This window comes from Choristoneura fumiferana, chromosome 9 (assembly GCF_025370935.1).
Source record: "Choristoneura fumiferana chromosome 9, NRCan_CFum_1, whole genome shotgun sequence".
In the NCBI taxonomy this organism is placed as follows: domain Eukaryota; kingdom Metazoa; phylum Arthropoda; class Insecta; order Lepidoptera; family Tortricidae; genus Choristoneura; species Choristoneura fumiferana.
This window is the reverse complement of record NC_133480.1, coordinates 6,106,212-6,178,300: the sequence shown is the minus strand read 5'-3', so window position 1 is coordinate 6,178,300 and position 72,089 is coordinate 6,106,212. Positions and strand designations below refer to the sequence as shown.

The window sequence follows — 72,089 nt, the reverse complement described above, 5'->3', positions numbered from 1 at the left end:
TAGGCACTATACCGTTAAGGGATTCGAACACAATCCGGGAGTAACGTAAAGACGTCGCTTAAAAAATGTATTTCAAAAATGCGCATGTTAATCATCAATATTACCTACTTTGACACAACCCCTGTCACGGTGAACTAATTTTGTGCGCCGTTATGATGTAAGAAACATGCAGTCTAGTACAAGTAGTACATAGATGTCAATGATTTGATCACAGAGAGTACTTAGCCGATTTTACATCAACGTCGAATATCTACATTACATTATTTTTAAAGGTTAAGCTTATGTCAAAACTTTTGACCTTTCGCTTAAAATATGTAATGATTTTGTAAGATTTCGCCGGATAAAAATAGTTCTTTTGCAAGGCAACCTTTAATAAGATCAACATTGCAGAATTTCAAACAATCAGTTTCGCGATACGGATACGGATACGAGGTATTTCATAGACTATGGGGCTATATTTTATGGTTGACGTCATTGATTTATCTATCAGCAGGTGAACGCAAATAAGAGATTGTATCTCGTGTCATGATCATAATAATTTAATAATAAAAACCTTAGTGGTATTATAAGTATATAATATGACCAATAAGAGGGGACCTTGTCGTATGTAGTTTCGTAACATATATTTTTTCTAATGCCAGTCAATTGTTAAGGAAGTATCTCACTTGCTTTATCGTCGTCGAGGTCGAAACCAAATTTACTTTGCACTCCTCAATATAATAAATATTTAATAATAATTTCAATTTGTGTATATACCTGTTTTCTGTACTGCTTGCTATATGTTGGTGTGCAATAGAGAGTTATTGTATTGTATTGTTTCCCAGATTAACGTAAGTCTTATATACTCTTTAAAATATGAACATAAGAGAAACAATTAATTTACATTTATCGAAAAAATATAAAACCAGTTTATCGAACTCCGTAAACGGGTTCGTCCTTAACCACGGTCAACTTATCTGTCAATTGACTGCTATCATTATTTCATGCAAATCGCGCATAACTTTTCTATCGATTTATTGATCCACACGTGCTGATTAACCTGTAAGGTGTGACCACAATTTGATCATTTAGATTGACTCCATAGAACGTCAGAAGTCGGGTCAAAAAATTAGAGAAATTATTAATAAAATAAAATTTCAAGATTTTCAGAAGCTTCGATAAAATAGTGTAGATTATTAAAGGTTGTTCATAAAATTCACTCAGAAAAAAAAAGATTTTAAAGTACGAGTTTATTTAAAAGTCTTAGTGACGATATGATGACAAGTTTCTAACGTTTATCATGTGGAATTATTCCTCAGGGATCGATTTTAGGCCCGTTGCTTTTTCTATATATGTTAACAATGTACAACTATCGACTATCAGGACACATACTTTATATGCGGATGATACTTGTCTTTTTATTTCGCTGCAATTTGGAGGATCTCATCCATCAAGCACAAATGATCTTAATCTCTTTACTACTGGTGTCAATGTAATCTCTAACTATTAATACGAAGAAAAGGCATACATGTATTTAAAGCTAAAATAAAATGTCCCGTCCTACATCAACCTTCATTCAATAGCCAACCACAAATCTTTCCCATCATGAAAATATCTTGGGCTATACTTAGTGACAAATTAAGCTGGAAGGTCTATACAACATGTACAATCTAAGTTGTCCTCAGTCACAGGTATACTACGAAGAATTGCATCATGCATCCCTCACAAGCTCGCTTGACAATATACAATTCGTTAATAAATCACACTAGATTATTTAATCGAAATATGGGGAACGCTGCAAAACAACCTACAAAATTACAAAATCTCAAAACAAATCAATAAAGACCCTATTTTAATATGACTCAGAATGAACACCCAATTACTTATACAGAAAGTAGAACTGTTCAACATAAGACAGTTATACACATACTCAACATGCATTTCGTAAAAAAGATCCTAAACAAATAATTCATTCAGACATTCTCTTTCACACAACGAGAATTAAACACTGCTTAAGAAATACAAATAAGTTAAAACTGCAAAAAATTAGGAACGGGCTACGGTAAAAGTAGCATAATGTATGAGGGAGCTCGGATTTATATGATTAACCAAATAATGTGAAAGATGTGAGTTCTCAGAATTTTTAAAACCAAATTGAAACAACACATTTATAACACTGTGTAACTTCAATAAATCTCCAACGGTCATGCTGAAATGTCTAATTTTAAGGAATTATATTACGTAAGCTCATTTTAAGTGGTCTGTATTGTTCTTATGAGTAAATAAAAGCATCTCTAAACTAAATCAATCCGGAGTATTTCAGCTAAAGTTAGATTAGTTTGACTCAACACTTTTCAGTGTTTTCATCAGAATTGTTCATTCAAGTCCCCTATCGACGGGGTAAACTTTGACCATCGATCAATGTATGGAAATAATTTTGTCGATGAACTTAAAATTTCGTGACAAACATTTCAAAGTCAAAGTCAAAAATATCTTTATTCAATTTAGGCTAAAACAAGCAAAAAACTACCCTGGTTCGGAAAAACCTCTGTTGGAAGAATCCGCAAGAAATCAACAAGTTACATTTTTTAACAGATTTACAATATTATTAAATGATATCTATACATCATAAGTATCTAACACAACTTTATTTTTTACACAGTAGTAGGTTCGCTAATTGAAGGGATCGCTAATGCGGATCGGAATTATTTCCAAATATCCTGTCCATGATATAATCATTAACTTTATAATACGCCTTAGATGAGTATTAATGTCTTCTTGACAATAGATCTGATTTTGTATATGTTTTATTTATCATTTATAATTATTTTTTGGAATTTTATTATAAAAACGTATGCAATTTCCCAGAAACGACTTTCATCATCATCAACATCATATTTCAGCCTAACATAGGTCTCATTGTAGGGGCACAGGACTCTTCACAGAACTAGTAGGCAAGCAGAAAACCATTTACTTCAGATATATTTTAAGATATAATCTATAGTTTCGTGTACAGTCGAGTTCATAAACTTGTGAGCAAAAATTTGATCAAAAATATTTGAACACTGTTAACGGCGCAGAAGCGTGTTCAGATATTTTTGATCAAATTTTTGCTCACAAGTTTATGTACTCGACTGTACTTTAAAAATCTAGCAATTATCCTTTTCTTTTTAAATCAGGACTATTACGGCGGGACGATTAGGAGCGATTTCAGTCGGACTGGCAACATTTTCATGAAGCCAGAGAAGGGGAGGCTTTTGCCTTGAAAAAAAAAGACAAAGTGTAAACTCGCCTTAACCTAATATTATGCATATGTACCTATGAAGAAAACTCATATAGGAGTGGAATAGAAAAGGTGACCGTTGCTCCGAAAACCAATTCACTTCTGAAGCGCTCGTAAAGAACTATAGTTGGAGTTTTATCTCCGTTTGATTACTAAGCGGATTGTTTTGAATAGCCGATGGGTGGGCGTGTAATCTTGGCCTAAACATATGTTTTATAAATTGAAAGTATCATATCGTAACGGTTAAGTCCTCTTTGGCTAATAATCATGGTAAAATGTGGTCATAAAACTTGCAATGGGGGACTCGCAAAACCACTCGCATCCATCCCAGCCTATATACGTCCTACTGCAGGGCACAGGCCTCCTCTCGGAATGAGAGGGCTTGGGCAGTAGTTCCCATGCGGGCCCAGTGCGGATTGGGAACTTCACACACACCGTTGAATTGCTTCGCAGGTTTGTTGTACAGGTTTCCACGTAAAGCTCGTGGTAAATTTCAAATGTAATTCCGCACATGAATTTCGAAAAACTCAGAGGTGCGAGCCGGGGTTTGAACCCACGATCCTCTGCTTGAGAGGCCATAGGCCATACCACTCGGCCACCACGGCAACCACTCGCATGAACGATGATATTCAAACTGCGATTTATAAAAGCCATCCCGTGGTAGCCTAGTGTTTTGACCAGGGAGCGAATTGATCGAATTGATTGATGCCGGTGACGTCATTATGACGCATATTGACATATAGGGTGTTTTTATAAATAAGTACTGGCCGCCTCAAGTGTCAATAAAATATCCGTAAACTAAAGAGGCCAATAAGTTGTTAGTGATTATCTATAATCTAGATAAAACACTCTGTATGAAGCTTGACGTCATACGGCTGTCACCGGCATCAAAGTTTCGCTCCCTGGCTTTGACCTATGGCCTCTCGTGCAGGTCGTGGGTTCGAGTCCGGTCTCTTGAGTTATTTGGACGGTAGGTGCACATTTGTAATTTGCCATGAGCTTTTTGGTAAAGGAAACGTGCATTTCGAAATAATTTTATGGTGTGTGCGTGCATGTGAAGTTCCCAATCTGCACTAGAGACGAGACGTATATAGGTGAGAGATCTAACGATCACAAAGCTGCTTAGTGAGGTTTGACAATATGGTACTATAAATTGAATTTCATTTTTGGATAAGTGCCTAGGATTTTTTCTATTATCGCCTGTCAGCTGGCCTTGTTTTGAATGCGATCATCCTTACACAAAATTCGCATGAAGCATCTATCATAACGCAGGTACACTGTACCGTTAAACATTCTTCCCGAAAATACGCTACTAGGAAGTGGCAAGAAGCTAACTGTAAGTAGCAAATGGCCTAAGAGGCAACTGGTCCAAGTAGCAGTGTAAAAAGTTCCCCGAAGTCAGTCATTTCCGTTCATCCATTTATTACTTAAAGAGTGCCAACGGGACCTATTAGTGAGATTCCGCTGTCTGTCTGTCTGTCCGTCCGCCTGTCTGTCACAGGGCTCTGTCTCTTGAGCCGTAATAGCAAGACACTTGAATTTTTTTAGACCACTTGCTACTTAGACCAGCTGCTTTTTAGACGAGGTGATATTAACCCATAAATACACCCAAATAACAATGAGGGTGTTTCAACAGGCGAATTTTGCAGTGGTAGGACCTTGTGCAAGTCCGCCCGGATCGCTACCACCATCTTGCTCGCTAATCCTGCCGTGAAGCAGCAGTGCTTGCACTGTTGTTTCGTGTGGAGAGTAAGACAGCCGGTGAAAATTACTGGCACTTGAGTATCCATCTTAGGCCTCTAGGTTGGCAACGCATCTGCAATCCCCCTGTATTGCAGGTGTCTATGGGCGGTGGTGATCTCTTACCATCAGGAGACCCACTTGCTCGTTGCCATCCAGTCAAATAACAAAAAATTAAATAAAAATATCGCTAGATGGCGTTAGTATCGTGAGGTCAGTTGACGTTTCAGTCTTGCTTGCTTGCAATTGGCTCATTGGTTATTTATCCAATAATACGCGTGACAGAAATGTCAAACGGACCTTACGATGCGCCATTTAGCAATGTTTCGCCTGTCTAAAAACCCTCATTAAACAGCAACTTCGATGACATAACATGCTCACCTCTTCCAGCCTAAGCGGCTCCTCAAGCCCGCCCGCTATCCGCTCCCTCTTCTCCCGCTCCTTCCGTTCTTTCTTCTCTTTCTTTCTCCTCTCCTTTTCCCCGTCCCGCTCTTCGAAGCTTCCCGTGTCGCCGCCAGCGAGGACAGCCGACTTCTTCATGAAATTAAACATGGCGACCGGGCTCTGAAAAGAAAACGTTCATTAATTTTTGATTTGAAGTGAAATTGTGACTTTCAAGCACAATTTCTATTCGTGCATTATTTTAATCTAATTCTTAGAGCGGTGTAGCACTAAACCACTACAACGCTCCGAATCCGAGCAAAATACGGTCCGGAATAGTTGTAGGACTATTTGTATAGTGAAATCGGATCTAGTGCGTAAACTACAATAACAATAGTTCTACGACTACCTCCGGTCCGTGTTTTCATGGATTCGGATCAGATTCGAATCGGATGTGCTGCGAAATCGCTCTTAGGCTGTGAATCTTTTATAATATGCGCGTCCCATATTTGCTTTATAAAATCGTTACCTACCCCTAAAATTATCAAAATATTCACTAGCAGATACCAAAAATAAAAACTAAAAAATATCAATACAAATCACGATCAACCATCATTATTTTAAATTCTAACTCTTTTATAGGTGCAAGTATATTAATCGGCATAGAATTCTGATTAACACTTATTTATACGACTCCATAACCATACGTAGTTACTCGTAGTATCCAATTTCATAGACGCAGCCTAGCCACATCAAAGAAAATGTTCCAACTTAGTTATTGTTTCGCTCGTTCAGCACCAAACTTGAAATTACTTTGGAATAATGTGGGAGTTTGTGTTGAGCCTTGAATAAGCCATTTGAGTAAATTATTTAACTTCGAGATAATGCCACGCGTAATAATAATGAAGAACTAAACTACACCGAGAGATGGCCTCATACATAAACTTTTGACTCCCATGTACTGTCGAACAAACTGAGTCATGTACCAGGGTGGAACCTTTGTGCTACTAATTTCATGATGACATCCCATACTTTATCAAAGTATATATTAAATATATTGACCCGGATAACTCACGTCTTAAATCGAGTTTAGACGAAGGGCTACGGATTAGCCTGAAACATGTCGAACTAAACTCGATTTAAGACGTGAGTTATCCGGGCCAATATATTTAATATGAGTGAGTCTCACGGTAGTTTCTTTATCAAAGTAATCAGAAATTTTCAAAAATTCACCCGACTTTAATGTAGTCTTTAAATTTGTCCCTGAATAGTTTCTTGTTCTTTTTTTTTACAAGTTTATTCGCATTGATATTCAATATTAATTTAATTACCTGCTTTAAGAAAGTTGCTGCCCAACTTCAAATGGACACAACACTCAAAAGTACTAAAACTTAATTAAATTTTGGGCGACGGCAGTCACAGAAACACACTTTCAAAAATAACGTCATTACTAAGATGTTTAGCGTTTTATAAATTGGCATTTAAGCCTGAGTACCAATTTATTATTCCACCTTAGCAAGTTAGCATACTCGAGGAGTGACGGCAGCTGCACCGTTATTGCTTGAAAGCGATTCTAAACTAACTGTCGACACATTCTGTACGATTGTGTGACTTGAATTAAACCCATTGGATAAAGACTGTCACCAATGGCAGCATCAGTCGTAACTACTTATAACTGGCCTGGTACATGAATTGAAATTTAGAGCCTTTAGAACACAAAAGAACCCGTAGAAGAACACCCGTGCGAGATATGACCCTAGACTAAGTTTAGTAGTATTAGAGACTTTACACAAGTGAATCCTAATTTCGTGGGAATATTAGAATAATAAGTAACCTCCAACTCCAACACACAAGTAACCACGCTCAAAGTGATGACTATAATCCTTATTAATCGTAACATTCCTATAACTAATATTATAAAATACGAAAGTAACTCCGACTATGTCTGTTACCTTTTCACCATAAACCATTGAACCAATTTAGTTGAAATTTGGTATGAACATAGTTTGGAACCCTGAGAAGGGCATAGGATAGTTGTAATCCCGGAAAATTTAATTCCCAGCGGGATAGCGACAAACGAATTCTTGACGGACAAAGTCGCAGGAAAAAGCTATTGTAAAAATAAAGACCTAATTGCAGAGATTTTTCACATTCCCCATATGATTCGTATTCCGAAGTAGATTTATTTGAATAAGAACGAGAAGTTCGAACTTGTGCATTTAATAATTACTAATCGAATAATGGATACCTACAACCTAAAAAAAACGCTTATCCGATGCAAAAAATAGCCTAAGAGTTTTAGGTTCAAGCAAATAGTCCCATAATGGTGATGGAGAGCCGTGTCACTCATTAGAGAGCCTTTCTTTGTTAGATGAATCGTTCGTAAGCATGCTTGACTACATGCACAGTTGAATTGTAAGCCATTCATTATCACGTCGAAGAGCGCCTTAGTACGATATCAATAAACTACAAATTATTAAAAACACTTTCCAAAATCATGAATATAGTTAATAAATATTCGCAAAAACACGGACAAAAACGAGGGGTCATAAAACTGTATGCCCATTCATTAGCATTCAAGTCATCCGAGTGACCTCCGACAGCTTTACCTTACAACTTCTTTGAAAAGCTACTCCAAGCTGGAATAAACATTCATGCAACCCACCCGTATCGTGACATGTATAATAATTATAAATGAATATATTACGGTCACTGGGCACTGGCCTGAATAATACGCGTTCCAGACTAGGCGACGCCGCGTGCATTTGATGAGATTAGAGATTCCTATTACAGCATTTGCATAAGAGTTTCTCAAGCTATACCTATAGCTCTGATTCATGCATGCAGAGATGGGGCTATCTCCCTTCAATGCTCTCAACCTCCGAACTTGCCAATAAATTTGTAGAAACGTTGCAAATTTGCAAATCTTGACTTTATTTCTATACCAAGAGTACGTAGAGTAACTCAGCTCTCTGGCACGGCCGTACTGAAAAGAAGCAGCTACGAGTGTTTCTAGTTTACGATACGATTACACGTACAACACAGAGCTGATAGAAGTATTTTTGTACCCTCTATATTGTAAGTATTTAATTTTGTTGGCTCAAACTATCCGCCAGTCGACCATCTGCGCATCCGGCCTAAACGTATAGGAAATAAATGGATTTTAGCAACAATTTAATGCTAGGACTGTATTAAGAGATCAAGCTAAATTATACTAAGCAAAACGATTAGAAAAGGGAGAGAACCCTTAATGCATTAGGTTCAAAAGCTCCACGAAATATGTAGGGGAACGGCAGTGCCCCCGCCAAGTCCAGCACAAGGCAAACTGCCGTTTTCTTTAGTCGAGTCATTTCGGCCTGTTTTCACGCCTGTCTTGCAGCACTGAGATATAGCCGAAGACTGAAATTCTTCTAATTTGATAAGCTAGGGGTAGGTAAAAGAACCCTACAATCTCAAGATGAAAGCTTGATACGTTTAGAAGTTATGGAGTTGCAAAGTTACGCAAATTTAATAAGACAGTCATATGAAATCCTATAAAACGTCAGAGTTTAGCCAAAATTTATTTTTTGTCTTACATCTATCTTCCAGGCTTGGCTGTTTATGAGATTTCACTACTTTTTATAGGTAAATCATCTCAATTGAGACTTACAACGTTTTTTTAAACCATATTTTTATTAGGATAGATTATATGGACAAGTCAATTAAAACCAATCGTAGAAAACTACATTTAATCAGTACGTAAATCAAATTGGTGTGCCAACTAAAGCAAATAGCTACGAATATTGATAACGTAGACGTAAATAGATGGTCGAGGAAAACCATAAACTTATAGGATGTTACTCATAAATGACCACCAACCCGTGGTAGTTATAATAACAGGAAGTAATATAGGAAATTATACAACATCAATCATCACCACAAATGTTGATGAAAGATCAAATGAATAGTACGATTGATTATGGGACAACTCAATGGGACTAGTGGGATAGACGGGATACACCAAGTCTTAAATCACAAAGCAACAACAAATGAAAGATATAAACACTAACACAAGTTTCACAGGATTATAAACAACATTTTCTTTAAATTAAAGAACACTTGCTCGTTGAACAATCCAGTATGACACAAAGTTTTACTCAATGAGGCGTAATCAATGAAATCTATTCTTTTTGTTTTGATAATGAGTGCTCTTTGTGTGTGGAGAAAAAACGTCCGGCACACTGATGAATGTTACTTTACGTTCAATCGTTCACAGAACAAAAGAAATAAATAACGGCCTAAGATCTTGTACCTACTAATAGTAAAATAATGATGATTTGCTACGGAGTCTTCTTTTGGCAAAATAATTAGCTTTTAAATTTTTGCAAGTTTTGTTGAAGATTATGGACTAAGAGAAAACTGCAATTTATATGGATGATGACGTAATCGACATCGGGTATCGGGAACACAGTACAATTTGAACCAAGCCCATTTGGAAGGAAATGTGACGTCAATGTATGCAGTTTCTGCATGAGTCATGTCAAATCTTTATGGCAGGCCAAGATGAAGTGTCCAACGCACTGCAGCATGACAAAACATAAAGGCCCGTCACACGAACATAACACGCGCGACCGCCTCGAGTAACAATGGAGTGGTATGCGACGACGTAACGCATATTTAGTTAACTAGAACTAAATACCACCAGTCATTGTTATGAGACTAATCATTTTCATCTCTGAACTTCAAAATATTTCAATTATTTTGGTTTAGATGGGCAGCACAGACATTTATGGCTTCAAGCGGCAAAATATTAACAACAGCTTAACATTAACAATCAACAACAGTTAAGTGTGCAACCTCTTATTCTATATAATTTTATTGTGAAATAGATAAAAGCCAAAACCAAACAGCATAACGCATGCAAATGATAGTGCTAATTCGTGTTGCATTGCATGCAGCATCAAGTTTATTATCAGTAGTGAAATTCATAGATAAAATTAAATGGTATGCAGTGCTTTTTGATGTTGTATGCTTGTTATTAAGTTTTATTGTTACATCTAACACCTAGTTATGTTAGCAGTAACCGTTAACAACAAAGCGAGTGTATCCATGCATAAGGGCTGACAAGAGCAACATAAAAGATATGTAAAGGCAATCTAGTTGGAGAAATATTTTAAGGTTTAATGAAAACTTCCGTCTTTGAGCTAGACCTGATATGCAGTGCTAAAGAGGCTAACATATCTGAAACAAACAAAGATAACAAATCGGTCGATCGTGTACACGAGTCATGTGAAATACCAGGAAATACTTTCAAAACAAGAAAATGAGGCCGCGAATAGGTGCCAAATCAATGAAAATAAGACTGACGTGCAACAACCCTATTTAGAGTAACAATTCGATTCGCACGCAGCACAACTATGAGTACGCAACGCAACATCTCGGGTTCAATCACCCGATTACGCAACCGACCCGAGCCTCGAGGCTTTTTCATCTGTTTTATTCGCCTACGGCATAATGAGAGCACGCCGTAAATGGGAAAACGTACGCAAATAAGTCCAACCACTTCAGAAAACATCAATGTGTTCCACTTACAACTTTTTACAGACGTTCACCTTGAAAGCCATTCCTGTTTGTCAAAGGTTCTTGCTTGCCATATCTGCGATCTTTACCAGTGACGTCATCGAGCCCTTGTCTAAAAACAGATCGAAAGTCTTTTTTTTGGGCTACATTCCTTAGCTACTTTAGATAGAATATAGGAACTGCGTTGGATATGTTTGGTATTATAATATTCAAGGCATTATGGCTTATCGATGCAAAGCATCAGATCAGGTAAGCTTAGTATTTAAAGTACGTAACGTAATCATCGTCACCGATAAAGACACCCATGGGCACGAGTCATTATACCATACCCCGTACAGTACGACCAACCCAAAACCAGTTCATATCTTTTGTTTTGTTTGGCAACGTGCCTTGAGAATACAATTTTCACATAATTCTGATCTTAACCGACGATAATTTCCATTCGTCATACTTAGCACAACACGCCATGATGTGATTGTCGCTTAAAGGTGAAGTGGAACACATAACATAGGAAATCTGTTTCAAAGCTGTACTTGAGCAAATATATCCGGTAAACCACTGCCGCATACCTGCAAGTCATAGATCGAAAACCATCAACCTTCTAAACGTTATTGACGCCAAGGACCAATTCTATCAATGGGCTGATATTTAATGTAGAAGTGAGGAGATAGCAGAAATTATGACAAGTTAAAAGGAGGATCATCTTAAATTTACAATACACCAAATTCCGAAACAAGGCAAAAAAACGAGATAGCGAAAGGTCAAGATACTGACAGAAACTGTACGCAAGTTGAAAGTAAGCAACCTGAATTCAAGATCGAAATAATAAATTTTATACTGGTTGAAGACTGTAGTCAAACGTCTAGAAAAGCATAAGTAACATAACATAACAAACATCAGCCATGAATGCGTACAGCCACGAGTCACGATTCACGGTCAACTCCATACCGCGGACCCACAATTTGGCGTTACGGATCAATGTGGTGGGGTGCCGTTGATTGCGGTTAGGATTACGATTCTATCCACTTAATTGGACCATTGTCGCAGTCGGCGGATTACCGCAGAAGCCCTATATTAGCTGCTAATAGCCTGAGAACTTCCAAGACAATGCTAAACGCCTTTAGTATCAATACGAACTTTTTGTAACCATTTTGTAAGCATCAAACGGTAAGGTTAGAATGCTTCTTCGTAGTAACATTGTTTTTATTACGCTTGGGGTAGTAAAAATAGCACATTGTCAGAGATCGTGCGTTCATAATGTAACTGAATAGAGTTCAATTATCAGCATTACGCGTCATTTAGTAGGTAAAGATTACCTCTTTCCAAATAGGTTTTCATGCGGAAGGGAATATACTCTCTCTATGTGTGCCGCAGGCCGCAGGGCACAAGTGCATTTGAATCCAAATAGCTAATATCGTTTCGTTCAGATGTACCATTCCCATTCGCCTGAGCTTCCTGTAAAAAGAGAAGCATCCGACACAACAAACAGTCGTAACAGTCAATCTGTCACTACCAGTTAATGTTCTATTGTTACGTGGCGGTGAAAACGAGGGGATAACGAACGTGTCAACCCATTTGTCCGTTCTTGTATGTTTTTAGAAGCCGATGAATAATTAAAGTGGAAGGTAGTTAATTGGCAAACAACTTTGATAGACAGGCAGCTTTTAAAAATAAAGAGTTTTTAACTGTTACAAGACCTCTAATTTGTTCACATCACAAATTAATTAATTTTGTTATCCTGTGTCTTCAGTCCATAATATATTATAAATGATCAGCAGATACATTAAAACCAGTTAAGTCATGAATTTGTATCCCTCTATCGGGTAAAGGCCTCTCCTCCACTTTAGGTATCAACAAAATTAAATGTTCTAGTCATCTCATTACGATAAGTGATAACCATCTAGGTCCTTCTTTAATCCCCGCTTCTGTTGTGGACAAAAATTAGGCTAATAAAAAAAACGACTAAAAAAAAACTTGTAAGCACTAATTACCATTTACCAATAATACTGACTATAATTTTTGGAAAGAAGCAAGGCATAGCAAGGTACTTGGTGATAGATAACAAGCACTAGATGAACGGTCCACCCGAAGTTGCACATCGGATACTGCAGCCCCGTTAGGCATCTATCGCATCCGTCCGGGCATGGCACGTACATTTCGGCTCGGTCAATGTACCCTGGACGACAATTTGGTGTTGCCTTGTTTTGGCAATGCGTATTCAACGATGCTCATACATTCATTGACTGTTGGAGCTAGTTAGTGAGCATTTAATCTTCAAGAAGTGTCGATTGATAGCTTAGTAAAGAGAGAACTTCAGCATGGGGTGACTCGAGAGCTTGCAAAGTAATGATAGCATAGCATTACCTAATTTCATAACGTCAAGTTCATGTATAATGAAATGAATTAAGAAAAATAATCATAGCTGTGTAGAAATTTGTGATGGTAATGTTTCCTATAAACCTCGGAGTGTAGGTTACACTAAATTACTATAGCGAGCGACAGCCAAGTTCAAAACCAGCTGTGGATGAAATATACTATGCAATGCACGTAACGGTGGGATTTAGTATTAGTTATTTTAAGTATTTACTTAATCGGAGATTTGACGTCGTTAAGCAATGTTGAGCAACTCACGCTTAGACACAGACGGGCCACGCCACAAAGTAAAATGTCGACAAACTATTTATCGATTTTTTTTTCATCGAAAACAATTCAAAGAAAATTCAATACTAATATTTTCTCTTGGAGTAATTTCACTACATCGACTATTCATTACATATTAAAACAACTATTAGAACAACAGTACAAGGATTATTATTCTTTAAAATACATTTCATCAACTATTCATGAGACGGAATAACTAAATATCGCTGTTTATTTCTTCGACGTATTATTATAAAACACCAGAAAGTAGCAGGTGCAGGTGGTAGGACCTTGTGCAAGGTCCGCCCGGATTGCTACCACCATCTTGCTCGCTAATCCTGTCGTGAAGCAGCAGTGCTTGCACTGTTGTGTTTCGGCGTGGAGAGTAAGACAGCCGGTGAAACTACTGGCACTTGAGGTATCGCATCTTAGGCCTCTAGGTTGGCAACGCAACTGCAATACCCCTGGTGTTGCAGGTGTCTATGGGCGGTGGTGATCTTTTACCATCAGGAGCCCCACTTGCTCGTTTGCCATCCAGTCGAATAAAAAAAAAAGTAGGTTAGGTTAGAACTACGACCTCAAAAAAAATCGCTACCAGAAAAGTAGTTTAGGTTAAGTTAGAACTGTGACTCTAAAAAAAGACCGGTACCAGATAAATAGGTAAGGTTGGGTTAGAAGCGCACCTCAACAAAAATAAATCGTTGCCAGAAAAGTAGGTTAGGTTAGGTTAAAACTAAAACTGGGACCCCAACAAAAATAAATCGCTACCAAAAAAGTAGGTTAGGTTAGAATTAGAACTAGTTACATAGGTAGGTTGGTTAGGTGAGATACACCTTTGGTCTCATCTGCACTTAACATCAGGTGAGATAGGGGTCAATCACGGTCAGTTATATGTAAAAAAAAAACTACGACCCCATCAAAATATAAATCGCTACCAGTAAATTAGGTTAGCTTGGAACTGCGACCCCAACAAAAATAAATCGCTACAAAAATAAATAAATTTCACTCAAAAAGTATGAAATAATAAAATATGAAATGAAGTTCTGCGAAATAAACTATCTCTTAAATAATATTTCCAGAAATTAAAAATCGGTGATTTAAAAATACTTATTTTAATCATTCGAGGTATTCGAGGTTTAACTGATATTCGATTAAAAGTTTGTCGACATTTCAAGGGTAAACCATTTTTTTGTCTTCATTGATCAATTCCAAACGTTCGAAATACGAATAAATCATAATTTAAGTCTCCCAGTGGACTGATAAAAAAATCGCTTGAAGGAAGTAAGTGCTAAAACGGATAGCCACACAGCATTAATTATTTACAGTTACAATTACAACACATACGCAGAATAGTGAATGCTATTCAGAGCCCAGAAGGTCAATGTCTGCGGACGCGAGTGTAAAGCCAGCGGCGTTCGGAGTACATGTGATCACGATGTGATCGTAAAACTCCAGGCCGGGTTATCAAGCATGATTCATAAGTGGGTTACACATACACATTCAGCTTTCTTTTGAGTAATTCCGCTTTAAAGTTCAACGTTAAGGTTAAGCGTTTGATCAGAAAAAAATCTTGAAGGTACGGGATAATTTTTATTAATATTATCTAGAATCGTGCGAAGAAAAGGGGAATACTTTTAAAGTCATTGTTTTTAAATAGTCTATCATCAATTTTGCGAGAAAGGGTTTGCTAAGGTTAAAATAAAACGATTTCGGATATTTTTTTTTTACAGTATTTACGTTATGTACAATGTGGCTTCTTTTGAACCGTTAAATAGTCAAGAACGCTAGTAAATACAAGATATATTTTTATCCGATCAAAAAGAAGAAATTCTGAATGTAACCTCACAGCAGAGCCACATGCCAGCACACCTCTAATACAATATTTACCAATTGTAAAGGTCAAGCTTAGATTTTGAGGCAAAAACATTTCTTAAAACTAAAATAATTTTGCCCACTAATCACTCAGAATTTCAGAAACCATCTGGCAGTCAGGATTATTAAAAAATAATTTTGATTTTTTTCCACAAGATAAGAATAGTCGCTGGATCACCAAATGTGCAAATGACGCAAATAATAAATACACATATTAACAAACGTCCCATCTATTAAGAAGTCCAGGTCATATTTGCTCCAATTAGTTAAAACGCTTCGTAGTACAATGAAACTCCACCTAGGTTCTACTTTGTTGATTGGCTGGTTCCTGTGCGAAGTAGAGCGTCATCAACTGCATTAGCTTGATAGCACTAATCTGTTAACAGTTCTAGCACCTCACCATTGCATATACTTATCATATTAACACGTTAGCTTACCAGCAGAAGTGACTAATTAACACGACGACCTCTATTGTAATTAATAACTCCTTGTACATCGTTTGACATAAACGTATGTAATAAACTTTTTGCAGGCCGTCTGCATCATTATCTATATTAAATAAATGGTAAGGTGTCTATCTGCCGGGATAATTTTACTGAAGACTTCTTGGCAAGTCCAGCCAAACCTTTGTGTAACCTTTTGTATAATAAAAAGTATAAACAAACAAACATAATTGTTGTTGTTGCTGTTATCAGCAGTTGCCTCGTCGGACCCCGAGCCCCGACAATGCAAGTATTGCACTTTAGGAGATTGTTTAGTGTATCCAGAGAAGGATGGTTTTGAATGCTCAAAAAGATATATCTAGCTGCCGATAAAAAAACGTCCTGCATCCCTGGCCTTTCAAACATGTTAGAAACCTACACAGTACACATCACAAGCAAGACTTTCCAAAGAAGTGTACAAATAACTTCGAGTCATTAGAGCAACTATATGTTATTAAATCGTAAACCTGGCAGGCCTGTTAACATAGCTCTATAGCAGATTGGAAACTGAAGGAAATTGTTAAAACTACTTTTAGATTTAGAAACTAATGTGATGTTGTTAATTAGCGGACGGAGCATGTATAGGTATTGCTCAAAAATATCTAGAGTTTTTATTCTGTTTGATATTTCAATTCACTAAGTCCAATAAGTGTATGCATACACGGTATTTGACAACTCCTGAATTGGCCATGTCTTATAATTATGTTATTATAAAAATATAGATATACAAACAGTGTTTAGCGAAGAGAAAACTTAAATCGCTTGAAAATTGGATTTAGTGATTTTTTGAAAAATCTATATACCTCTCTTTCGCAAACGCTTTTCTCTATGCAGCAAGTATGGCGCTACTTGCGTGTGGCGTCACATGCAAGTAAGTCTTTCTCTGTCTAATCACAAAACACAGATAGTTCAGAAGTCAATCTCCTGTATGTACTTCACTTTTCATATACCTACGCTCGGCGGTCGCTCTAAGGTTGTCAGCTATGGCTTATGCACCAAAAAACTATCATGGTAGTGGCACTCGTATCTAGTTGATTGGATTTATTGTTGAGAATGAAACGGGAAGAATGGAAATATAGATTAATAACTTATATATTTTTATGTCATTGTTATATTATAAATTTGTCACAGAAAATATCTTGCGACGATTTCGTTATTGGCGAAATTTACGATTATTTAATTTAAACAACCGTCCACAAAGCAATGTTCACAGACGCGTGTCTCAAGCGGATGGCATTCGCGCTCGCACTGGTCCCAACCGGTCCGAGATATCGTGCCCGTGAGCAGTGTCTCTGTGTGCGTTGCTCGAGCGCACTTGTATGGAGATTGATTTCTGAACTATCTGTGTTTTGTGGTCTAATCATGAATTTCAAACCTTTATAACTTTGTTACTTGTAAAGATAGCTTAAAAGTTGTTTCTCTATTCGATAACAGGTATTGTGAAGTTTTAATTTAAAAAACATATAAAAAAATAGTCAAACACCGTATTGGCACTAGCATGCAGTCGTCGACGGATTCTGTTTCTTCTTTTTGGAAGGTGCCAAGCCAACAGATACCTACATCAGGGTCATTTAGGGGCTGTTTCACCATCCATTGATTAGTGTTAACGGACGGTTAAATGTGATGCCGTCTCTATTTGTTTTGTTCGAATAGACGGAGACGGCATCACACCTAACCGCCAGTTAACACTAATCAATGGATGGTGAAACAGCCCCTTACTCTATTAATTTTAACTCGCAATTAAATTTTTTAATCAAATAGTATACACGTATCTTGGCGGTCACGTCACATTCAGTTCTCATTTCATACACAACGAAAGGAAATGCGGTCAATATAGCGAACAGCTGTTTCATTCAGCAATTGCGGTTGGCATCACTGACGGAACAGTGCAATCGTCGCAACTGTATAGTTGATACGTTGATTTGATCGTCGATAATATAATCGTCTAAGAAGGTGTTAGGATCGACGGAAGTAATCGAGCTAGACACAATTTGATGATAGAAAAGGAACACAGTACAGTACACGTAACTGAATGTAAAAGCTATTGAATTAATGCCTAAAGAATAAGGGTTTCTGTGGCAGATTACTTGACGCTAGTATCGTGAATTTGGTAACTTTAACTTTTGCGTCACTACAAACGTGGTTTAATAACTAAATGAGCTGTGTGGTTTATTTTAGGTTCTCATTCGAGCATAGAACACATCGAAGCTATGTACCGTACAACGGCCAACCGATAGTGTCGTTTGTAACCTCGACATTGGCGCAATCATCGATAGTACCAATGGCCATATACTTTTTGAAAAAATGAATTAAATGAGCCAATCACAAGCAAGACTGTAGCGTCAAACGTACCTCTTGATACTAACGCCATCTAGCGATAGCCTTTCAAGAGACCCTCATTATTACTGGCAAGGCAATCTGGCCTGAAAAAATAAAAGAAGATTTAAACATTTTAAATTTCAAACACCATCACTAATCCAAATCTAATTTGACTTGCCCTCTTTAGCTAAATTCTTAAAATATAATAGAGAACATCGTTCGGTGTGTAAACAAAGATTACTTGTGAAGCAACCTACATTATAAACAATAGATATAATTAAAGTAAATCGTGTTGCGAGCTCAAAACAAACATTTGTATAATAACAAGTGTTTTCCGTTAGTCTTGTTCTTCAAACAAGTTATCTAGTTTATGAACGAAGTCTAAAGCTGGTTTGAGGATTATATCCTAGTTTAAATTACCCTGTGTAAGTAATATAAGTTAACAGCTGCGTTTCAGATAAGTGATGAAAGATTCTGGTCTTACCATCATTGGAAACCCACCATAATAACACATCATATTGTTGAATAGTGTTATTGCATATTCGACGTCATATTACATTGATCAAAATCCACAATAAAATATCCATGTATGTATCGTACCTAATCCCAATTCTTACATGTGTATAAATCTGTCTGTATGTTACCGTATCACAATTAAACCTGTGAACCGATTTAGATGATTTTTTTGTAGATAGTCTGAAACGCAAACAAGGACATAGGACAGTTTTTATATCCTTGAAATATGCATACTTCCCGCGAGATAGCGATAAACGTGGTCTATGCGGACGGAGCCGTGAGCAACGCAACAGCTTGTTGTAGCTACATAAAACGTATTATGATAGTAACAGGTTACATGAGAATCAGTTGTACAAAAGTGAACTTATCCCCTAAAGGGATCACTCCCAGTTAACCTTCGACCATCAGAAACAAAAGTAGACACTATGAAAACTTAAAAGATCCGAAAGCTAAAATTAAACTAAATAAAAATCTACACAATACATTCTCCCATATTTGCTTATAGACGTTGTTAGTAACATTCCTAGTAGAGAAATTAAATAATTCAACCAAAACTAAACAGATGTCGATTTAGCTAGTTTCAAAGGCATTTACAAAAGAAATTACCGACATTGTTCGTGTTCGTGACCTCATAAATTATATAATGCAACCTGCAACCTGCATTGTTTACTCGTAAATTAAAAAAAGCGAATGAGGACTAAAACACCACGTAATGGTAGGTACGTAATTAAAACAATCGATTCACCCAGTTTCTTTGCTGGAAATATTGACACAGTTTCGTTCAATACAGTTTCAAATTTCGTCGTAAATGGTCAGTTCAAATTGTAGATTCGTTCCCCTAAATTGTATCCTCTTCCACATTTCCGACGGTTAAAATATCTTTTTAGAAATGTTCTGGGTCACCTTTTTCGAAAGGTGTAGTTAAATTAAGATCTTATTTAGTTGTTCATGGTAAATGGCAACGGAATACAACAGGGAGTAAACTATTTACTCTCCTAAATGTAGCCTCGCAGTAAATCTGAAGTACTTAAAAGAATTTAAATTGAGAGAAGTGTTGTCATTGATTTACAAAACTTATTAGGTTGAAATTAGGCATGCAGTGATTGTAGGTTGAAATTGGTTATTCACTTCCGATTTTGTACAAAAAATTCAGTTGCAGAAGAACGGTTGGCAGGTTGAATTTTAAAAACCGGCATAGTGCGAGTTGGACTCGCGCACGAAGGGTTCTGTACCATTATCTATACAATATTAGACATTAGCAAAAAACAGCAAAAAAATCACGTTTTTTGTATGGGAGTCCCCCTTTAATATTTGTTTTGTTTTAATTATTTATTTAAATTGAATGTATACAGCTAAATATACTCAGCGGCACAAAATTTGGCCCACCCGTCATACAATATAACCGATTCTGCATACATTTGAGGGCCAATTTTTTTGCCGCTCAGTATATTTTGTGAATATTTCAAGCGTCTACCTGTTGCCGTTATTAATAACGTTTGTTGTATGGGAGCCCCCCTTAAATATTTATTTTATTCTGTTTTTAGTATTTGTTGTAATAGCGGCAATAGAAATACATCATCTGTAAAAAAATTACACTGTCTACCTATCACGGTTCACAACATACAGCCTGGTGACAAACAGATAGATAGACGGACAGTGAAGTCTTAGTAATAGGGTCCCGTTTTTAACCTTTGGGTACGGAATCCTAAAAATGGTCGAACAAAAAACAAAAAAAAGAAATCGCTAGGATGACAACGGCCACTGGGCAACGAAATACCCTTTATTCGCCTTTTACGAATCCTACCTAGATGCAAGAGGGTAGCACAATTTTTAACCAGGATCCATATGGGGACCACATACAACCACAGCCTTAAGGAGTGGCCATACCGCTGTTTAAAAAACGGTGACGGTACGGAATCGCAGTGACGCATCGTATGCGCACCGTTTTTCTGCAATTTGCATGCTTTCCACACCGCTGCATAAAATACGCAAACGGTGCGGAATCGCAGTGACGTGTCGTAAACGTCAGGACTTTACCGCATGCTCTTTACAAAAAGTCGTGACGTTTACGGCACGTCACTGCGATTCCGTGCCGTCACCGTTTTTTAAGCAGCGGTGTGGCCACTCCTTTACTTAGCATACCTATAAGAATACGCTTTATGTTTTCCATTGTTCTCCGAATCGATAGGAGTATTATAGTGGTGGTGGGCTGAACATACATTCATGCAGATTGGCAAGCGCCTCCGCATCTCCTAGACTCATTCTGTGTCCTGTAGTAAACGGGGCGTTCAGTTGAATAACGTCAAACGTTATCTCCACACTAATTGCTTTCACTGTGTTTTAAATTATCCAGATAAATAGCAGCAGGCAACTTTCTACGGAAAAGTTCATAGATTTACTAGGAATATTTCCATACTTTTTTTGTATGTTACCTTAAAACCCTGTTGAAATGCAAATCATGCAAGTTGCGTTAGTTTTAGGCATTCGATTGATAATTTCGAACTAGTTCGCTTTACGGCTTCGCAATGAAATGCAATTTGCACGATTTTTCTTGCAAGACTAAACTGGGCTTAACGCATATCTGCTGTTACTTTACATTCATACTTCTATCTACATTCGATTGCAAAAAATAGTGGCTATGTGGCTATAATGTATTAAGGAATCGTACGCTTCATTTTTTGTTTCATTTTGCATCTTTGATACAAGTGACACTTAACACAGGATGAAACGAAAGTGACCATGAAATGAAAAAAAACCGGCCAAGAGCGTGTCGGACACGCCCAAAATAATTTCCGTAGCCATTTTGAAAAAATCAAGTACTATTTTTCTAAGGATTTCGTATTGTGTACGGAATCTTCCAAGTTTAGGTATATTTCATACCTTAGGCTATTTACTCTTAAACTACTATTGGTTTAAAAATACCTATCCAACGATACCCCACACTATACGTTAGTCGAGAAAAAAAAATCACCCACACTTTACGTCTACTCCGAGGTAGTAGGATCATATTTTTTTTATTTTTTGTTATTTCACGCCAAATGTATATTCATGCCAAATTACAGCTTTCTAGTACTTACGGTCTCTGAGCTTAGCCGCGGACAGACAGACAGACAAATGGACAGACATGGCGAAACTATAAGGGTTCCTAGTTGACTACGGAACCCTAAAAACATTTATCACAAACAAATAATAACAATCCAAAGGCTGCGTTGCTCCCGCCGATTTTAATTTTTACTTTTGTGACATTTTTTTTGAACAGATTTTCTTAGTGGCCATTGCAGTACCTAAAACCACATATTTCAAATATAAAAACGGCAGCCTGGCTGCGGCAGCAAGTCGAAAATGACCGCGCACTGCAGCCTGGCTGTTCAGTTCTTCGGTGGCGTTTTTTCATACTTAAAAATTTCCGTCTATCCCACTAGTCCCATTGAGTTGTTTTAAGCATGTTGTGCATATTGCGCGTTTAAGAAAAAAAAACCATCGTAATTAAATTACCGTAAAAGTAACAAAAAATTTGGAATTGAAATAAAAAATACAAAAAGATTCCAAAAAACCAATCTTAATCGTAATTAGTCATAAATGACGCATGCTCGTTGGTCAATTTAATTTCACATGCAGCAGACGATACTTTTGATTGGTCCAATTGTCGTTTCTGCAGGCTGGGAAATACATATACAAAATTCTCTCAAATACAAAATACATATATACAACCTGTATTAATACGACCTGTTAATGTAGTCAGCTTTTAAGTTACAAATATGGGCAGTTTGGTGTACTGGATTTAAGTAAGTATCTATGTCCACATTTTCGAACAGTGTCTATCTATATAATCGGCTAACATTGCGTTTTGATTATGTACTGCAGTTGCATTGACGTCAATCGTCTGCAATCTGCTACACATGTGGCTAGTGGGATAATAAAGGCGCAAAACAGATGATATGTTCTATATTTATTACTGAAATAAACGTTTATTTACTTTTATTTTAATAAGGATTCCGGAGCCAAAATGGCTAAAACGGAACCCTTATAGTTTCGCCCCTTACCCTTATTTTTAGGGTACCTCCCATAGACGTAGTGGGGGTGATTTTTTTTTCTCATCCAATCCTATAGAGTGGGGTATCGTTGGATAGGTCTTTCGATCGACGATTTTTCGATTCAGTAATTTGTTTGCGAAATATTCAACTTTAAAGTGCAAATTTTCATAAAAATCGAGCCCTCTAAAATCTAAACCGGTGGGTGGAAAAATTTGAAAAAATTCAGGATGGTAGTAAGTATATCAAACTTTCAAGGAAAACTATAACGGCTAAGTTTGCTCGAAAATTATTAGTATTTTAGAGTAAATAGCAGACTAAGGTATAAAATATACCTAAACTTGGAAGATTCCGCATAAAATACGAAATCCTTAGAAAAATATTACTTAAATTTTTCGTAATGGCTACGGAACCCTATTTTGGGCGTGTCCGACACGCTCTTGGCCGGTTTTTTTTTATACTTGTTAGCAGTTAAAACCGTATACGCGAAGAAAAAAACGCTAGTCCGATTCTTATTACTACTGAGTCGAAACATGAAATGTGTCTAGAGATAATGAGTATCCCCAAAACTTTTTTAATGATGTACCTATTCGAGCGCTATATGTTTGATAGATGGTCGGTTCTTTTATTTCTCGTAACAGGGTAATTTTTATCGGCAGTTTTTCAACGATAACGATGGAATAAAGGAATTGTAAATAAAGACCGACCTTCAAATTAGCTCAGCGAAGTCCACGCGCGACTGATCCAATGTGACACAGCCAAAGCCAACCAAGGTTGCGTAAAGGTGAAGTGTACACACTTACTCTTTAGCCATTTAGCGGATTATGCAAATGCCCAAGAATTAAAGCTATTACTGAGCAGTGTATCTCTTTTGGAATCACGCCTTTGGGAATATTATATTATTATGATAATGGTGAAATCTGTGTTAGTCTGTGTTTCCACCAGAGAAATAGGATGGTGTGTGGCGCGGAATGTGTTGTCAAGAACCAATAGAAACGCTTCATTTACCTATCTTCGCTCCGTACATCTCTGGTGGAATGGAAACCAGCTCGGCGGAGCAAGAATACGTAAATTAAGCGGTTCTATTGGTTCATGACCATGACACACCTTCCTCGCAACGCATGCGCGCAACGCACAACGCAGCCTTATACATTTGAAATATTAATGGAACTCTATAAAAAGTGACTAGGTATGAAATAAATAAAAAATTCAGCACCCAGCAGCCACTCTAGTGGATGTTCATTCGACTGAACCATCCGATATTACCTTCAGTAACTTAGGTGTTATTAAACATAGCTAGATTGCCCCATAGCTCCCTAAGTCCCAAATACACCTATTACTATTTTGAAACGGTATTCTCATGACCGTGATTTGAAGAATCGGCCCCCAGAACTAACATTTCACCTAGCCTTGGCATTGTTTTGGTTGCGGTCGTTTCTCTAGCCGAGCCTTTATTACGTTAGGAAAAGGAGTTTAGGAATAATTATGCGTTCCTTGCGCCCAGACGGCTCAGCTGACGGGGGTTGGTCTCTATCGATTCAGCGCGGCCCCCGGTTCACACGCGTCGACGAATAACGGCGTAAGCGCCGCGAATTTTGGCAGAACGCCTTCTCAGAGGGATATTTATTATTTAGGAAAATCCTTTGAAGGTGAATTTGTGAGGAGGTTCAAGTGGAGAAAATACGATGTTATAAAGGTAGTCAATAGTTTTTACGGGCTTTTGCTTGTATTGTATTGTATGTTTGTAAATGTGTTATGTTGAAAGCCAAATCTGACCCACTTCCAGTGGTTGGATTGAGTTGTAAATTGGTAGGTATATATAGGAAGAATGACAGACAATGTAAGAAGGTACCTATCTAGTCCAATAAAAAGTACATTTAGCAAAAAAGCTTGAATAAAAAAAAAAAAAAAAACTTATTTGTGGGTATGTACCTACAGAAAAAATACCTAATCAAACTATTTGATTCACTAGCATACCTAGCTCATTACATTTATATATTGTTAGGTAGATTTTCTGCAGGTTTCGGAAATGTGGACTTATTATTCAAAAGGGATAAGGACTTAAGTACAATCTAGAAAAATATCTATTTTCATATATATAATAACACTAGGCCTTTACCTTTATTCATAATACAATTTATTCAAAAAATATTGAAAATCCCTTGTTTTAAAGTCTTTTTCCTAAATTTTTGTAAGTAAACATGTTTTTTCTGTAATTTAATAGATGGTGTACATGAATACATGCCATCCTACGTAAGTTCAACCTATTAAACCGTGAAATATCTTGTTGGAAGTATGATTTTTTGGTAACGCCAGAGACAATTTTGGTAATGTAATTAGTATTGATGACTCCTACAGTATTTTCAATGGTATTATTAATCCCAAAGAATCCCACATAAGGCCAGATTTTAGCTATTCCTACCTACCCACCTACCTAAACCCTAAACTTGGCAGTTTATGAGATTTTGCTACTTTTTATATAGATTATTGCAATCGAGATGTAAATCATTATTTACTTACAGCATGTTCATGTGGGATATTGAATTATGTTAGTGTTAGTTTGTAGTTTTTATTTTAAACTTTAAGAAAAAAATAAACAGACACACAATCAAAAGTACTTACTTAAAAGTACCTAAAGAGGTAATAAAAAAAGAGAAAAAAAATAGTCTGTTTTTTGTTAATACAAAAATTGTAAAATATTATTATTTATAGCCCAAGAAAAGATACAAAAAAAAACTTAGTAGCATAGGCAATACACACTACCAATCTGAAGGTTTATTGTGTTATAGTAACTCATTAAGTAAATAAATTTCCATTACTAATATCACAATGAAGTAACAAAACAAAGTTATGGTCTGAATTAACAAATTGAAATCACAAAAAATATATTGTTACAGTTTATTTTTAAATGTCATGCAGTTGTATTTTTATAATTATGATTTTAAATTTATGCATAAATATTCTTAGCATACCTGTTTGTTATTATTGTATGTTGTGTCTGTTATAAATTAACAGGCTAATTAGCTAATCTAATCAGAAACCTACACATACATAGTTTATTTTATTTTTAATCGTCCGTTTGGATGGGTTAAGGTCTGGGACCTTTAGTTACTAAAATGGATTATTGGCATCTAGTTGAATCCTGAGTTTCTTTTAAACTAACAAGTAACGAGTCAAAGATCCTGTGATTTAAATGACGTCCCTGGACCCCCTATAAGTCCATAAAGTAAAACAAATTCCACAAGCCAAAACTGGACAATTTAATTTTTAGCTAGGTAAGTACATAAAAACAATTATAAAATAGCTAGGTACCCCTACACGGACGCTAGCTTCATTAAATTATATCCTGTTTATACTGTAACATAGCGTTAGGTTGTTAAGTAAATATTTACTTACTTGCGAGTATTTTTAATCCAAATAAGCAACTGTGTAATCCTCAATCCAAACGGCACTTTGGCTGCTAGCCCGCTACACACAAAACAGAATCACAAATTCCTAGCATTATCAACGCACAGTTTAATAACTTGACACTGTAAATTCAAACCGGCATTGTAATTCAATCAAGAATACACTATTTCTAACAAAACACACGTAGAAATGGGGATTTGACAGATGTCGAATGTCGATAGTAATCGCGTTCCGTACAAAGCGCCCGAACGCAGGCTGTCCTATTCACGGCACAAATAAACTAATCATAGCATACGAACGAACTGCGGCAGGCAACTCCAGCCGATAAAAACGCACCAGCAGCCGTATGCGTATGTATGACCGTAGTAAGCCTCCGACCAAATTAAGAAGTTCAGAAAATTTGTGAGCGGAAGTTTGCTGACAGCTTTGTGTTGTTTAGCTGCATTATATTGTTTCTATTGCATCTTATTCTGCTCGATAAAATACTTATTGATCAGAATTAATTAATTGCCTTGGCTTGGCATAACATAAACCTGACCAACATTTAAATATAATTATAATCAAGTATAATTTAAGTTTAATATTCGCTTAATATTTCAAGTTCAGGATAGGGTAGTTTTATTAATTTAATGCTTACTGTACATCTAATTATATTTTAATAAACATACAAGTTCTAAAAATAAAATTATAATCACGTAGGTATTTATTTTAAAAATAATGGTTAAAAAAACGTCTTTGGGTTTCGTATTTATGTGATAGCGGCATCTAGTGGTGAGTAGCTGAACAATTCTTAGCGGCATCTAGTGGTATATTTTAACAGCGCGTAAGTTATTTAATTTAGTAATCGTAGAGATGGCGTTACTAGTCATTGTTTAAAGTAAACGAGACAGCAGGGCTACTTCGAAACTCGAAACTCGAAGTTCGTGACGTGCCGTCCTTATGCTATTTAATACGAGAGCGAGTGGGACGGCACGATACGAACTTCGAGTTTTGAGTTTCGTAGTAGCTCTGAAGATACACACGAAGTACTAAGTACTAGGTGGGGGTAATGAAATCTATCGCAGCGCTCATAATGGCCAAAAGTAGAAATAATGTAGGCTCTGTCATAGTTACAAAAATATGTATGCACGACTTTATGCACTTGACATTAAGGTCATGCATGTATAAGTACATATCTTTGCACTTGACTGTACTAATTATCGGCCTTACAGATCTGAGCCTCAAGTTCAAGTTTATGTACCTAAAGGTAATATCACAAATAACGAACGAGCTTACCACTGAACGAGATTTTCATCTTTGCGTTATCTTTACATAGTCTATAGTAAGTATCTGTAATTTTTTTTAAATACCTACAAGCTCTTTTTTACTGATTGTACTTGTATTGTCATCCAACCTACATAATATTTGTACCAAATTTCAAGGCGATACAGCCACTTTTAAGGCGATACAGCCACTGAAAGTGGTTCAAAATGAACTTTTGGAAGATAGGACGATTCCTGGTAGGTGAATGAGTACTTGACAGGCGAAATATCACTGGATGGCGTTAGTGTCCTGAAGTTTTTTGACGTCCAAAACGCCACAAAACCCCAAACTTCAAAATAACACTGTTCTACACACACCGGTCCAGATGAAAGTCAGCAAAACGCATATATGCGTTCAGTTATGCACTAAGGTTATGCAGCTTTCAATTAGCGACTCTTTGAAATCGATCGAGTAGTTAGTTCCCTACAAACAAACGATAAAGTGCTATTTGAGGCGTGGAATAAATAACTCATACATAACTTAACACTTGATGGACTAACAGATATATTGAATAGGTAATGTTTTATCGTCGTATTTTGTCGGAAAAAAACGTATTTATCTTGTTTTCTCAACTAGTTTACTAAAGTTTATGAAGAATAATTGAGAAAGCAACATAATGCGAACTTATCCGACAAAATACGACAGAAAAACATTAATCACTAGATTTCTTAGATCTGTACAAGGTTCTAGAGGACACCAAATAAATAAAATGAAAACCAGTTATATATAAAACGAGTTTATTTACTTTGCCCTAGAAACCCTACGGACGTACGCCAGTACGCCCGCTTCAAGCATATAAACCTAACTTTGGCAATCACGTACGAAATCATACAAAAATAACTGAGTTCAAAAGCAAACAGTTGGTACTTGTTTGAAAGCGCCGAACTAAACCGAAGTGTGTTGAAAGTCACGAGACTGCAACGCGATTGGTTAATTCTTAAATCGACGTCACTGATTGGTTGAGATTAAAAGTGACGCCAACTTCAGGCCATAGTTTAGTTAGTGGGCTATAACATAATTTAGTTTTATAAAATAGTTGTGCTATATATAGGACATAGGTAAAGGGCTCCGCCCCGCAGTCTTATTCATTTGTTCTTATTGTACTTTGTAGAGCCGGGTGCATGTGACGTCCTTCACGGTCATGACCTGTAAACAAAAAAAATCAATTCAATTCGATTTTTCAAAAATATAGCTCTATTGATAGGAACGATGATTCCGCTAATGTCGAGGTTGAAAAAGGCTATCGGTTGGCCGTTGTAAGGTAGCTTCGGTGTTCGGTAAAAAAAAAAAAGTTACTGCCAAGATTTCCAAATGATGGTTTATTGACAGGCAAAATATCGCTAGAGTTAGCATCGAGAGATCCGTTTGACGTTACAGTCTTGCTCCTGATTGGCTCATTTAGTTATTTAATTGCATCATAACCTTATTAATCTTACTATCCTCATCATCACATCCGTATCATCGCAAAGATATGACTTACGAGTATATCATAAGACAGATGATTCATGTCACTATGTCTTCTGTAGGTACAATGTACAGACACGCCAAGATTGATCCTAGGTAGGCGTTGTCTGCCACTAAGTACCACTATTATCTCCATTACCTACATTATTTAACCTTGACAGCAGGTTACACCCACAATAGCTTATAGATTTTAAAAAAATATTAAGTATTGTTAAAATTTGTATATGCAACAACACTAATTTGACAATCTGTCACTTAAGACAGCTCTTCACCTTTTCTTGCTTGGTAGGATGCTACCGCCTCTAAATATAAATATCTGTTTTTTTGTATTCATCTAAGTAATCAATAAATTTCTCGCATGACTGATGGCCGATGGGGTCATAAGGTTCTCGAATGGCGTCCGCGGACCGGGAGACGAGCTGTCGGTAGGCCTTCAACAAGATGGAGCGACGACCTGGTTAAGATCGCGGGATCGCGCTGGATGCGGAAAGCACAAGACCGGTCTGAGTGGAGAGCCTTGAGGGAGGCCTATGTCCAGCAGTGGACGTCTTTTGGCTGACATGATGATGATGATGAATCAATAAATAATTTACACATTCCTGAATATTTCTAAGACGGAACTCTACTCGGCATTTCGGTCTTTGTCCACGCGACTCCGACCGCGTAGAATTCGTTTTCACTACCCCGCTGGAAGTATGAAATTTTCCCGGGATAAAAACTATCGTATGTCCTTCCCCGGGACTCAAACTATCTGTATACCGAAAAGTTGATAGAGCCATAAAATCATCATCATGTCAGGCAGTGCCGGATTAAGACTATTTGATGCCCTAAGCAATCCACGCTCTGGCACCTCCCCGCCCCCCCTATCCATAAGTAGCCGTAACCAGCCTACCTTTTATGTGCTCGTAATTTTTTGGGTGCTGTTCATGGTGCCCCCAAGACGTGATCAATTGAAATTGCTTATTTTGCTAATGGGCTAATCCGGCACTGATGTCAGGACTTCCACTGTTGGACATAGGGCATCCCCAAGGACCTCCAGATGCTTCGGTTGGAAGCAACCTGCATCCACCGTGAACCCGCAGCTTCAGCAACCAGGTCATCGGTCCATTTCATTGGTTTTATTGGTTGGGTTGGTTAAATATTTCATTTCATTTAATTTCATTTTTACGCCCTACGCTGCGCTTGCCGACCCACAGCCTCTATTCGAGAACTTTTCGGTTGGAACGGCCCTGTTCTCGGTAGTATGTACGACTTAAGTTATTAACTTACAGCCTTCAGCTCTTCAGGGGAGAACTCCCGCACGTAGTGCACCTCCAAGCCGTCGGGCGCCTTCTGCACTTGCTTGATCTTGTTGCCCTCGAAAGTGCACACCGACTTGGTCTGAAACAATAATTTGTTTACGTCAATACGTCCACAATACGAATCTTCGTCATTAATGTTACGTTACTTCATAAGTTTCATAACCCCTTAGGAGCATGGAAGTTTTATTACTATTTTTATGAGTTTGTAGGATGAATCGCCAATTACTTGCCACCCTTCAATAACTGGTCACCTTATACTAAAACAAATTCTGGTCACCTATAAAACGAATTCATTTTTAGCATAAGGTGGCCAATTATTGAAAGGTGGCCAGTAATTGACGATTTACCCTACAAAGTCGTAAAAAAAGTAACAGAAACACTTCCATGCTTAAACCTATTATCTATTTACTCTTATTTTGTATCTATCTAAAGGAAAACTAGGCTCAGCGTATTAACTTTTGTAGACTTATCTCGTAGGAGTGAGTACGAGTATTTCATGTCTAACAAACACGACCTGTCATTTTGTCGCTTGTCGTGTCGTGTCGTACCTATCTAAAAAGGCGAACAAGGCATGACTCGTCCAGGGTGCGTAAATGGTTAAGGCCGGCCCTGCCATAGAGGCCAGTGTCAGTCAGTATAGATAACAAAGTTGCTCAAAGATATCTAAATACGAATTAATGTTTTTGGCAATACAGCAATTTTCACAAAATTTTAATGTTACGACGCGCACCAAAGTAACCCTAACCGAGTTTTGGTGCTCCTGAAAAAAGAATTTTCCTGCTCAAAAATAAACTCGGGTAAACTCAGTCTAATTCACCATGTGGAAGCTTATCTCATAGGTCATAATAAAAAAAGAATTCCAGAAAATCAATTATATTTAAATGATTATCGGTCCACGGCATGAAAACACATTTGAAGTCAAAGTTCCCATAGATTAGTATCACGCAAAGAACAACAGACAATGTAAATTTTACTTTATTTTCTCACATTGCCAATGGGTATTATAGTTGACATATTTCTGTCACACAAACTAACATAGGTACCTACTGTAATTTGAATACTATTGTAATGAATTTCGAGGTAGAAAAGTAGGAGTAGATACACAAGAAACACCTTTTTAATTGAAATTCGTAACTCTTTATGTAAACAATCGGTTTATCATAATGTAAATATATCCATATTATTAAACACATACTTCTCAATATTATACATATTCTTGTAGACCGCGATCATCCCATTAATATTATAAATGCAAAAGTTTGTATGTGTATAATTTGTGTGTGTGTGTTTACTCCTTCACGCTAAACCGGCTGGATAAATTTCGTTTCTATCTCGCTATACTCACGAGATTGCAAACATTTTTCTCAAAAAGTATATCACTGATGTCTCCTATGGGTTACGGGACAAAATACCTATAAGTACTTTCACTAAAAAGTTGATTGACCCATTTAAATAAAAGAACCATTGGGTCGTTTGAGCTCACCATGACTCCGTCAGCGCGCTCCTCGTCGAACTCCTCTCCAGGCTTGAACTTCATCTCCGTCGTCTTGAAGGTGGAAGACGTGACCAGAACGTACTGGTCGCCGTCCTTCTTCAGCTCCACGGTGGGCGACAGCGCGTTAGCAGCCTTGCGTGTGATCAGGCCAACGCCTGTAAGGACCAAAAAGGTTGGTCAGTTAGATAAAGGTAGGTAATTGCGGTATGAAGGTGTTGAGTTGACCTTGAGGCCTAATGGTATACAAATTACTAATACAAAAATAAAATATAATGCTCAATTACCTATGCTAAATAATTGATTAGGTAACAGTTTTTAATGATTCACGGTCATTTACATTACCCTCTTATGGCAACTACATGTGGACTTAAATTATCAGGTCGTTATTTATTTATATTCAGGTCGTTCATTCTGTGTCGATAATTACAGGTCATAGTCCGAAAAGACCCGATAAAAGTCATTTGGTGGTAGTTCTTTTATTCATTAACATGGACCACTGCAAAGTGACGACAGAATCAATAAATTATTAAGAATATAATTATACCTAATCCCTTCATAAAGTTATCGAAGTTTTCTGAAGAAACTAGTTTGTACTTCTTGCCCTCCCACGGCTGCATTATTAAGTTTAATCTTGTCACACTAACTGATACTGAAAACTAAACTATTCTATAGCTTACTAAATAACAATACTTTACTGCGCTAATAAATCGATATCAATTTTAGTTTTGACACACCGTGACAATGTGCCAGATAAGATAGGTTTTAACAAAAAGGTGGGTTTCCCAATTTGTAAGCCGAAAAGTTGGGATTAACTTATCTGGTAGGTTGCATATCGCTCTGCAACGAAGTGAAGCGAATCTAAAAAGCAGATAGGCACAAAAATACTAAACGCTGAGAGATGAAAAAAAAAGAAAAATTGTTTATTTCCCTTATTAACTTAATCTACAATTTCCTTTAGTGGTAAGGGGCACAGACTACTAAGAGATACTAACGTATGGCAGGGGCTTCCTTTTAGGTGAGTGAACCTGTGTTAGGATGCCCCACTCCTCCACAATATAAAAATTAATTAGATTAGATGGTTGTGGAAAAACTGGAAAAGTAGAAAAGAGTTCTCGGTTGGGAGATGGGATCTGAAAGGGGAACAATGGAATTTGTCATTTGTCTTCATGATGATGATCCTGATGACCGTCTTACTTAAGATAAGTAAGTCATTTACTTAAATTTGCTTGTACTTAATATAATTTCATCATCATCGGTTAATAGGCTAGAATCTGTAATATTCTAAGTTGACTTAAGACATACCACCAGTATTTATTACAGAAATTTTATCTATAAACAAACAAGTAATATGTATAATAATTAACAGAAATAATAGAACTAAAACTAACTTAGGTACTCTAATCCTAAAAATACCTACCATAATATACATGACAAGTAAGTCAATATTTACAAAGGATATTCTAATGTATGATGGATGACCACTCACTTAGGCTCTTAATAGTAAATAAGCACGGAAGATGTAAATAACACGGAAGAATAAAAACAAAAATAAAAACTTGTTTTTATTCTTCCGTGTAAATAAGTATAAATTAGCTAGAATAAATACGTAATTTTAAAGCTATGTAATTAATCTATTCCATTGAGTTTTTTATTCGTGACGTTATATTAAAGAACATATAATAAGTACCTACTTACACCTATATCGACAGTCACTGGATCGAGCCCTTGACCTTTGATTTTTATCCTAACTTTGAAAACTTGCATTAAAAATTTACACCTATAGCGTTTTAGTGGAAACATCGATCGTTAGCCTACTAAACGCCTATGCGACGGCAGTTCTATGGGGTGTGTAGGTAGGTACGAAGGTAGGTGAAATTCTCAATTCGTACTGAGCAAGCGTGGACGCCACAGCTAAAGCAATTTAAGTAATTCTTAGAAAACGCTCGTTCCCAGCGAGGTAACTTATTTCCAACGACTTATTTCTGTTAATTATTGTATATATTATTTGTTTGTTTATAAATAAATTTTCAAATAAGCACTATCCATGACTTAATATTAGTTTACCATGGTGAAAACAATTTTATTCTGCTAATTTCTTTAGTTTTATCCTCGAATCGTGAATTGTTTAAGTGAGCTACTTTCACGAAACGAGATTCACAATCACAAGTATATCGACGAGTCTGTGACTCAACCTCGTATATGAAATGTAGTATGAACTTGGATCTAAAATGGCTATTCGAATTTCTTAAATTTCATATACAAGGTGTTTATTAAATAAGTAAGGTAAGATAAGGTTGAGTTACAGACCCGTCGATATAGACTTTTAAACAGAGGTATATATATATATAATGCTGCAAAGTTTAATCTGTTGTTAAAATACATGTCCGTGACAAATGAGATGAGATGAAACGAAAGATAACCCTAGCTATTATGTGTGGCAATCCGCATTTTGCTTGCTCCATTATGGACTATGGTAGGTGCTTTGTATACAACATATAGGGTGCACATAAAATAATTTGTTTAATTAGGTAATGAGTAATGACGAACAGAACTGAAAGCATTTTTATTTTTTTATTTGTCACCTATTTTAACATCGAACGTATCAAACCTGTAGTGATGAAACGGAACATCAATGGGTATACAATACAAATACATACAGTCTTATGTGAATTTAAGTTGCCATATTTTCTATTAATATTGAACCTATGACCCGCCTCAGCAGAATTGACCCTTACTCCCTACTGCATTATCTCTTCCTGTATTATTTTTATTTTTTCTTCTTTTAATCACTTCATTTATATTTTGTCTTCAAATATTAAGTATCTGTTTATATGTATGTATTAATGTAAATAATTTTCTAGTAAATTTGTTGTTTTTTTTTTGTATTTCTGTTTTTCTTTTTACAGTACGTAATTTTGACTGGTTGCCTATATTTATAAATAGTCTTCTCTTAAAAATGTTATCTGGAAGAGACCCCTTATTAGGAATAAATTCGTCTTTGTACTTCTTTCTGTATACTTACCTGTATTATTTTTAATGTGCAATAAAGAGTTAACATACAGACGAACAAACTGAATCATTACCAGGGTGAAACCTTTTCAGTCATATTGAAATCATAGTGAAATTGATTAATAAAAGATTTCACCCTGGTTCATGAATCAGCTTGATCGATTGTAAAGGAACCAGAGTTGAGGTCACGCCCACAAGAACATGTCATGTAATTTTGACATTTACGCATTCATTTCATTCATTCTCCTTTTGTGAAATCAGTTCTTCATGTGGCACTCAGTGGCACTACCTATACGTACACTTCTAGAACATCCTGTACGACTACAAACTACTACAAAGCTATCGCTGCGCTGCGTCACGTACGGACACGGCCGCCGGTTGCGCCTGCGACGCGTGTGGCCTCTGATCTGAATTTAGCTCATTTCACATGAATGTCAGACTCAATTCACATAATCTATATATTTTTTATAAGTACCTACCTACATTTGAATGAGTTTAACGTAGACGAGTAGCGGAAGGAAAGTCAGGTTTTGGATATAAATAGGACATTATCAATCATCATCTCGGGACACGTCTCACTGATGGCGCATAGGTAGACTTCCTCTCAGAATAAGAGGGCTTGAGCTGTAATTCACACACACACCATTGAATTACTTCGTAGGATGTACAAGTTTTCGCACCAATATTTTCCTTCAACGCAAAGCTCTAGCTGTATTAAAATAAAAATAAGTAAAAGGGAAGTTATACTTTTTTTAATATTGTTTCCGCAGATATGCTTTTTGTAGATTCCTGGAAATATTATGTGGTACCTTTCTGATCTTTGAGCACGAAGGAAATAACTTTAAAAATCTAAGCAAACGTAATACTTTTGGTGTCTTGATCTATAAAACTAATAGATTGATATGAAGATATTAAAATTCCTACGCGCACGCATACGACCACAAACGTTAACAAACAAAACCATTCACTCAATTTCAGATCATTCAATTTCAATCACAGCCACAAACTTAGCTTTGCAGTCGATTGTAGCGGTGTCGTCTACATTTAACCATAACTCTACAACGACCCACGTTAGTTCTCAATTTATCCACCGGCAAAATAAGTTTGCAATGTTTATCCGCTCATGGTGGGGTGCCTTGAGAGTATTTCATTTAGGTTACGTTTGCTTTGGTCGGTTTCAGAACGAGTGTACCGTTGCACTGCCGCATTCCGATGCAGGTCCAATGTTCAGGTCCACGGGGATCGGACTGCTTTGGATTATGCGGGTTGAATTATTAATGAGTGAATGAATTGGACGAGTGGGGACGAGCATAGAGCTACGATGCATGGTGAAATTACAGCTTTTGCGTGGAAAGAGCATAATAGTGATAATGAATGTTTTTTTTTTTTAGTTTTCATGGGACGCACCTAAGCATAGCACTCTAACTACATCTAACTGGCCAGTATTAACCAAGCTACAATTACTTTTTTAATGATTTGAGGACAAAGATGCCGATTTTTAGTCTGATTTTTGATTTCCTTGTTAATATTTTTTATATAAATAAAAATTACCAACATAAAAACAAAATGGAAAATAAAGGAATAGATGAATAGATAAATGAATTATGTTAGACTTTCCAAAAGAAAGAATAATCCTTTTTTTCATTTAACGACGTACCTAAGCATTTTTTTCTTCTTTGAATTCGTTGAGCAGTTAATATTTATTTAAGTGAATATTGAAAAATGTTTCGAGCGAAAACAAAAAAAATGTGCTCTTTTATTTGATTCCATCTCTAACTCCTTCGTGTAGGTAATACACCTTCTGCGCCACCAAAAAAGAAAAAAAAAAACGATTTCAATTAAACCAACAAAAGCTTCTGCGCAAAAACCGAAACCGTCTTCTAAATAGTTCCACTCATCCTTGAAGATCGCATTCCTGGTGTTTCGATTGTTTTTTTGACCCCGGGTTGCAAAAAATCACGCTTCTGATTGGCTGACTTATTAGCCAGTCGTCTCCCATTGGTTGCGGGATCACGTCATGGTCAACGAACAGTAAATAGCCGTATTTCAGCGTGTGATAGCCGATTGTGTTCGAGAGAATGTTCTAGAACTTTTCTTTATAAGTTCGGAAGCGGCCTTGGTTTTAAAATTATCCAAAGATAAATATTGGGTCAAGCAAGGCTAAGGGGCTGTTTCACCATATGAAAAGATAGCTGGTTTTTTTTCTAATTTAATTAAGCCTTTTTTGCGTTTTAAGTGTTTTAATGTAAACTGCTATGGAAATAAATTGAATTGAATTTACTATATTTACCCAAGTTTTCCCAGGACAATTTTATTTTAATAATAAAAACCGACTTGTGAAATAGGCGAATTAGCTCATTGAAGTGGCAATGGGTAGGCCATATAGCACAAGGGACAGATGGCCGCAGGATCCGAAAAGTTCTCGAATAGAGACCGCGGATAGGACGTCCAGTCCACTAACGAGATGGACGTATGACCTGGTTAAAGCCGCAGGTTCGCGGTGGATGCAAGCCGCTTCCAACCGAAGCAAAATGAGATCTATGAGGTAGACTTATGTCAAAAAGAGGACGTCTGTACGGTTGATAAGATAAGATGATAATGAAAATGACATGTGAAATAGTTCCGTAATTAGAGTGTGCTCTCATGGACGCAAAGCTTAGTGGAAAAGGCGCTGAATTCTTTACCGACGTCAGATATCCTCTTTCAGACTATAAAACGACGAACCAGAAAAAAACCACTATTATAAAGGGTCGGACTTTTGATCAACAAACTATAGCAATTTAAATTTTATTGGCTCGTTTCATCAAAAGAGATAAAAGCCATGTTTAATTTGCTCCATCGATTCTGGAGTTAAATACACACTATCACAATTGATATCCTTCTTACTATTAGTTCTATACTCTTCTGAACGAATCAGATTAAAAACCTATTCTAATGCAGTTTTTCTGACACCTACTAATAGCTACTAAAAATTAAATATAAATCTGGTGAGAAAACATTCTAATATGAATACCGGCCAGTTAATTATAGTAGGTTCAATGTCCAGTGCGTCACTTGCCGCCTTCGACGCAGCGGACTAGCACACTCAAGGGACCATAGTCCAATGGACGATTGCCCTTGCGGGGGATATTGTTTGTTGCACTACGACAATATCATTCTGGACGGATATCTGTTGTCAATTATACTTAGTGATAAAGAGTGCGAAACCAAATAATGATAGCTAGTAGCTTTATCTTCGTGCTATATAAATATACTAGCTTTTGCCCGCGGCTCCGCCCGCGTGGTATACGGTTATCGCGCGCTGTTCCCTCGGGAACTGTGCATTTTTCCGGGATAAAAAGTAGTCTATGTCACTATCGGGCCCATAAACTATCTCTATGCCAAAAATTCCGTTACGGCGTGAAAGACGGACAAACACACTTTCGCATTTATAATATTAGCATGGATGTGGCCAATGTCGCCATGGCCATAGTTTATAACAGTCTACTTTGCACATGCAAATTGTTAAGTTCATAGGTTGTTTCTATAGGTTCATCAATTGGATTTCGGTATTAACCCATATCTCGTCTTCGCTAAAGAAATTAAGTGCCTAACCTACCTGCAAGTTGAAATTGTTATAATTTTTTTATATTGACTTTTATCATTGACTACGGTGGTATTTTTATTTACAAACATATTGTGATCGATCCAATTAGTTATTATACCGGGTGTGGCCTGTAATATGAGCAAATAATTAAAACACAGATCATACTCCTCAAACTGAACAACATTAGTTCAGCGACTTTTTAAAACAATTAGTTTTTAAATTTTTATTACACTTTTAAGCAATGTAAAGCAAAATGCTTGATGTTTGTAGCGTGACAGGCGACGTCAGTTGGGTTCTAGGATGGCGTACATTGATAGCAGTATTTAATTTGCATGAAAAAAGGAAAATTCAAGGACTCCATTATTTTTAAAAGTCGCTGAACTAATGTTCAGTTTGACGAGGACGACCTATGTTTTAATTTTTTGCTCGTATGTTAGGCCACACCCGGTATTTACTTGGTTTTTAAAACGAGGTTACATTTCAGTCTTAGGAAATAAATGGGAGTGAATTGGGAATTGAATTAAATTGAATTGCTTAACATTCCTGGATGGATGGTTGCCCGGTTGGGCAGAAAAATGGGTTGATCACAACACAACCTTCCCGGTCATTCGTATCTTTTCTTCTCTATAGGTCCAAGTCTAGATAGCCATTTTTGTAGAGCCTATAATATATTTCCGCTGAGTTATAAGTACAGTCGAACAAATTGAATCATGTACCAGGGTGGAATTTGTTACTTGATTTTCCTTACTTTTGATCACTTTTGTACCTTGTCACTTTAACGTCATGTTTGAGAAGCCATACGAAATTGTTAACGACTGAAAGCGACAAGGTATAGAAATGATCACTTATTTATGACGTTGACTGTACATGAATCAGTTTGTTCTGTACAATACACGATCGTGCTCGCCCGCAGCTCCGATACTTTGTCATCCGAGTGCCAGAATGCATAGATTATTTCGGCCCGGTCGTTGCGTTGCTTTGCGCAGACGCCGGTCATGGCTGGCGGATGTCAGATGTGCTATGAGGTCGCGAAATGTTACTGTGTGTGTACTTTACTAAAGAGCAGTAGATGTAAGATCTTAAATATGAAAATTTAATTGTGCAATTGTTAAACATCCATACTAATATTATAAATGCAAAAGTGTGAGTGTTTGTATGTTTGTCCGTCTTTCACGTCGAAACGGAGCGACGGATCGACGTGATTTTTGGCGTAGAGATAGTTTATGGGCCAGAGAGTGACATAGGCTACTTTTTATCCCGAAAAAATGCACAGTTCCCGAGGAAACAGCGCGTGATAACTAAAGGGCGGACGAGGGATGCAATATGGTGACGAAAGCATAAGATGGATAAGACTTATTAAATTTCGATTAATATTTTTGTGTAAAAATGTAAAATGTAAAATATAAGCGCATAGTGAACTATAAAAGGAATGCACTGAAAATATGTAATATAGAAAAAAATACGATTATTTACTACAACAAAATTATCCAACTATGTTCTCTTTTTTAAACCAATTGTAGTCATATCCATATTACGTATATGTGGTGGTAACCGAATTCCACGCGGGCGGAGCCGCGGCCCGCGGGCAAAAGCTAGTAAATAACAAATATGAAGTCAAAACTACACATAACGCATATTACACGGTATTTACGTATGGTAAATAAGCAGATTTGCATAATCCTCGACACTTTGTAAATGTATTTGTTGTAGGTATTAAATACGCTTAGAGTCATCATCATCATCTCAGCCGTAGGATGTACACTGTTGGACATAGGCCTCCCCCGCAGACCGCCACGCTTCACTCACGCTTAGACTGACTCCATCAAATTCTGTCCTGTAGTTGTATCTGACTAAATTGCTAAAGACGAACTTATGTGTATCTCGTTAGGATACTTGTAAATAGGCACACATTCCAAAGTTATTTATTATATCGAAGTGAATTAATTTTTGACCAGTTTCTAACATGCTAACTACTGAATCTCGTCAAAGATCAACATCCACGGCCAAGGCCAAAAATTTCACGGCACAGATAAAAAACCTAAATTATCATAAATATACCGATACAAACATCACGAGTCACAAGACTATCATCCCAAGTCTTCTGTTAACAAGAGTGGGGTTTGTCTTTCTTTTAAACAAGTTGGATACGAAACGAACTGCAAAAATATTATCCACATTTGATGTTTCGGTATGAAATAGAATAGGTACCTATGTATTCAGTGTTATGCACGAAAGCAAACCTACGAAATATAGTCGGGTTGCGTTTCCCCTAAGAAATGTTATAATGACAAGGGTGTGACATTATTCTTTCATAAAAGAGCCTAATCACAAAACACCATCATCATGCAATTCACCCATATTTAGTGAGAATAGATGGCGTCTAATCAATTGATTAGATGCCATTATACAATATCACAAGGGGAATTTGGCGAGCTAGGAATTCAACTAATACAATTACGATTAGTGCACGGTCCTCCTCAATGGAAGCAGATCCTAAGGATAAATGCCGGCGTGCCAACCACTTAATGATTTGATTCTGTACACCCACAGAATAAATTAAACTGAACCCACACTACCGCCTTACTAGCGGCCCTAATACTATGAAGTGCAAAACTCGAACTTCGTATGTTGCCATCCCGCTGACGCTTATGTCATTTAATACGCGAGTGAAAGGGACAGTGCAATACGAACTTCGATTTTCTCTCGTAGTAGAGCTGACTAACATTCGTTGAAACCTACTCAGAAAATATGAACTCGTTTTTGAAATAAAACAATTCCATTTGCGGAAAACTGAACCGATCAAATAACGAATAGCAAATTACTGAAAAATTAATTGCTTATGTTTAGTGTTTTTTTGGATGTCGTATAAAAATATATGGAACTGTCCACTTTAAACCAAGCTTCAAGCAACGACAAATCTAGTAGTTTTTTTTAGCAAACGGCGATGGCCGGGCCGGCTAAGTTTACATTTTAATCAAGATCCGGCCTTTGGAAAATTTGAAGTTGTTTTTAAGAATCAAACTTATATTAAATTAGGATTAAATAAATAAAATATGCAATGGTTTTCAGTCTTTGAAACAAACTAAAAGTCTTGATTTTATCACGAAAATCAGAAATCCGCACCAAAACTAGTTACATACATGCTAAACGTATCTTATTGTGATTAAAAACAAAAATATTGCTTAACCTGTCCTCTCCCAGAGGCACAAATTTGTGGCCAAATTCCTTTGATCCTGTTATCCTGGGAGATGACAGATTAAAGTGCTAAACAAGTCCTGCACTAACTGCAAGCGAACATGGTGGTAGTTTCATTCAATTGTAGCTTGCTCATTCATAATTCTTCGTTGTCATTTGCAATTCTTTGATACCGGAATAGGATGAAAATCGTTATAGAAAACGGGGCTCATTCGCCGCGTGATTGGTCACAATTGATGCTGATTGTAGTCCATTTTACGACAATTGACCGACAGAGAGCCATCCAATGGGTAATCGCTAGACCATGCGGCGTATGCGATGCTTATAATTGGCAGTGAAAAGATCTTACGACGCGGTGGGTCGATGTGCTATTTAATACTAGCTGGCGGATTAGGAAAGTAATTAGATTCTGACCAATGAAACACGAGAACGACAGAGCAAAGCCACAAATCATCGACTTTATACGCGTAGTTTAATCGTTGTTTTATATCGGCATGCATCTAGTAAATTTCGTTTAAATGCTTTAAAAAATCATGTGACGAGTTTTCTCTGATACCATTGGAATGTGGCAAAAATAGCAGGAGAATAATCCAGACCAAGTTTATTATTACAACTAGGCGAATATTTGATAAAGAGTGATAATTCTTTAGAAATCTATACTTACGAATACATAGATTTATAACCATTTTAGAATATTTTTTTAACCCTCGAGAGGGAAAAAGAGGGGTGTTGTAAGTTTGACCGCTATGTGTGTCTATGTGTCTGTCTGTCGCACCGTAGCTCTTAAACGGGTGGACCAATTTGAATGTTTTTTTTTTTATTGAGAGAAGGTTTTCTAGCGATGGTTCTTAGACATGTTTTATCAAAATCGGTTCAGCCGTTTTTGAGATATTGAACTTTGAAGTGACAAAGTCGGGGGTTTTCCAACTTTTTGCCATTTTCTCTAAAACCTACATTTACCTGTCAAAAATATTTATTATTTTGGTTATTTTGCATCAATACTACAACTTTGAAGGCATTGACATCGTAAGTCTGGTTAAGCAAAAAAAATATTAATAACCTTACTGGCAAGAAGAGTTCATTCGAAAAGGTTAAATTATGCGCATAAACAATTATGAACAAACGCTCCGTAGGTATAACTTTCTAATTGATTGAATAGTTGAAATTCCTATTACATACTTAATTCATTAGCACAAAAAAGTGCGTGAACAAAGTCCCTGATTAAAGGGAATATTATATTTTATTATTATTTAGCAAAAATACTTATAAGTTGCACTATTTTCGTGTTTCGAAATCAGTTTATTAGCAAATATAACTTCATTATCTTGAGTAATATTAACATGATATTATACTAGTACAGGAAAACTACACTTCACTGGCTAGTGCTAACCGCAACGTGCCGCAACCTAAGTCTTGATTCATGCTACGTTAGGTCATGGCAGACTAATGCAATAGCGGTCACTATACTAAAGTAATATAATTAGGTATAATTAACGTCTTAATACCTAATTGTAGAGGTAATTAACATGAGATGAGGCCACAGGAACAGTGTTCTTTCAGAAGTAATATTAACCTAGCTAATTTAACAACCAATTTGAGATATTTTTTTATTCAAACTTTTTCGAGTAACTTTCTGTTTTTATTGTTCCTATTAACTATGTCGGTGTTATTTCGATTAATTTCTAAGTTTTCTACAAAGTCTGGTCGCGGAGCACGAAGAATTTCGTACAATGACCTTTCACTATGTGTCTCTGTTGCTTGCCTGTAAATATTTGCCGTCGCGCTCGCACAGATGGATTTGTTCGAATGCGACGTCAAATATTCACGTGCGAATGAGAGTTCGTACCTTAGTCTTGACTGATAATGTAACATAAGAAAAGTTGAAAAAAAAAACAACATTGTGATTTCAAAGTTCAATATCTCAAAATCGAAATCAGTCCATCTGTTTGGCAGCTACGATGCCACAGACAGACATTGGCGCCAAACTTACGTAAAACACCTCTCTTTTTGCTTCGGGTATTATAAATTAGGTACTGTGGAAACGCAATAAATCGTATTCAATGTTCCACTATCTCACTAACCTAGCTACATAATCAATATGTAACAATCGCAAAAACATTGACGAAAGTTATTAAACTTGATCGAAGTAAACATGAAATGTGATGTTTGATCCTAATGTTAATAAAGTTAGATATCAGCATAATAAATAAATTCTGAAATAACAAAATTTATTAGGTAGGTAGGTGCTGATAAACAGACTGCAAAAGGGATTTTCTGATAGCAATTCGATAAAGTGCAATAAAAAAATTGATAAATGTGATCCTTTTAAATATGTGGTTGGTAAGATATTTAATGTTCTATAAATACTTCGTTACGGAATCATCAAATTTGAATATTTATGTCGATATGGAAAAATCCGTGCCAATGGAAGATTTTTAGCTTAATATTAATAGTGGGCTGCAAACCGGGTGGATTTTTTTTATCATATTATATTTTTTATTTAGTAGTTATTTTTAGAAGACAATGATTAAGATTACCTATAATTAGCATTTTTCAAATAAGTAGGTAAATGATGCGTCCCAATCTTGCTAGTTTTATACTCAAATCCAGTGTTCAGAGTGACTGGAACTTTGGTACGATTAGGTGAGCTTGTGTTTTAAAAATTAAATTTTTATCCAAAACTTATAAGCAAAATGAATGAGTACTTATAAAAACTGTAATCATATTTATACAGTTTACTTACAGGTTCGTGCCGACTTACATGAAATAATGAATTACTTTTTTTATCTATTTAGTCAGCACTAAATTCGAAGCACATATGCATTGAATAAAAAACAAAATACAAAGTATATTAAGCTTTCATGTAGGTGCATTTTTTGTATAAGTAATTAAAATGTCAAATAGCGAAGTGAGGATCATGTTTAAAGTAAACGGCATCTGCCAACCGAACACAATATTTCCGATCGTAGGTAGTATGTACGAAGTGTTAGTCAACCTTTGCACGTATAGCAGCAAAACAATCGCATGAAAGTCATAATTATAATGCTGTAAACATAAATTCCGTCCGTGAGCAAAAGAATCGGCACCATCACAATCATTTCATAGAAATTAATAAACTTCAGAATTCACCTTCACTGTCGACGCATCAAAACCACACGTTATTCAAAACTATCGACACTATCGTAGAAAGATTATGAAGTAGCTAAGTATACAATTTTTTCATCTTTAAAACCGAAAGCAATGGCTGACTGTAATAAAGTGCGATAACACTTAAATCATCATAACTTCATAAGTTCCATGGTCAAAGGCCAAAGCCAACTCAAATTCTAGTGTTCATTGGTCATTTCATCCGAGGTAGCAATTACATGGCAATTTAAGTTTTTGTGGACACAGGGCTGTGCTGTAATTGTATATCCATGGTTCAAGCAACCTTGGACTTGGTGGACTTTGACTTGGGAGTCATGCCAATATTTCCTAATGGTACGAAGAACATATTTTAGTACTACGAAGTGCAAAATTCGAACTTCGTATCTTGCCGTCTCACTCACGCTTAATATTATTTAAAATAAGAGAGTGGGACGGAGGGCACGATACGCACTTCGATTTTCGAATATCGTAGTAGCCCCTGATTCCAAGTAGCTTAGCTGTTTCCATGGCTCTTATTAAATTTTAAACGACTGTAAAAGAAGAAAAAGTAGAGGAGGAGAAGGTGTTGTATTTTTTTTTTGTTGTTTCTTATCTTAGACAGTCATTTAATTTTATGAATATATTTTGTATATTTCAGCTATTCAAAGAAGAAACGCTGCCAGCATCTTCGGGACCTTGCCTAAGGGGGTACTTTTAGCAATTTGTTTTGGTTTTTTTATTTTTTATTATTGTTTTTAATTTATGTAAGTATTTTAAGTCTAAGATATTTTATACATACTCGCAAGAGTTAGTTTTAATTTAAAAGTAGTACTTAGTAATATCATGTTATTTTGTTACTAAATAAATAAATTATGCAATGATCACTATTTTATGTGGTATGTTTATTTTATATTGTATCACTATTTTATGAATTTCATAAATCGGTTGTTTTTATTCTGTTTAAGACGGTATCTATACGAAACCGTGCACTTATTTGGTTGGTTAATTAAAAAAAAAAGTAAAAAAAACAAATGCAGCTAATGATAATTATAATTGGTGTGATGTAACCTCCGGATGTAACGTTACGGATATTAGGTAGGTAAGTAAAAGAACGTCCATGAGCTGTTGTCATCTCAACAGAATATTTTTTAATCCACTGAATTGAATGTACTACTCATTCTTTATCTCAAAGAAACGGTACTGTGCGAGAAAGGGAAGTGGACTGTATAGAAATTTCGAAAGAGCAACGAGAGGAAAGTCGGGATGGTGAAGGAACGTGCCGGAAGCAAAATATGGCGTCCCGCGACAAATTAATAAATAAAATGAAAAAGCACGCGAAATAATAGCTGCTGTAGGAAGCTCTCACCTGAGAACTCCTCGTCTGCTGCAGGGCAGGATCTTAGGGCGTCGGTAACGGGCACCGTTGGCTCGAAGTCTTCAGCTCCTCCGGAATCACTGTTAACTCTTACCTCTGGTGTCGTACTTAGCCTTCAGATCAGCGCAGGGGTGCAGGGAGGCTTCAGCAGCAGCACTGAGCTTACGTTAAATTTAAAAACTACGGTTTGAAGGAAAGCTTGTAAAGTTTGGGCAGCGTAACGGCTGTTACAATTCAAATTCTTAAAATAATATTAAAAAATAGAGAATGAAATGGCGCTCCAGCTGACGAGTCAGCTGGTTTTGTTATCGAAAAAGTGGAGGGGAGCGGTTATTCGGATGTCGGTAGTTATAACAATTAAGGTGTGGCCACCGTGAATAAAAAATATTAGGAGGTAAAGGCTCCTGACATCTGGCAATACTGAACATTTCCGCCCACCAAAATACGCTGTATTTTAACTAGGTTAAACGATAAAAATAAATAAAAAGTAAATAAAGAGATGGAAAGTAGGATTACTACGAGCGATAGTAGCGATGGAGTTAGGTAGGCAGGGGGCAAAGCTTTACGACTGGTCGTTTATAAAGACCGCAAGCGGTGCGCACGGTCACGACGCGCACTATGCCGTCAGCTCCAGGATGGGTATCTACGATGCGACCTAAAGGCCACTTCATGGGGCTGGTTTGTTCGTTAAGGACAAGGACTAGTGCGCCCTTTTCTAGGGCAACCTGCCTATCGTGCCATTTCGTTCGCTGCTGCAGCGTATGCATGTATTCTTGGGACCACCTTGCCCAGAAATCTTGATGCATTTTTTTTCCTTGATCGGAAACTAGTTTGCGGCAGTGTCCGCGGCGTGCTACGAAACGTCTTAGTGCGGCGAGGAACGCTTCTGTCGTAAGTTCGGTGGCGAGTTCTGCATGAACGGCCTTAGTAGCTGTGCATACAAAGACGCAAATGTACGCTTTGTACGTTTTATTTCCCCGCCCACGACCGAGAGATACGTCGAAAGGTCCGCCGTAGTCGACGGCGGCGCTTAAGAACGGTTTTAATGCGTTAATTCTGTAAGAAGGGAGGTCCCCCATGAAAGGTGCAGACGCGCTTGTAGGACGAACGCGAAAGCATTTTAAACATTTCGATACGACTGACCGGATCGCGCGCTTTGGCGAGAGTATCCAGAAATTCTTAGCGAGCAAGTTTTGAAGCGTTTGTACTCCCGGATGCATAAATTTTTGGTGGTACTCTTCAATTAAAAGCGCGGTTAGACGGTCGTCTCGAGGTAGAAGCAACGGGTGCTTTATATCGAAGTCGACGAATGCGCGAGATAGGCGACCGCCCACCCTCAAGAGGCCCGCATCATCTACGAAAGGCGATAATTTTTTAAAGTTTTCGATAGAGAATTAAATTTATGAGCTTTCAAAAGTTCGATTTCCGACGAGAAGTGATTCATTTGAGAAAACTTTATTAAAGCCATAAGGGCTCGCGTGACCTCCGCCGGGGTTATGGGGCCGGTGATGGCCTTATTTTTAGATAAGCGGTGTTTTAAGTTATGGATGTAACGTAGGCAGTATGCCACCACACGTTCTAAAGTTTTTAACGACGAGAATTTATTCAACAATATTACGGATGGGGTTTCTTCACTAGAACGTGCGACCAGAGGGACCAGTTTTTGCTCACCGAGATAAGAATCTGTATCGACTGAGGAGGCTGACCGTGGCCAAGCGTCAGCTTCGGCAGAACTGACCCGGATCCTAGCTTCCGGTGGCTTCCTTCTACGCCAAAGGATGCGTTGGTATTCCGCGTCCTCCGGGAACACTAATATCTGCCTATACATCTGCTTTACATCAGCAGTGAAAACCACGGCGTGCCACCGGAAACGAAGAAGCAAGTGGAAGATATTTTTTGTAGTTTGGGTCCCGCTAGCAATGTGTCGTTTAATGAGATACCTCGCGCGTCCCTGGCGCTGGCGTCGAATACCACGCGGAGAGGGGTACTAGTTGAAGAGAGCCTCAGAATCCCGTGATGAGGAATGTAAAAAAATGACCGCTATCGTTTGCCGGAGGGTCACACCTTTCCAGATGACCACACGCCTCGTAATCCTCCATGAATGCCGCATAACTCTTCGAAAGTTCCGAGTTTAGCTGAAGCTTCTTTTCCAACAATGAGAAGCGCTTAAGCGCGATGGCACGAGAGCCGTTGAAAATTGGTTTACTTGTAAGGTCGGCGAAGGGTAGTGGAACAATATACCTACCCTCTTCCGTACGACGATAATTCGTGGCAAAATGTTGCTCACACAATGCGTCATTTTCGATAGAAGGACATTGGTCGGGTGTGAACGTCCTCCAACTCCCAAAACCTCCGAATGGAGTCATCTAACGATAGGTTTTCTGTGATTTTTGTAGTGACATGACAACTGCCACGACGAGGACGAGAAATATCCAATGCGCCACCACCCATCACGATCCAACCGAATATGGTTTTGATAACCGTTGGCTGACCCGGGTCACCCTGGATCAATCCTGGACGTAACGATGATGCGAACACGTCAACGCCTAGCAGCATGTCGATCGGACCCGGTTCATTCCAACACGGGTCCGCGAAGGCCAGGTCTCTATTCGTTAACCACGACGACGGTTTAATATGTCCGGTTGGCATGTCGGAACATATAGTCGGCAAAACATATGCCTCGAACGAAAATGTACTATTATGTTCATCAGTATTGGATGAAATAGTACACGACAAAGTCCCACTAGGTTCCGCTAGCGCCTGGCCTATACCGCTAACAATGTGCTTCGCTTTACTCGCTTTCAAACCTAGCCTGTTTACACACTGTTCCGATATGAAGTTGCAAGCGCTAGCGCAGTCTAGTAGCACACGCACCGGAACCCGTTTACCGGTTCGATCTGTGACCAAAACTACGGCAGTCGCAAATAAAGTGGGTCCGGTCGCCGGGCCGGCCACCATGGCGATGGCCTCGTCAGCCGCCCCAGCCGATTTATTCATAATGCTAGGTTGCTCCGGTTTATGAAAATGCAACAGAGTATGATGCGAGTACCGACAGTGTTCACATCGCTGCTTCGAGCGACAACGCTTCACGGAGTGCGCGCTCGACAAGCATAAAATACAAAGTCTACTCTGTTTAGCGAATGTGAACCGGTCGCCCGGACTATATTTTAAAAACGTTGGACAGGTTAGGATATGGTGCGACCCTTTGCATACCGCGCATGACACAGCAGCGGCCACGAAAGCCGTTTTATGCTTAGAATTCGTTTTATTCCCGGCTGGCGTTGGTATGTTCGCCGGCGGTGAGATCGTACCTACGTTTTCGAGCGCCCGACGCCTCTTTTCGATAAATTGTCCTAACACGTCAAAGTCCGGAACCCCGTCGGAATTATGCTCTAATTCAAACTGTTCCTTAGTAGCCTTGTCTAGTTTCGACCACAGCAAGTGCACTAACATAAAATTTTTGTCCGGTAGCTTATACGAATTTAAAATCATTAAATTCTCCGTAAACGTCCGTATAACCCGGTCTAAGTCTCGAGAACTACGAACCGGTTCACAGTTCACGAGTTTCTCAAAATAAACGGTCGCGATTTGTCGCGTCTTATTATATTTCCTACATAAAGCGCTATACGCGACACCGTAACTCTCGTTCGTGAGCGGGTAATTCTTTATTAAATCATACGCCTCGTTTTTTACGATTGTTAGCAAATAATGCAGCTTTTCTACGTCGGCCAAATCCGGGCGCCTATGAATCAATGATTCATACAACTGTCTGAACGACACCCAATTTTCTAGTTTTCCGTCAAAGTCTCGTATGTTGATTTTTGGAAGTCTAGCAGCGTGAGACGGAGGCGCTTCTTGAACCGGCTTTACAGCTCGGTCCGATTGCAACTCAGCCCAACGCGCTCTAACGGCTCGCAAATTCGCGTCAAATACCTGCGTTGTACGAAACTCTTCGCGATGCATGTTTAACGGCATAGAACATAAAACCTGACGCATGGCACTGTGATATTCGCCCGAAATTGTCTCAAAATCGTTATCAGAACATAATCGCAACTCACCATCGTTCGCAGCTACTAAATATTCGAGACGCATTAACGCGTAGTCTCGAGCTACGCGCGCAGGGTCGGCTAACTCAGCTCTCAACTCTGTATCTTGAGTTTTCGACATTTTCCGCACTTATCACTCTAAACACACGCGAAATATCACACGGAATTACTTCACTTCAATTTATTTTAATCTTCTACACACAGCTACAGCAACGAACTAAAATGGCGCCGACATGAAAATAACTACGGGTAGACGGAAATATACTAACAACCGCCACGGAAAAATATAAATGTTACCAGTTCGAAAAATATACTTAACCGCCTCCAAACCGCACCGTAACGGTTATGTACAGGAGATTAAAATGGAAACGAACGGAAAAAACGGAGTTTAATAAATAGGGCCAACAAAACCGGAGGGGTCGTAAATACAACCGATTTTGATGAAAAATTCGATACGCTACCTAACCTTGAGGACAGATAAAATGCCTCTGTGTGCTAGTTAAATTTAAACCGGCTGTCTTATCCCCTTTACCGAAACACAACAGCGCGAACGCTGTTATTTCACGGCAGGTTCACGGATAAGATGGTGGTCCCAACCCGGGCGGACTTGCACAAGGTCCTACCACCGGTAATTTAATACGCAAATGCGAAATTAACGAAAATAATAGTAAGAGGTGGTAACGTTAAATATAGCAAACCCTCCCAACGACAAAATATAAATGAGGGTTGCAAATTTAAATTAGACCTACCTTTTTAACGATAACGAAAAAATTAACAGGAAGGATAACCACAGACCAACACCCTCTCAACGAAAAAAACGAAAGCGATAAAAGAATGAGGGTTGTTAATCTATCGTGTACCCGACCCAACGACAGCGACAATTTTTAGTTTAAAGTAACTAAATTAAAATAACGGGAAGGTATTTAAACAACAACTAACAACCACTCTCAACGACGAAAGAAATAAATGAGGGTTGTTAGTCTATTGTGTACCCGACCCAACGACAACGAAAAATTATTATTTAAAGTAAATATACTAAAAATAACGGGAAGGTATTTGAAATATGGACTAACAACGGTCTCCAACGAAAAATAAAATAAATGAGGGTTGTTAGTCTATTGTGTACCTGACCCAACGACAACGAAAAATTCTTATTTAAAGTAAATATACTAAAAATAACGGGAAGGTATTTGAAATATGGACTAACAACGGTCTCCAACGAAAAAATAAAATAAATGAGGGTTGTCAGCCAATATTCTACCGAACCCAACGACAACGAAAAAACGGGAAGGAATACTACAGACCAGTAACCGCTTCCAACGACAATATATGAGGGTTACCAGCCTATAATTTATCCGACCCTAACGACAAATTTGTAACGAACTTTACAAACCTTCCGCCAACTTATTGACGCAATATTTTGCTTACCCGACAAAGGTTAAGGAATTTTTAAAGGATAGTTACACCAAACGAACTTTCAACAAGTGACAACGAAAAACGACGAAAAAAGGTCACTTATCAAAATATTCGGTTCGAAGACCAAAAAATGTGCGAGAAAGGGGAAGTGGACTGTATAGAAATTTCGAAAGAGCAACGAGAGGAAAGTCGGGATGGTGAAGGAACGTGCCGGAAGCAAAATATGGCGTCCCGCGACAAATTAATAAATAAAATGAAAAAGCACGCGAAATAATAGCTGCTGTAGGAAGCTCTCACCTGAGAACTCCTCGTCTGCTGCAGGGCAGGATCTTAGGGCGTCGGTAACGGGCACCGTTGGCTCGAAGTCTTCAGCTCCTCCGGAATCACTGTTAACTCTTACCTCTGGTGTCGTACTTAGCCTTCAGATCAGCGCAGGGGTGCAGGGAGGCTTCAGCAGCAGCACTGAGCTTACGTTGAATTTAAAAACTACGGTTTGAAGGAAAGCTTGTAAAGTTTGGGCAGCGTAACGGCTGTTACAATTCAAATTCTTAAAATAATATTAAAAAATAGAGAATGAATGGCGCTCCAGCTGACGAGTCAGCTGGTTTTGTTATCGAAAAAGTGGAGGGGAGCGGTTATTCGGATGTCGGTAGTTATAACAATTAAGGTGTGGCCACCGTGAATAAAAAATATTAGGAGGTAAAGGCTCCTGACATCTGGCAATACTGAACAGGTACCTAATTCGCGAACAAGAATTCACTTACTTCTTATCGCTTAAGCAAATAATGTATTTCGTTGATCATCAGTTTTTTTAAGTATTTGCGAAATGAGGGATATTTCAAATAGGAAGCGAATGAGACTGGATAAAATTTACGATCAAAGCAAGTATATTTAATATAAGAGATGGGCCGAACATGGGTTTCACCGAATACGAATATTCGGCCGAATGTTCGGTAAAACTTTTACCGAACCGAATATTCGGCATAATTGATTCCTAAGTAGAAGCTAGAAATATGATTCATTTTTGGTTGAATTTTGTAATTTAATCATGCAACTCTTGATTAAAACAAACATTTCTTACAATAAAGACCTGATTGATTATATTAACATATTATTTTATTATAAAGATCACTGTAGCTTAATCTCAAAACAGCTCCTTACTTATATTTTGTTTTTAATTAATAACCAGCTTTTTTATCTGCTGTTATTGGAAATAAAGCTAGTGTCAACAAAAACACAAAGCCTCACTGTACCTCATAAAAGTAACATTTAACACAACTCGTACATAGCCCAATACACTAAAAAGTTTGAGTACCACTTTGCCGAACCTTCGGTGATTTAGCCGAATATTCGACCGAACCTGTCGAATAAGCCGAATACCGAATATAAAACGAGTATTCGGCCCATCCCTATTTAGTATCCCACTATAATATTATAAATGCGAAAGTTTGTAAGTCTGTTTGTTTGTTTGTTACTTCATCACGTCTAAACTCCTGAACCAATTTAGATGAAATTCGGTACACAGATAGTTTGAGTCCCGGAGAAGGACATGGGATAGTTTTTATCCCGGAAATTGCATAGTTCCCGCGGGATAGCGATAAACGAATTCTGCGCGGACGGAGTCGCGAGTAACGGCTAGTTATTTAATATTTTCAAATAAGTCGACTTGATAGTAGAGGTAAAGAAATTTTTTTTTTTATTTGGGGCATCAACAGCAATACAGTACATTATAATAGGACTTAGGTACTAAACAGAAAGCCAATAACAGATGTCCACAGAAATACAGTTGGCGATATAATATAATTAAATATAATTAGATTTACTAGATGCATTGTATTTACCGCTGGTATTTACCGATAATGGGATATGTACCTACTTAGATAAAAACTGTTTCTACATACAACTTGACGTTCCAAATAAAAATAAACTTGAGTTCCATATCAATTCCGTACCTACACCAATAAGACTAATTTTATGTTATATACTAAAAGTCGCTGAACTAGACATGTTTTGTCTTAGAGGACGTAATATTGAGACTTCTGCATGTTACTTACTAGATAGTAGGCAGAAGTACGTAACAAGTAAGTAGGTGAAAAGATGTCAGCGATGTTGTTTTTCAGTATATTACGTTATCTCACTAAAGTTATTAGAAGCGTGTCCGTATTTATAACCACATATTATAGATTAAACACGTTTCAAGAAAATGTTCATTATTAAAAATGTTTATAGGTTAGGTACTGAAATTAAATTTATAAGCGTTATTACTAATGGCTAATTGATTTAAGCTGAAATTGGAATTACCATAAATTACTGACCTTTATAATACAGTCTCAACACAGGATTGTTGAGCTGATTGTTGAATCGGGTTTATTAGTGGTAATACTTTTGAATTCCGTTAGTACTAAGTTTGTATTACTGCTAAATTACGAACAGAGCCTAGAGTGAGTTAGACGATTTATTGGTGTGGTTGTATACTTAAGTCTTAAACTTCCTGCTTAATTTTAACACATTTTTTTTATTTTAAAGTAATTTATTGAATCAGGCGTTACTTTGCGGATGTCCATATCAATAAACTAAACGAATTTCTTTGCTCACCCGCGACCTTATGATAGCTAAGTTTATGCAAGATATGAGTGTTCATGCAGTTTCTCCACCTCCACACTGTAAGAACACACACAAACCCATTTATCCACCACCACAATACACTGATGCATTTCGAACTCAACTAGAGCTCATCTTCAGAGCAACACAACGTACACCATACTACCAGAATACCAGATGTTACTCTAAAAAAACAACCATATGTCCTTCCAGGAGACTCAAACTATTAAATACTATTATAGTTAATTATGATTTTTTTCTAAATAAATCAATAACATTAAATTCAGCTTTCGTCTATTCAAAGTCAATCATTTTAGACACTCAATTGTTATAAATTAAGATGATATTTTCGTCAATCTGTACCAATCAAAACTAATAAAACGAATTCAAGGACGGGTCAGTATCGAGCGAGAAAGTCGAAGCAAACCGAACTTACGAGGAAAGTACGTGTATATTACTATACTGTACCTACTGTACCCTTAGTGTAAGCAAGGACCATGTATGTAAGTTTTCGGTTACAAAATACGTCTCGATCGCGTTCGCGTTTAAATCTCAATTTGTATTGAAACACGAACATCACCTCTATATGTCAGTCTGTCTGTCTGTCTGTTACGCTTTCACGCTTAAACCGCTGAACCGATTTTGATGAAATTTGGTACAGAGATAGAATAAATCTTGGGAAAGAACATAGGCTAGCTTTTATCGCGAAAAAGGCTTTAAGGAGTTGAAAGTTAATATGGGAGATCGTCATTTATTAAAGATAAATCGATGGTTCTTTATGAAACTTGGCATTTGGGCACGTGATAAGAGATAAATAGATATTTGTTCGCGCGTTTTCAAAAATTCTTCCTGTGAGGGGGTAAAATAGGGGATGAAACTTTATATGGAAGATCGTCATTGTCGAAGATAAATCGATGGTTCTTTATGAAACTTGGCATTTGGGCACTTATAAGAAATAAATAGGTATTTGTTCAAGCGTTTTTGAAAATTTTACCAGCGAGGGGATGTTAGCAGAGCCTTCTAAGCTCATAAGCAAAATGTACGCAATGTGGGTTCATTTTAGATGGCTTATTGACATAGACAGTCAGACATGAAAAATAATGATTTGTCGGATTTTTCTTATTTATTGTGCTATAAGAGCTTTACCTTTATGCAAAATTCCAAGTTTCTAGGATAGGAAGTACCCTATAACTTTTTCTGTTACGGCGATTTGTATGGAAAAACCTTTTTAATAACTGTAGCTTTTGATTGCCTTCACTTAGAGGTTTGACTTTTACACAGCTTTCGGGACTATTAAAACTCGATACCTATACTCCGCGCGTTTACGAGATAAAGGGTCTTGACAGACGGACGGACGGTCAGCAAAGTGATCCTATAAGGGTTATATTTTTTCCTTTTGAGATACGGAACCCTAAAAAACATTTGTTCCGGCGCTTTTCAAATTTCGACCTATTTACTTGAAAATATGGGGATGAAAGTTCTTTTAAGGAATTTCAAACAAATTTACTATAAGTATATTTATCGGAAATATATGTACCTATGCTTAGTAAAAATGCCGTCCTTATTATAATCTTACTCTTACTACCCTCCTAACTTACAATAAAGGACGTAAGGTGTCAAGAGTTCACTATGAAGAATTAGTCCTTTTGTGTTGGCGCAGTGTAGAATACACGTCGTATTGCTAAAATAACTAGCAAGCCGCTAGTAGATTCCCGCAAAATATTTATGTTTTACCAAAGAACATGGATGGATGGATGGAAGAACAAAAAAAAATAGTTTATAATTATAGCAAACCGTAGAAACATCAATTCATAAATTATAATTTGACAAATTATTTACATACATAACAATAAATACTATCTAACATCCAATACTAAAACTATTTATAAACTAATAAGGAAATAGAAATAGGTAGCCTAAATAAATTAAATATTTCCCAAAGTTATTATTCCACGCGGACGAAGTCGCGGGCAAAAGCTAGTGTATAATAAATGCGAAAGTCTGTGAAGATGTTTGGAGGTTTGGATGTTTGTTACTTCATCACGTCTAAACCACTGAACCGATTTAGATGAAATTCGGTATATAGAGTCCTGGAAAAGAACATAGGGTAGTTTTTTTCCCAAAAAAATACATGGTTCCCGAGGGATAGCGATTAACGAATTCTGCGCGGAGCGGACGGAGTCGGGGGTAACGGCTAGTAAATCATAATGGTGTGCACGTTAGACCTCTTGGTGTCGGGCAGGTAATTGCCGACCTAGGTTGTTTGAATTAGGTACCTATGTCGTGTTACTAAGCACCTACCGCGGGTAGAATAAAATTTAATTGCAGTAGGCGTTACTAAATAAATAATGCAACTGACAGCTAATTAGCCCACTCGAACAGTTCATATTAATTATAATAATCACCTATCGTACAGACTTATCGGAAAAAATACTATTGTGTAGCCTGTTAGCGTTTTTATAAAACTTGTTCTCTTCAAATACCTACATACCTACTGGATAAGTAAAACTGTGTAAAGTTCAGCACATGAGTTTGTAAACACCTGTTAAAATTTTATAAACTGTGTGCTCGGAGCTAAACAACTAACATTAGATTAAAAAAACATGCGCGTGGGTATAAAACCCGTAATTGACACGGACCCCACCCCGCAGGGTTGGGTCGCTCACTTTTCTCCGCAACATAGGTAACATATGGCAACTTGCTAAAAAAAAATCTCAATTTAGCTTAATACCTAGTCTTTAGATGTACAAAACCCGCCAACATTTTTTCAGCAAGTGGCCATTAGACTTATGTACTAAAATACAGTAAACAACTGGTACCTAACATTAACAGTTGTATACCAAGTCGAGGTGCTAAGACGCGGTTGGTTGGACCGGTGCGGTGTTAATCACACCACTCAACCGGCGTCGATTTCAAACAGAAATAAAACTAATAAAAACACTCACCGAGCGTCTTCATGAACTCATCGAAGTTCTCCGAAGATTCCAGCTTGTATTTCTTGCCAACGAAATCCATTTTAAATTGATTTGTGTTTTTTTCGTAAAAACGACCAAAGCTCGCACTCGCTTACCGGCTTCTACTCGAATGAATACCCCGCCACAGCGCGCATGCCTAAGTAACTGAGTGAATGGATGAGCGGCTGAACGAATGAACGGATCAACTGACTCATTCGACCTTGGTAGTGATGTGTCTCGCTCGAGTTATCGAAGCGGCCGAGATCGCGAGTTCAACGGACTCACCGGCGACATAATGTAATCTTATTCAATGCGGTTGGTCTAAAAACATGCAGAACGTTATTCTTGAATGACTCTTTCATAACTAGTCCTTCGTGACCTGAATGGTGGTACTAAGAGCTAAAGAATTCGATAACATTTGCAGCTATATGTAATAGGTACCTACTTGTATTTTTTTCGAGACTGATTCATCAATGGGGCTTTTTGAATAAGTTTCCATATCGATGGTTAAGTTCAAAAGGTCACAGCACTACTGCATAGGCATCTCTTTCCGTCATAGTGTTAACTAGTAATTTTATCTCTTCCTTCCATGGCTATTCATTGGAGCCCTCGCTCGTGATTATACGAAAAGGGTCACCGTGTTTTGCCGATGTTGCTGCCAAAATACACTGCAGTTCGATTAAAATGAAAATTAAACCCATACCAACATAAACAATTTGTACGTATCTACATACCCGCTGATCAAGAACTTAATACATGATTATTTAAGGAGGAGGTATTTATAAGTAAGTACTTAAAATTTTATTGTTTTTGACAATCTTCGTGGTAGGAATAAGAATGATTTCAATTTAATTTTAAGAAGGTGAAAAATAACTTATTTACTCCAAATAACTAAAACACACGTTACGTTATAACAATCCTCCTAACATAATACCAACTTAAAATTTCATCATCATCCCAGCCTATATACGTCCCACTGCAGGGCACAGGCCTCCCCTCAGAATGAGAGGGCTTGGGCCATAGTTCCCACGCGGGCCCAGTGCGGATTGGGAACTTCACACACACCATTGAATTGCTTCGCAGGTTTGTGCAGGTTTCCTCACGATGTTTTCCTTCACCGCAAAGCTCGTGGTAAATTTCAAATGTAACTCCGCACATGAATTTCGTAAAACTCAGAGGTGCGAGCCGGGGTTTGAACCCACGACCCTCTGCTTGAGAGGTGATGGGTCAAACCACTAGGCCACCACGGCTTACTTACAATTTAATACATAAAATTTTATTAAAAAAGTAGAAAAATAAAACAAAGTAAAAATAAAACTTGTCACTCTGACGCGACGCCCTGAGAGGGACGGTACGATACGGACTTCGATTTTCGAATTTTGTAGAGCCCCCCTGTAATATGGTTATAGATAGGCACTAAGATATCCCGTTTACATTTATAGATACCTAACCTACACCAAAACTGCTGCAATTTTGATTTGGATACTTAATCTAATCTCATGTAGTTATCAAGTAGTTACATTGAAAGTATTTCTTAAAACAAATGAGCACTTACGTCAAAATACCTGAAACTTTATATTAGTAATGCAACTGGACACATACAAATGTTCTGAGAATGAGTGTTAGATGTTTAATAATATAAAAAAATAATAAGTTCATCATCATCATCATCATCATCATATCAGCCTTAGGACGTCCACTGTTGGACATAGGCCTCGCCCATAGACCTCCAGTTGCCTCGGTCGGAAGCGGCTTGCATCCACCGTGAACCCGCGACTGACCAGAGGCCGTATTGCCTATCGTATCTGACGCTCGCGATCGCAATCAAATGACAGATCTCGCATAAAATATAAAAACTGTCATTTGATTGCGATCAGAAACGTTAGACAATACGGCCTCAGGACTTTACAATACAATACAATAACTCTTTACTGCACACCAACACAGTAAGCAGTACAGAAAACACAGGTATATACGTAGAGATTTATTATATAAGGTAGGTACCTAAGCAATAGGCGGCCTTATCGCTTATTATTAGTTATTACGGGTGGTTTTGTGACATGTAGGTATATTAAATAAAAATAAAATTAAAACAAACCTTTTGGAAACAAGCTTTTATTACTTGTAAGTAGGGAAGGGCCGAATATTCGTTTATATTCGGTTTACCGAATATTCGTAATCGGTCGAATATTCGGCTAAATCACCGAATGTTTGGCAAAGTGGTACTCAAACTTTTTACTATATTGAGCTATGTATGAGTTGTGTTAAATGTGTTATTTTTATGTGGTACAGTCGGAGTAAAAAAATATTCGTCACCCTAAGATCTATTTTCCTTTGCTCAGTATGAGCGCTAATCTGCTTTACCGATTGAGTAGGACATACTGCGTCAACCTGTCAACCTGCTAAACATAATCAGGTGACCATAGCAACCCTACCACTACACCTTGGCACTGACAAACACTGACAATTAAATAGAATATTATTTAGTTAAAAAAAATGCGTAAATATATACTTTTGCAAATGTGGAATCGTTTACATATTAATGCACGTGACTGTACAAGTTGGGGGGGTTTCAACAATAACTCTTTATTATATATTTTCATTTACCTAAATGCGTCCGTACCCTATTGCATTGCACCTGTTGGTACAACGACTGACAAACGACACATAAGTAGTGACAACGCTGTACGAAGCCGAAATTAGCCGAGTCCAAAGACCGATGTGCAATCTTTATATGGCCGGGTACTATAATTGGAATACATAACAGAGTTATCCGGAGATGGATATTAAACCGTCTATTACAATACCGATACTACTTTCCTAGAAAGCTAAACCGGAATTGAGCAATCAAACAATAAGTTTTTGAAGAGATGTGATTCACTCAATAATGGCTGAACAAAACTAACAAAGCAATAGCAAATGGAATGACAAAGATACAAAAGATATTTATAGAAACTGATGTTAAAAATAGCTTTATTGGTGGTATGCAGTACAGTCGGCATTAAATGGATTTGCCGTGTGTAAAGTGCCAGCATTGAATATTCATAGATACTGCAACTTTGTATGGATGGATGGAATCCTCGGTGCGCGAGTCCGACTCGAACTTGGCCGTTTTTTTTTGTCCTTTTGTAATCTCATTGTTACTGTTTTATGGTAAGTAATAAATAAAGATCAAGATTTTATCATTGTTACTTAAAGGCACTCCAGATCTACTATACCTGATCCTTATCATATTATCATATCTTAAATTTTAATGCAACGTTTACAAATGTCACGGATTTCTGTCTAAATAAAAAAATGCATTTGTTGAAATGCATCCTCAGCTCCTCGCGCCGTTCACCAACCACGTTTGTTTCTCATCTGCACATAGCTCTGCACCTCTCGCACAGCTCTGATGTATACGCAGTCTTGTCCGATAGTTTCAGAACCCTTCACGAAGTTTTCAAGGCCAGTTGGTATTGCTAGGTGTTCAAAATATCTTTATTCAATTTTAGTAATAACAATCACTTCACTTCGAATAGACGTTGCCTTTTGTCTGGAAAGGGCCTTGGGTTGAAGCTTTTTAGTTTTTCCAGTGCCAGTGTGTAATTGAATATGTTGTATGTAATGTTTTAAACTTTCGTGATTTTCGTGACCACATAACAGTAGCCGCCGCGTGGTCCCGAGTAAGCTTGAAACACGCAGAGAGCGGTGGCGGGGCGGTGCGGCGCGGCGCGGAGGCGCGCGGTACCGGTTGTAATATTCGAACTAACATGAAAGAGGGCACACAGAATACCGCGCGGGAAATATGCGTGGCGCGGTATTCTGTATGCCCTCTTTCATGTTAGCTCGAATATTACAACCGGTACCGCCTCCGCGCCGCGCCGCACGTCTCCACCTCCACGCCGCGCCGCACGGCTCCGCCTCCCGCGTCAGTGTCTAGCTGTAGTGTGTGCCACTGTACATGGTTGAAACGTCGAGGTAATTACTCTAGCGTGATAATTCCCGAGTAAATATAATATGTATCTATTTATATAAGTATTTTTATCCGTCTACTACTCATAACATAAGCTTTGCTTTAAGACTAGGTCAATTGGTATCCATTGTCTAAATATGCTTACATTTATTGATTTAATTGATTATTTCTGTTACCAACTCATATAATACCAAAACAAAGAGTAGGTACCTATAAAACTAACAAGTTTCTACTAAATATTACGTTTTTGAATACCTACAAGACTTTTTTTTGTTGACAGTACTTGCATTGTCACAGAACTTACATTATGTACTTATACCAAATTATAAGTCTTTCCGACCACTGGAAGTGAGTCAAAATGAACTTACAAGATTTGGCCCACCAACAACAACAACAACAAACGTACTAAACTAAACTTATTATAAAGTAAGTTAGATGTAGCCGATATGTTATTTATAAATTTATTTACTGGTTTATTCGAAATTTCGCACCTGGCGCCCTAACAGTCGTTTTTATTTCTATTACATATTTGTATGTATAATGTAATAATGTTTGCTCTCGGGTATTGGATGTTTTATATGTATTTTATTTTTATCTATCTATATAAGTATGTTTATCCGTTGCCTATAGGGATTGCAGTACCGGTACTGAAACCGAATTTGTATTTCCCGGTACTGGATCTACTCCAGTACCGGGAAATACCGGGAAATTCGATACTTTCGGTACTAGAGGAAAAATGTGTTAAATGCTTGTTATGCGTTAAATAAAACGTTAAAAATAGTTTTATAGAAGTTTAATAAATAAAATATGAATCACTGAAATTACCCTCCCTCTGTAACTCAATTATTGAGCATCTTCAACCTTGCTTGACTCAAAGCGCGAAGCTGCCCTTAGACACGGTACTTATGCATCCCAATCCCGATACCGGAATAGCGCTTCGCAATAGCAAAGCAGTCCTCCAGCGAAGTGTGCGGTACTTTGCCAATACGTACTGGTCTAATCTCGGTCGCACCATTCAAATTTGTGCAGATAAGGGAAATATTAGCGGTGTTTATGAAGGTATCAAGCAGGCCCTTGGTCCCGTCATTAAAAAGACAGCCCCTCTTAAAGACGCTGATGGCTCTGTTATTACAGACAGTCAAAAACAATGGGACCGCTGGGTAGCTAGTGGGCTAGGTCTCTTCTCTCAGCCTGTGTTCCTGCATCCTCAAAGCATGCTCAAACTGCACAAATGGACAGAGTTCGACTATAGAGCTACTGTTAATCAGCTCAAGTGTGGAAAAGTTCTGGCGGTGACGGCACCCAAGCCGGAGTAATTAAACTCCAGTGCATCAGACCAATCTTGCACAATCTTCTGTGTAAATGCTGGGAGGAAGGAAGTAGGTACCTCAGGACATGTGCGACGCCAACATCGTCACCTTATACAAAGGGAAAGGTGATCGCGGCGACTGCAACTGCTACCGCGGTATCGCCCTTTTAAGCATAGTTGGTAAACTTTTTGGTCGAGTCGTCTTGTGTAAAATCCAAAAACTTGCAGAACGCATCTATCCTGAGGCGCAATGGTGTTCGCTCCCAGCGATCCACAGTAGATATAACCTTATACTTCTTCAGTTACAGGAGAAGTGTAGGGAGCAGAAAGCAGAACACCCCTCTCTACGTCGCTTTCGTTGACCTTAACAAAGCGTTCGATACAGTAAGCAGGGAAGGTCTTTATTCTGCGCTCGAGAGCATTGGGTGTCCGCCAAAACTTCTAAGCCTGGTAAAGTCATTTCACGAAGGCATAAAGGGTTTTAGATTACAACGGCAACACATCGGAGCCGTTTGATGTTCGCAGAGGTGTACGTCAGGGCTGCGTTCTCGCTCCTACCTTGTTCGGAATATATTTCGCACTAATATTAGGTACGAACAGCTTTCGGTGATACCGAACGGGGTATTCATCTGCACACGAGGGGCGCCTCAAATCCAAAAAACATTGTGAGCATTTACAGCTTGATAAAAGTTAAAAATATTAAAATTATTATATATTTCTGTAGTACCGGAATTCCCGGGAAATGAGTTTCGTTTCCCGGTACTGAGGGCGATGAAATTTCCCGGGAATTCCCGGGAATTTCAGTACCGGGAATTCCCGGGAGCAATCCCTAGTTGCCTAGTATCCATAGTACAAGCTTTGCTTAGTTTGGGGTCTAGGTCAATTCAATTGGTGGCAATTAGTGTCCCATGATATTTATTATTATTTATTTATTAGATACCTAATACACAGAATTTCAGCATTCGATTCCATTTCCATAATTTCAGTAATCAAATCACGGTGTAAAGTATGTACATAAGTACTTAATTGAAATTACCGATAAGCAGTCGTTTCCATTACAAACTAAATACGCCTTGCAAAAAATTGCAATGCCTTGCAGCTTCTAGAGAGCTATCAAAGCAACTTTAACAACCTAACATGCTTCACTCACTTCTTTTCAACTTTAAACCCTATTCAAGAAACATACGGTTGATTCTGCATCAACGCTGGTAAGATAGATACGAGTTAGTCGAAGTAAGTCGATAGGCAACCCATTCCGTTCAACCTCGAAAGCCTTCGGTCGCGCATGCGTGGAACGTTGACACCCGTTCAGCTTCCCAGCACCTTTTGTCAGTACCGTTGAAACCTTCAGCCACCCTTGTCTTCACGGAAAAAAGTAATCGAAATTTAAAAAACAAAACATTCAGTGTTCTTTGCTACCCAAGGTAAGTTGCTTAACTTGTTTGGTTTGAAGGATTGAATGGGAATATTTTGTATGGACGATTAAATTGATTTGCATAAGTGTGTGGTTGGAATCATTAATTATGTACCTGCAGAGCCGGCTGTCGAAGATGGCTTCTAATCTTATGAAAATGGGTGGAACGGTTTTACGATTTTGCTTAATGTTTTATTTTGTAACTGTTACATTTATGGGCTCTAAAGCAGGAGATCGTAGGTTCGAGGCCGGGCGCGCTCTTTGTTTTTCGGGATTTAACATTTAAAATTCGACCTTAAGCTTTTCGGTGAAGGAAAACATCATGAGGAGACACTCGAAGTAACTGTAGGTATGGTGTTATTCTATGGTTCTCAATGCGAACTAGGCCCGCGAGGGAAATACAGCCCTAATGCCTCTGATCCTGATAGGAGACCTGTGCCCACTGCCCAGCAGTGAGACGACGTATGGGTTGGAGATAAATTGTTATTGTTGATTGATTGATTATTAAAGGGTTCCACCCTGGTACATCAGTTTGTTCTCTCTATATAATCGACAATTTAAAATATCCACAAGTATCTTTGTATGGTTTTAAAATATCTAAAAATTCTTCTTCAACTCGGATTGTCAAACAATAAAGATCCATTTCAATAAATAAAACAACTGCTTCATAGTCCCAGTACTGCAGCGGAAAAGTTGGTTTTGAAATTAGAGCAGGCAGTCAAATTTCCTTTATTACTCAGTATATTAGCATGGGGCATACCTAGAGTACCTATACCATCACTTTTTTAGTATCTTATCTTCTATCTTATCTAATACTTATTAAAACGTAGTTTAGATAAAATATCTTTTTTTATTTGTGAGTACAAACTCGTACCCCGGCTTCGCACCTCTGAGTTTTTCGAAATTCGTGTGCGGAATTACATTTGAAATTTACCACGAGCTTTGCGGTGAAGGAAAACATCGTGAGGAAACCTGCACAAACCTGCGAAGCGATTCAATGGTGCGTGCGAAGTTCCCAATCCGCACTGGGCCCGCGTGGGAACTATGGCCCAAGCCCTCTTGTTCTGAGAGGAGGCCTGTGCCCAGCAGTGGGACGTATATATGCTGGGATGATGATGATGATGACAAACTCGTAACCAAAGGTTTTCGAATTAAACATAGTCCTGCGTTCTGTACCTGCCTTATCATAAGTAGCCTTAGTTTAAATTAGGCAAGAAAATCCGTGTAAGTTGAAGGTAGGTACAGTCAATTACAAAGATATCGATAAGGTCAAACTTAGGCCAAAGTTACTAAAATATGTATACTTGACTTTATTGACTTAACATTAAGGTCGTTAGGCATTCTCTTTAACCCTGCAACTCCTTGTTACTTCAAAGAGCGATTGTGCAATTAAAAACGGATCATCAAAATCAAAAAAATGGGTTCGCTAACAACTCGCTGTATTTTTCAACGACACCCAACGAGTGAGGGTGCAATGTTAAGCCCCCCCCCCCCACCACACCTTGCACAGTATGTGTGTTTGTGCAGGAAGCGGCGGGCGCGGGACGCCTGCGCAGGCGCGACGAGCCGACCCAACATATTCTCCGCGGTCAACAACTTCTTTGCTGATTCGCCGCTGGTGAATCAGCTCAAAGGCATCATGGTGAGTGTGAACTTATCTGTGTCATGCACGCTGTCACAGGCATCACATTTAGCAGTCAATAGCAGAAAAAGCCTCGTAAATATTATTGATAATACCTATTATCTTTTCACCAGCTTTTGTCAACGAGTAAGTTGAAGAAGAAGATAAAACATTTATTTACAACAACACAAGGCACAACAATATTATTTAATAAAGACAATACGAAGGATAGGTACAGTGTGTCATTGCGGTTGCGAATCGGACACTGGCTCAGTCAGTATACTCGTAATGCTGAAAAAAAACTCCAGCTCTCAATAACTCCTCTCCACATCTCCAAAACTACTGTGCTTAAAATTTCATTCCTAATTTATCTGTGGTTGATTTTTAAATTACATCAAGCTTTACCGCATGGTTTGTTTCAGACGAGACAAACGAGCAGCAGCGGGGGTGAGCCCGGCCCCACGGACGAGCCCTCCGCCCCGCCAGCCGCGGCCCCCCTTCCGTTGCACTCAGTCACTCCGAGAGGCGAGTATTACCACTCCACTCAGTTGTATAGGCTAGCAGTAGCAGCAGCGACTCCTTCCACCTCGGCAGCGGTGGCTCCCCCCCCCCCGTTGCACTCAATAACTACGCACTCCAATATGACTCCAATAGACAAGCCAGGCAGTTATAAGTGAGTGGCAGCGGCGACAAACTCTTTCTTCGAGCTGCGGTCCCCCCTCCCCCGTCCGTGGCCCTCAGTCGCTTCGAGTCTCAAATAGTTCGAAGTTCGAGAGGCAAATATTAAAACTCCACTCAGTTACGTAGGCCAGCAGTAGCAGCTGTGAATCCTTCCATGTTGCCAGCGCTACCTGCCCCCCTCCCCTCCCGTCGCACTCAATAACTAGGTACGCACTCAGAGAGACAAGTCAGGCAGTATGTAAGGCAGTGTGAGCGGCAGCGGTGGAAAACTCTCTCCCTCACTAGCCGCAATCAACCCCCCGTTGCACTCAGTCACTTTGAGAGCAAAAGTTGAAATTTTGTTTTGTAGACGATAGTTAGACCAAAAAACTCAAACACACCTATTGACAACAAAAACACACTACATCACAACAAAAACAGTAAAAACATAAATAGGAGAAGAGAGAAAAATTAGAGACGTTGTGCTGTAGTGTGATGCCAAAAGGACAACAAGTAAGTAGTCAAACAATTGGCCTTTACTCCAAAAAGTACGTTTTAATTCTGATAGTGTAACCCATTTCGCCCTTTCAGGTACACCTATGGTATACCGAATGTGGAAAATAATTAGTTGTTGACATGGATCGATACGCTTTCCACATTTCCTCGAATCAACATGTCAGCGTTATAAATTCTGAGTAGGTATAGAACACAGAATATTATTGCGATGGTTGGAAGGTTAATTGATCGAAGCGCCATTTTTGTGGAAAATTTTAAATACCTAACTCAAACGATATAGAAAAATTCACCGATTCCGAACATGCTCATATAAAACTTTCAACCGTTGATTGTACAATCAAGTAAAAGCTTTGTTGTTTGAGTGATTAGTATAATCAATTTTAAACCGCGGCGTGCCGTCAAATAGACGTTAAATTACTAACAATAGTAATTGTTTCTACGTTACAATGGTTTGTACGTTATTTTTTTTTAATAAAAAAACTGGGGAAGTATGAGTTAATATGTTTTATTTATTTGAATTTTGGGCCAAAAATATTTTTGACACCTAATGACCTAAGTATAAAAATGTCTCTCAGACAATTTAACGCATATTTTTGTACATAGTCGAATAATGATCAAAAAACAAATTATGGTCTAATTAAAAATGGCACGTGCACACCCAAATCATGATATTTATTGAAATATTTGGGCTCAAAATAAATCTAAACATAGGCTAAGTTCTGTGAATAAAGGCTTATAATAGAATTCCACGAATACCGTAGAGGGTGCCGTAGCTGCTACGCTGTAGGCAGCTACGCCGTAGCTTGTTACTTCAATGCTTTATTCTTTACACGTACTGAAGCATTAAATTTGCACGTTACATAAGCATACAGGAATATACATGAGTTTGTTTTATTAAAAAACAAGCTTCATTACCTACTTGTAAATTAGGTGGGTGTGTTCTATAATTAAAGGAGAAACAGATTCTTGACAAGGCTGGAAAGTATTTAAAATTAAAAAAGTTATTTTTTGCAGTTCAATGTTTTCTTCTTTTTTTTCTTTACATATGCTACGAGGCGCTACTTTTTGCTTAGTTTCATAGTTCTATGCTGAATACGTAAGCTTTAGTTTTGCTTCCCACGGTTCTAAATTAAATTACACTTTCAACTTTTTTTTTCAGTTTTATCATTTGATAGCCTGAACATTCATGTGCTGCCGTAAAATACTTAAATGAAGTTTCTAAGTTTCTTTTTTGCGGCTACAAAAAAACAGTCACAAATATTTCGTATTAATTTTTAACTTGATGACTCTTCGTGTTCTTGAGATAAAGAATCGTGACAGAAGGCCACACAAACAATGAAGTCATCCATAAATAACGGTTTCTTTTTTACTTCTGAGGCTCGAAACAGTGGCGGCACACCCTGTACCTAATGGTTTTTCCGGCAGCGGAACGACGAGCGTGTTCTCTGTCCATTGCGTGGCCGAGACGGGACGCGTGCCGCCCATTATCTACCTGGTAGTAGTAGCACACGCGATGAACAACTAAAACGCTAGCTTACCACTGCCTGTTGGCGTCCAGTTCGCTGTCTTATACGTCCATCCCCAACACATCGTCACGTACTCCGTTGATGACAGCTCGGAACAGTGATTAATGACTGATAATGCCAGACATTTGTTACATAATTATTATACCTAAGTATTTTCTGGTAAACCAAAGATTGCAGAGGACTGCTTACTCTCTTTTACTTTGATTACCAGTGTTCGGAAAGGGTGAACTGTTATGAGAGTTTGCATAACATGGACATACCCTGTCATTTAATGGTAGGTAGTTGTCATCTTATTATACGAACGCAATTTTATTTAATTTAGACTACTTTTCTACTAGAAGCTTTACGTCGCCGTGAAAACGATCATAAGGTAGTGAACAATAGGTCGTAGCTGTCGCTTCCGAATCGCCCTTACAACCATGTATAGGCAGTCATTCACGATGACGCGTGCCGTGGTTCTTATTACAATGTCATTAATGTCTAATTTTGACAAAATCACGCGTCTTCGTGGATGGCTCTAGGTATACTTAGGTACGTAAATGCCGCACCAACATGGCCGCTGCTTAAATCATCTTTCATAGATGATATAGGCCAATGATGATTGATGATGACGATGAAGTAAATCTAGACACGCGGCAGTATATGAACAAGAACCATTTCGAGTAACTTTCGACAAAACTGAACCCCTAAATCAAAACACTATAGTAACTCCGAAGGTCCGTTTTTGCCTCAGTATTTAATCCCAAAGGAATTATAAGTTATGACTGGGATAACACCGTAAATTGTAACTTGATGAGGTTGATTAAGGTTAGTGATATTATTTATATTTTAAAGGTTGAGAGTGAGTGCATTTTTAGAGAAGACTCTTTCAACAAATAATAGTCACAGGTAGTAAAATAATCTTCTAGTTAGACGACAATAGTTCCTCAACTCATACATAATGCAATAAGGGATAGCTATAATAGTTATTTATGTGACTGATACATTATGAAAGGAATGAAAACACGAGTGAGGTTTTTTTAAAACGAATGGCTCTGTGCACGACATCAGCGCCACCTAGCGTCCCCAAATTTATGGCTCTGATGCTCTGACGTTTTGAAATTTCTTCGCGACATTGTGACAAAATCAAACCTATAACGTATTAATTTATACGTATTAATAATACAAAATTACTGTGATACCGTGATTTGGGTGGGCAAAGGTGAATTCATTTATGGTCATTAAAATTAAATGAGGTAAGTAAAATTTATTCAAAAAGTGTGTTTTATTTTCGTTATGTCAGGGTTTGTTTACTTCATGTTTAGTTGTACTTTTACTGTAAAACGAAAAGATAAAGCTATCTTATTTTTTTTCTTTGAATAATACTAAAACTTATATTGTTCTTATATCGCTAGAAATAAATTAAATATCGTTTTCAGATCAAAATTAGTATCATTTTGAAGACCGGTTTTGTGAGTATCACTCAATATAAAATTTCAACCACAAACCGTTTCATAAGGAAAATTGTTGCTGGACATGTCCGAGATGTAGGTAGAGGAATTAAGAACAAAACAGGGACAGTGTTCAATAATTCAAGCTCGCATCATAACACAAACATCTATTACTAAAATTAGGTAGTTAAAGTCTATACAAATTGCTTTGTTAATGACAGATTCATATGAGTATGACAGATGACAGAGCCAGAACTATTTTTACTTTTGGCCACCATGAGCGCTGCGATAGATTTCATCACACCCACCTAGTACTTCGCACCCTCCCATCGAGTTAGTGGTATGACTGACAGTGACAGTTGTAGTTTTTTAATTCATAAAAAACTTGTCTTGGCTTGAGCTTAAGTCGATTTTGATTCTCAAATAGATTTAAATATTCGAGATTCAAAAAATATATGGAACAATAACTTTATTATGGAACGAAATTACAAATCGACTAATTCGATTATCGCAACCTAACATGATTATTTTTCTAGAAGTTGTTCGAAATTTGAATTTAATTAAAGTGTCGCTTACCGACCCTTAATGTAAACATGATGCAACCACAGATAGTAGTTTCTTAATATAGGTCATTGCTTATCGTCTCTGAACATATTGTAGGTTGAGTTATGATATGGATGTAGATAAAATTAAATTATGTATTACTAGTGTTTAACTGCGGTTTCACACAAGTAAGCCATTATTAAACCAGCAGTTGGATTCCGGGATTTTACTAAATTCCCACGGGGATTCTCAAAAATTACATCTTGGATTTCATTCATTCATTAATAACCCGAGTCAAATTTCATGAATGTTTCTGAACCTTGCGGTTGAAATTTGAAGATTTTATCCCGATCCTATATGTTATTCCAGATGTTCAGCTATCTACACACCAAACTTCATCCAAATCTGCCCAGACACACACAGATACTACCAGTCTTTCACATTTATATTTTATTTATTAATAGGACAAAATTAAATATGCCCTTTGGAGCGCGTGGACTATTCTGACTTTCATTTCTTTTCAGCCTTAACAAAAGTAAATTGTACTTATTTGCTTAAGGCTTAAAGTATTTCAAAAAAATTAAAATAAATAAATAACAGTCTCAAATACTATTCAGATTATAAGCTATAAAACAACTATAACAAGGCCTCACCCGAGAAGGGATTTGTATCGATTGCACTCCCACCGCGCCATCGAGAGAATTTATCGGAAAATTTTATTGCAAAGCTCTCCTCGCTACAGACGGGGAGGGGGCAAATATTTAGTTCCTTGGAAAGTCATACAGTTTGAAACGGTTAAGAATATTATGTAACTATTTTATTTATGCACAGTTAAGTATATTATAGCGCATAATAGATATTCCATCAAGAAAAGTCGGAATACGAAGGTACCTGAAGTCTCAATCAAATATTGTATTAAATGAGTGTCAATTTTTACATACATACATACATTCACGCCTTTATCCCTAAAAGGGGTAGGCAGAGCACGTGAAACTTGTGTTCCAGTACCACTTTTAGCATAAATGTGGGTATAAAAGATGGACAAAATGTGATATCGCAGTGACAGGTTGCTAGCCCATCGCCCACAACACACTTCAACCCTGTTCCCTTAGTCGACTCTTACGACACCCACAGGAAGAAAGGGGGTGGTGCTATTCTTACCCGGCAATTTTTGTGTTCATGAATATACATAGAATTTTTTTATTTAGTGTCAAATGTCAAGACGGCTGTACGATGGGTACTAAAACTAATTAAAATTTTGATCACTTTTGTATCTTATCGCATTCAGTCGTTACACTGCAATTAGTATGGCTTTTCAAACATTACGTTAAAGACTGTACTACATCTGTGTAATATAATAAATTAATAATACTTACCAAATAACGGGTCATGTTGACAAGGTTCTGAATCAATTTGGTTAACTGTGGTACGAAACATTCGTGTCACGAGCCCGATTTTCGGTTGGCCGGTTATTTATTCAATAAAACATGTCAGCTGTAAAATGTTTTTGGCATAAGCCACATTAATCTTCAAATATAGTTTCTAATTTCCATACAAGATTGTAATTAAGTCTTTAGCAAATCATCGCAGTGCTCTAATCACTTTAAGAACTTTGAAACAATCAGGAACACTACACACATTCGCTAAACAAGTAACTTTTCAAGTTCACATCGTCTATGTAAACATTTAGGGGCTGTTTCACCATCCATTGATTAGTGTCAACTGACAGTTAAATGTGATGCTGTCTCCGTCTATTCGAACAAAACAAATAAGACGGCATCACATTTAACCGCCAGTAACACTAATCAGTGGGATGGTGAAACAGCCCCTTAATCCAAATTTTTCTGCGTGAAACAGACAGTTTGTACAAATATAAGGTAATCGTCCGAGTGCTCGTCACGCTAATGCCCAATAGACGACACCCTGCTGTCATCTCTATTGCTAACGATATAAGATTAAAGATGCCAACTATTGGGACAGTGACGTGCACTCGTACGTTTACTTTAATTATTATCTCAGGATCCAAGAGACTTGT

The 72,089-nt window shown here is 37.7% G+C and overlaps 1 protein-coding gene across 2 annotated transcripts; it reads right to left on the bottom strand.

Annotated features, from left to right (window-relative positions):
* Nucleotides 1–28,232: 28,232 nt before the first annotated feature.
* fabp (fatty acid binding protein) lies at nt 28,233–57,218 on the bottom strand. Of its 2 annotated transcripts, none has more exons than XM_074092026.1 (4): nt 57,072–57,218; nt 31,761–31,927; nt 30,246–30,356; nt 28,233–28,658 (listed from the first exon to the last, which is right to left on the bottom strand). In XM_074092026.1, exons 1-4 carry the CDS (start codon nt 57,139–57,141, stop codon nt 28,608–28,610), a joined length of 399 nt encoding a protein of 132 aa, XP_073948127.1. In that variant the 5' UTR covers nt 57,142–57,218; the 3' UTR covers nt 28,233–28,607. The 2 variants fall into 2 exon arrangements, with proteins under 2 accessions (XP_073948127.1, XP_073948126.1); XM_074092025.1 differs by lacking the exon at nt 57,072–57,218 and adding an exon at nt 32,317–32,404.
* Nucleotides 57,219–72,089: the final 14,871 nt, after the last annotated feature.

Bases quoted from the DNA above. Each gene is read 5' to 3' on its own strand.
- fabp (XM_074092025.1), bottom strand. From the start codon at position 32,389: ATGCAGCCGTGGGAGGGCAAGAAGTACAAACTAGTTTCTTCAGAAAAC. The intron at 30,357-31,760 runs GTGAGCTCAAAC...TTATTGTTTCAG, and splicing joins AGCGCGCTGACGGAGTCATG to ACCAAGTCGGTGTGCACTTT. The intron at 28,659-30,245 runs GTAAGTTAATAA...TTTTGTTTACAG, and splicing joins CCCCTGAAGAGCTGAAGGCT to GTCATGACCGTGAAGGACGT.